Genomic DNA, 72089 nt, shown 5'->3' on the forward strand with positions numbered 1-72089 from the left:
ATTAGGAGAATAATAATAATAATAATAATAATAATAATAAACGCTGCAATTACAATAGGCCTTCGCACCGCCAAGGTGCTCGGGCCTAATTAAAACCGCAGGCGGTGATATAGGCCCTCGCACCATGGCGCCACTCGGCATAATGCCACCGCCTCCCCTGGCAACATCCTTCCCATGCCCCTCTCAACCTAAAGTGCAGCCAGACTGCACTTCAGGCCATTTAGGCCTTATGAACGGTCACTTCCTGTCAACAAGGGGCGGGGCTAATTTATGATCTAATTATTGACATGCACAAATGTGAAGGATATGACTGGCATCATCTGTAGCAAATTTGATGCAGGTTGGTTGTTTTTTGGGGGAGTTATGTCAGTTTTCCTTTTCATTGCATCACATCTGCTTTGCTGCCCCGCCTCTCCTAAATGATATCCCCTATTAAAAGAAATAGCACAACTTTTAATCACACATGCCTCTTGAGCATCCTGACTCATTTGGGTTAAAGTTAGATAAAATTCTTAGAAGGAACTTCTCAAAATGCATGACAAAGAAAATGACAGAAATGACCCCAAAAATGGCACCTTTTTCAAAATGGCCCACTTCCTGTTAAATTTAGCCCATATGTCCAAGAGACTTTTTTGGAGGCAATGGGAGAGTCTACAAGTGTCCCGAATCATATCCATGTCAGTCGATGTAGTGGGCGGGGCTGATTGATTGAAATATTGTAGGGGGCGCTATGGAGCCATTTACTATCTTTTCCACTATATTGTAATTTTACTCTATTAAGTACATAACTGTCATGACTCATGGCAAGTATGGTGAAGATCAACAATTTCATGGCTTTGTTACAGGTACTTCCTGGTTCATGATATCAGACACTTGTTGTTGCCAAGGGGTGGGGCTAGTTCATAGTCATATCATTGCATTTTAGATTTTGTTCATCATGGGACTGGCATCAAATGTGTCGATTCCTGTGCTGATATGTTGTTTTCTGTGGGAGTTTTAGCAATAAGTCTTTGTTAATGAGACATAAAACTTTGAGGGCCCGCCCCTCCTAAACTAAATCTTCTATTAGAAGAAATAACACAACTTTAAATCACACATGCCTCCTGAGCATCCTGTGCAAGTTGGGTGTCAGTTGGACAATATCCCTAGGAGGAGTTGTTTAAAATGTATGGCAAAGAAATGACCCCAAAAATGGCACCTTTTTCAAAATGGCCGACTTCCTGTTGAATTTAGCCCATATGTCCAACAGACTTTTTTGAAGGTACTGGAAGGTTCTCCAACTGTGCTGAATTTTATCCATGTCGGTCCACGTAGTGGGCGGGGCTGATTGATTGAAATTTTGTAGGGGGCGCTATGGAGACATGCTCCATTTATTCCATAATGTTTCAATGGGGCTTAGTTCAGGGCCTTACTGTCATCAGTCATGGCAAGTTTGGTGGCGGTCCAAGGTTCCATGGCTTGGTCACAGGTACTTCCTGTTTCATGGCGTTGGACCGCCATTCGCCATGTACCGTTTAGCGTAGCAACTTGAGGTTTTTATTGTGGCATCATGAAAGGGTTTGACATGTTTTGGAGGAGTCTCAAGTGTTTGGGACCATTTGCTTAGAAGCATGACCCTCAAACGTGGAAAAAACCACTTCCTGTTGTAAGTGGGCGGGGCTTAGGTCTAGACCAGCAATGGTCACATTAATCTGTTCAGGACTGATCCCTTATTAATCCCTATAAGTTTTAGGGTGATCAGATCAAAATTGAGAATTTTATAGTGATTTATGATGTCACGCCGCCGCATGGAACTTCGCCATGGCGTCACGGGCACGCCGTGCGGTGTAGAGCAACGTCCTTTATCAGATCTCTTCACCAACATGTTTTGTGATGCCTGAGTGAATTTGGGCCATGTGGTGTCCACCAAGCCAGAGTTATGGGTGTGTGAGCAAAAAACAACACTTTTGACCTCCAGGGGGCGTGGCTATTTCATAATCAAAATATTGACATATAGAACTCTGTAGGAGGGGACTGCCATCATATCTAGCAAATGTGGTGCAGAAATGTTGCTTTATAGGGGAGTTATATCCGTTTAAGTTTTCATGGCGAGACATCAAACTTTGAGGCCCCACCCCTCGTAAACTAAGTCTCCTATTAGAAGAAATAACACAACATTTAATCACACATGCCTCCTGAACATCCTGAGCAATTTGTGGCTCAGTGGGATAAAAGCTCTAGGACGAGTTCGTTAAAATGCGAGGTGCTAAAACGCCAAAATATTGACTTTGACCTAAAATGGCCGCCTTCCTGTCGACATTTCACCATGACATTAAGAGGATTTTTTTTTCGCCCTTGCATGTAGATCATGTGTATGAATTTTCATAAAGATTAACGACATGCAGTGGCGGGGCACCTAAAATAGGTGGCGCTCTCGTTCAGTTTCGCCCAAACATTCTGGAGCACCTCAAAATATCAAATTTTTCGTATTCCCTTGGGGGGGTACGCAAAATTTGGTGAGTTTTCGAGCACGTTCAGGCCTCCAAAAAAGCACGCGAAGTGTCCGAATAAAAATAATAATAATAATTAAAACCGCAAGCGGTGATATAGGCCCTCGCACCATGGCGCCGCTCGGCATAATGCCACCGCCTCCCCTGGCAACATCCTTCCCATGCCTCTCTCAATCTAAAGTGCAGCCAGACTGCACTTCAGGCCATTTAGGCCTTATGAACGGTCACTTCCTGTCAACAAGGGGCGGGGCTAATTTATGATCTAATTATTGACATGCACAAATGTGAAGGATATGACTGGCATCATCTGTAGCAAATTTGATGCAGGTTGGTTGTTTTTTGGGGGAGTTATGTCAGTTTTCCTTTTCATTGCATCACATCTGCTTTGCTGCCCCGCCTCTCCTAAATGATATCCCCTATTAAAAGAAATAGCACAACTTTTAATCACACATGCCTCTTGAGCATCCTGACTCATTTGGGTTAAAGTTAGATAAAATTCTTAGAAGGAACTTCTCAAAATGCATGACAAAGAAAATGACAGAAATGACCCCAAAAATGGCACCTTTTTCAAAATGGCCCACTTCCTGTTAAATTTAGCCCATATGTCCAAGAGACTTTTTTGGAGGCAATGGGAGAGTCTACAAGTGTCCCGAATCATATCCATGTCAGTCGATGTAGTGGGCGGGGCTGATTGATTGAAATATTGTAGGGGGCGCTATGGAGCCATTTACTATCTTTTCCACTATATTGTAATTTTACTCTATTAAGTACATAACTGTCATGACTCATGGCAAGTATGGTGAAGATCAACAATTTCATGGCTTTGTTACAGGTACTTCCTGGTTCATGATATCAGACACTTGTTGTTGCCAAGGGGTGGGGCTAGTTCATAGTCATATCATTGCATTTTAGATTTTGTTCATCATGGGACTGGCATCAAATGTGTCGATTCCTGTGCTGATATGTTGTTTTCTGTGGGAGTTTTAGCAATAAGTCTTTGTTAATGAGACATAAAACTTTGAGGGCCCGCCCCTCCTAAACTAAATCTTCTATTAGAAGAAATAACACAACTTTAAATCACACATGCCTCCTGAGCATCCTGTGCAAGTTGGGTGTCAGTTGGACAATATCCCTAGGAGGAGTTGTTTAAAATGTATGGCAAAGAAATGACCCCAAAAATGGCACCTTTTTCAAAATGGCCGACTTCCTGTTGAATTTAGCCCATATGTCCAACAGACTTTTTTGAAGGTACTGGAAGGTTCTCCAACTGTGCTGAATTTTATCCATGTCGGTCCACGTAGTGGGCGGGGCTGATTGATTGAAATTTTGTAGGGGGCGCTATGGAGACATGCTCCATTTATTCCATAATGTTTCAATGGGGCTTAGTTCAGGGCCTTACTGTCATCAGTCATGGCAAGTTTGGTGGCGGTCCAAGGTTCCATGGCTTGGTCACAGGTACTTCCTGTTTCATGGCGTTGGACCGCCATTCGCCATGTACCGTTTAGCGTAGCAACTTGAGGTTTTTATTGTGGCATCATGAAAGGGTTTGACATGTTTTGGAGGAGTCTCAAGTGTTTGGGACCATTTGCTTAGAAGCATGACCCTCAAACGTGGAAAAAACCACTTCCTGTTGTAAGTGGGCGGGGCTTAGGTCTAGACCAGCAATGGTCACATTAATCTGTTCAGGACTGATCCCTTATTAATCCCTATAAGTTTTAGGGTGATCAGATCAAAATTGAGAATTTTATAGTGATTTATGATGTCACGCCGCCGCATGGAACTTCGCCATGGCGTCACGGGCACGCCGTGCGGTGTAGAGCAACGTCCTTTATCAGATCTCTTCACCAACATGTTTTGTGATGCCTGAGTGAATTTGGGCCATGTGGTGTCCACCAAGCCAGAGTTATGGGTGTGTGAGCAAAAAACAACACTTTTGACCTCCAGGGGGCGTGGCTATTTCATAATCAAAATATTGACATATAGAACTCTGTAGGAGGGGACTGCCATCATATCTAGCAAATGTGGTGCAGAAATGTTGCTTTATAGGGGAGTTATATCCGTTTAAGTTTTCATGGCGAGACATCAAACTTTGAGGCCCCACCCCTCGTAAACTAAGTCTCCTATTAGAAGAAATAACACAACATTTAATCACACATGCCTCCTGAACATCCTGAGCAATTTGTGGCTCAGTGGGATAAAAGCTCTAGGACGAGTTCGTTAAAATGCGAGGTGCTAAAACGCCAAAATATTGACTTTGACCTAAAATGGCCGCCTTCCTGTCGACATTTCACCATGACATTAAGAGGATTTTTTTTTCGCCCTTGCATGTAGATCATGTGTATGAATTTTCATAAAGATTAACGACATGCAGTGGCGGGGCACCTAAAATAGGTGGCGCTCTCGTTCAGTTTCGCCCAAACATTCTGGAGCACCTCAAAATATCAAATTTTTCGTATTCCCTTGGGGGGGTACGCAAAATTTGGTGAGTTTTCGAGCACGTTCAGGCCTCCAAAAAAGCACGCGAAGTGTCCGAATAAAAATAATAATAATAATTAAAACCGCAGGCGGTGATATAGGCCCTCGCACCATGGCGCCGCTCGGCATCATGCCACCGCCTCCCCTGGCAACATCCTTCCCATGCCTCTCTCAACCTAAAGTGCAGCCAGACTGCACTTCAGACCATTTAGGTTTTATGAAGGGTCACTTCCTGTCACCAAGGGGCGGGGCTAACTTATCATCAAATTATTGACATGCACAAATGTGAAGGATATGACTGGCATCATCTGTAGCAAATTTGGTGCAGGTTGGTTGTTTTTTGGGGGATTTATGTCAGTTTTTCTTTTTGTTGCATCACATCTGCTTTGCTGCCCCGCCTCTCCTAAACGATATCCCCTATTAAAAGAAATAGCACAACTTCTAATCACACATGCCTCTTGAGCATCCTGACTCATTTGGGTTAAAGTTGGACAAAATTCTTAGGAGAAGTTCCTCAAAATGCATGGCAAAGAAAATGACAGAAATGACCCCAAAAATGGCACCTTTTTCAAAATGGCCGACTCCCTGTTTGATTTAGCCCATATGTCCAAGAGACTTTTTTGAAGGTACTGGGAGCTTATACATGTTTCCCGAATCATAACCATGTCAGTCAATGTAGTGGGCGGGGCTAATTAATTAAAATATTGTAGGGGGCGCTATGGAGCCATTTACTATCTTCTCCACTATATTGTAATTTTACTCTATTAAGGACTTTACTGTCATAAGTCATGGCAAGTATGGTGAAGATCAAAGGTTTCATGGCTTTGTTACAGGTACTTCCTGGTTCACGATATCAGACACTTGTTGTTGCCAAGGGGTGGGGCTAATTCATAGTCCCATTATTGCATTGTAGATTTTGTTCATCATGGGACTGGCATCAAATGTGGCGATTCCTGTGCTGATTTGTTGTTTTATGTGGGAGGTTTAGCAATAAGTCTTTGTTAATAAGACATCAAACTTTGAGGGCCCGCCCCTCCTAAACTAAATCTTCTATTAGAAGAAATAACACAACTTTAAATCACACATGCCTCCTGAGCATCCTGTGCAAGTTGGGTGTCAGTTTGACAATATCCCTAGGAGGAGTTGTTTAAAATGCATGGCAAAGAAATGACCCCAAAAATGGCACCTTTTTCAAAATGGCCGACTTCCTGTTGGATTTAGCCCATATGTCCAAGAAACTTTTTTGAAGGTACTGGCAGGTTCTCCAACTGTGCTGAATTTTATCCATGTCGGTCCATGTAGTGGGCGGGGCTGATTGATTGAAATTTTGTAGGGGGCGCTATGGAGACATGCTCCATTTATTCCATAATGTTTCAATGGGGCTTAGTTCAGGGCCTTACTGTCATCAGTCATGGCAAGTTTGGTGGCGGTCCAAGGTTCCATGGCTTGGTCACAGGTACTTCCTGTTTCATGGCGTTGGACCACCATTCGCCATGTCCCGTTTAGCGTAGCGACTTGAGGTTTTTATTCAATATCCCTAGGAGGAGTTGTTTAAAATGCATGGCAAAGAAATGACCCCAAAAATGGCGCCTTTTTCAAAATGGCCGACTTCCTGTTGAATTTAGCCCATATGTCCAAGAGACTTTTTTGAAGGTACTGGAAGGTTCTCCAACTGTGCTGAATTTTATCCATGTCGGTCCATGTAGTGGGCGGGGCTGATTGATTGAAATTTTGTAGGGGGCGCTATAGAGACATGCTCCATGTATTCCATCATTTTTTCAATGGGGCTTAGTTCAGGGCCTTACTGTCATCAGTCATGGCAAGTATGGTTGCGGTCCAAGGTTCCATGGCTTGGTCACAGGTACTTCCTGTTTCATGGCGTTGGACCGCCATTCGCCATGTCCCGTTTAGCGTAGCGACTTGAGGTTTTTATTGTGGCATCATGAAAGGGTTTGACATGTTTTGGAGGAGTCTCAAGTGTTTGGGACAATTTGCTTAGAAGCATGACCCTCAAACGTGCAAAAAAACACTTCCTGTTGTAAGTGGGCGGAGTTTAGGTCTACACCAGCAATGGTCACAGTAATCTGTTCAGGACTGATCCCTTATTAATCCCTATAAGTTTTAGGGTGATCAGATCAAAATTGAGAATTTCATAGTGATTTATGATGTCACGCCGCCGCATGGAACTTCGCCATGGCGTCACGGGCACGCCGTGCAGCGTAGAGCAACGTCCTTTATAAGATCTCTTCACCAACATGTTTTGTGATGCCTGAGTGAATTTGGGCCATGTGGTGTCCACCAAGCCAGAGTTATGGGTGTGTGAGCAAAAAACAACACTTTTGACCTCCAGGGGGCGTGGCTATTTCATAATCAAAATATTGGCATATAGAACTCTGTAGGAGGGGACTGCCATCATATCTAGCAAATTTGGTGCAGAAATGTTGCTTTATGTGGGAGTTATATCCGTTTAATTTTTCCTGGCGAGACATCAAACTTTGAGGCCCCGCCCCTCGTAAACTAAGTCTCCTATTAGAAGAAATAACACAACATTTAATCACACATGCCTCCTGAAAATCCTGAGCAATTTGTGGCTCAGTGGGATAAAAGCTCTAGGACGAGTTCGTTAAAATGCGAGGTGCTAAAACGCCAAAATATTGACTTTGACCTAAAATGGCCGCCTTCCTGTCGACATTTCACCATGACATTAAGAGGATTTTTTGTTCGCCCTAGCATGTAGATCATGTGTATGAATTTTCATAAAGATTAATGACATGCAGTGGCGGGGCACCTAAAATAGGTGGCGCTCTCATTCAGTTTTGCCCAAACATTCTGGAGCACCTCAAAATATCAAATTTTTCGCATTCCCTTGGGGGGGTACGCAAAATTTGGTGAGTTTTTGAGCATGTTCAGGCCTCCAAAAAAGCAATTCATTTATTAGGAGAATAATAATAATAATAATAATAATAATAATAATAATAATAAACGCTGCAATTACAATAGGCCTTCGCACCGCCAAGGTGCTCGGGCCTAATTAAAACCGCAAGCGGTGATATAGGCCCTCGCACCATGGCGCCGCTCGGCATAATGCCACCGCCTCCCCTGGCAACATCCTTCCCATGCCTCTCTCAATCTAAAGTGCAGCCAGACTGCACTTCAGGCCATTTAGGCCTTATGAAGGGTCACTTCCTGTCACCAAGGGGCGGGGCTAATTTATAATCTAATTATTGACATGCAGAAATGTGAAGGATATGACTGGCATCATCTGTAGCAAATTTGGTGCAGGTTGGTTGTTTTTTGTGGGAGTTATGTCAGTTTTCCTTTTCATTGCATCACATCTGCTTTGCTGCCCTGCCTCTCCTAAATGATATCCCCTATTAAAAGAAATAGCACAACTTTTAATCACACATGCCTCTTGAGCATCCTGACTCATTTGGGTTAAAGTTAGATAAAATTCTTAGCAGGACTTCCTCAAAATGCATGGCAAAGAAAATGACAGAAATGACCCCAAAAATGGCAGCTTTTTTCAACATGGCCGACTTCCTGTTTGATTTAGCCCATATGTCCAAGAGACTTTTTTGAAGGTACTGGAATGGACTATAAGTGTGCTGAATTTTATCCATGTCAGTCAATGTAGTGGGCGGGGCTGATTGATTGAAATATTGTAGGGGGCGCTATGTAGCCATTTACTATCTTTTCCATTATATGGTAATTTTATTTTATTAAGGACATAACTGTCATGACTCATGGCAAGTATGGTGAAGATCAACAATTTCATGGCTTTGTTACAGGTACTTCCTGGTTCATGATATCAGACACTTGTTGTTGCCAAGGGGTGGGGCTAATTCATAGTCATATTATTGCATTGTAGATTTTGTTCATCATGGAACCGGCATCAAATGTGTCGATTCCTGTGCTGATATGTTGTTTTATGTGGGAGTTTTAGCAATAAGTCTTTGTTAATGAGACATCAAACTTTGAGGGCCCGCCCCTCCTAAACTAAATCTTCTATTAGAAGAAATAACACAACTTTACATCACACATGCCTCCTGAGCATCCTGTGCAAGTTGGGTGTCAGTTGGACAATATCCCTAGGAGGAGTTGTTTAAAATGCATGGCAAAGAAATGACCCCAAAAATGGCACCTTTTTCTAAATGCCCGACTTCCTGTTGGTTTTGGCCCATATGTCCAAGAGACTTTTTTGAAGGTACTGGCAGGTTCTCCAACTGTGCTGAATTTTATTCATGTCGGTCCATGTAGTGGGCGGGGCTGATTGATTGAAATTTTGTAGGGGGCGCTATGGAGACATGCTCCATTTATTCCATAATGTTTCAATGGGGCTTAGTTCAGGGCCTTACTGTCATCAGTCATGGCAAGTTTGGTGGCGGTCTAAGGTTCCATGGCTTGGTCACAGGTACTTCCTGTTTCATGGCGTTGGACCGCCATTCGCCATGTCCCGTTTAGCGTAGCGACTTGAGGTTTTTATTGTGGCATCATGAAAGGGTTTGACATGTTTTGGAGGAGGCTCAAGTGTTTTGGACCATTTGCTTAGAAGCATGACCCTCAAACGTGGAAAAAACCACTTCCTATTGTAAGTGGGCGGGGCTTAGGTCTACACCAGCAATGGTCACATTAATCTGTTCAGGACTGATCCCTTATTAATCCCTATAAGTTTTAGGGTGATCAGATCAAAATTGACAATTTTATAGTGATTTATGATGTCACGCCGCCGCATGGAACTTCGCCATGGCGTCACGGGCACGCCGTGCAGCGTAGAGCAATGTCCTTTACCAGATCTCTTCACCAACATGTTTTGTGATGCCTGAGTGAATTTGGGCCATGTGGTGTCTACCAAGCCAGAGTTATGGGTGTGTGAGCAAAAAACAACACTTTTGACCTCCAGGGGGCGTGGCTATTTCATAATCAAAATATTGACATATAGAACTCTGTAGGAGGGGACTGCCATCATATCTAGAAAATTTGGTGCAGAAATGTTGCTTTATGTGGGAGTTATATCCGTTAAATTTTTCCTGGCGAGACATCAAACTTTGAGGCCCCGCCCCTCGTAAACTAAGTCTCCTATTAGAAGAAATAACACAACATTTAATCACACATGCCTCCTGAACATCCTGAGCAATTTGTGGCTCAGTGGGATAAAAGCTCTAGGACGAGTTCGTTAAAATGCGAGGTGCTAAAACGCCAAAATATTGACTTTGACCTAAAATGGCCGCCTTCCTGTCGACATTTCACCATGACATTAAGAGGATTTTTTGTTCGCCCTTGCATGTAGATCATGTGTATGAATTTTCATAAAGATTAACGACATGCAGTGGCGGGGCACCTAAAATAGGTGGCGCTCTCATTCAGTTTCGCTCAAACATTCTGGAGCACCTCAAAATATCAAATTTTTCGCATTCCCTTGGGGGGGTACGCAAAATTTGGTGAGTTTTTGAGCATGTTCAGGCCTCCAAAAAAGCAATTCATTTATTAGGAGAATAATAATAATAATTAAAACCGCAAGCGGTGATATAGGCCCTCGCACCATGGCGCCGCTCGGCATCATGCCACCGCCTCCCCTGGCAACATCCTTCCCATGCCTCTCTCAACCTAAAGTGCAGCCAGACTGCACTTCAGACCATTTAGGTTTTATGAAGGGTCACTTCCTGTCACCAAGGGGCGGGGCTAACTTATCATCTAATTATTGACATGCACAAATGTGAAGGATATGATTGGCATCATCTGTAGCAAATTTGGTGCAGGTTGGTTGTTTTTTGGGGGATTTATGTCAGTTTTTCTTTTTGTTGCATCACATCTGCTTTGCTGCCCCGCCTCTCCTAAACGATATCCCCTATTATAAGAAATAGTACAACTTCTAATCACACATGCCTCTTGAGCATCCTGACTCATTTGGGTTAAAGTTGGACAAAATTCTTAGGAGAAGTTCCTCAACATGCATGGCAAAGAAAATGACAGAAATGACCCCAAAAATGGCACCTTTTTCAAAATGGCCAACTCCCTGTTTGATTTAGCCCATATGTCCAAGAGACTTTTTTGAAGGTACTGGGAGCGTCTACAAGTTTCCCGAATCATAACCATGTCAGTCAATGTAGTGGGCGGGGCTAATTAATTAAAATATTGTAGGGGGCGCTATGGAGCCATTTACTATCTTCTCCACTATATTGTAATTTTACTCTATTAAGGACTTTACTGTCATGACTCATGGCAAGTATGGTGAAGATCAAAGGTTTCATGGCTTTGTTACAGGTACTTCCTGGTTCACGATATCAGACACTTGTTGTTGCCAAGGGGTGGGGCTAATTCATAGTCCCATTATTGCATTGTAGATTTTGTTCATCATGGGACTGGCATCAAATGTGGCGATTCCTGTGCTGATATGTTGTTTTATGTGGGAGGTTTAGCAATAAGTCTTTGTTAATAAGACATCAAACTTTGAGGGCCTGCCCCTCCTAAACTAAATCTTCTATTAGAAGAAATAACACAACTTTACATCACACATGCCTCCTGAGCATCCTGTGCAAGTTGGGTGTCAGTTGGACAATATCCCTAGGAGGAGTTGTTTAAAATGCATGGCAAAGAAATGACCCCAAAAATGGCGCCTTTTTCAAAATGGCCGACTTCCTGTTGAATTTAGCCCATATGTCCAAGAGACTTTTTTGAAGGTACTGGAAGGTTCTCCAACTGTGCTGAATTTTATCCATGTCGGTCCATGTAGTGGGCGGGGCTGATTGATTGAAATTTTGTAGGGGGCGCTATAGAGACATGCTCCATGTATTCCATTATGTTTCAATGGGGCTTAGTTCAGGGCCTTACTGTCATCAGTCATGGCAAGTATGGTTGCGGTCCAAGGTTCCATGGCTTGGTCACAGGTACTTCCTGTTTCATGGCGTTGGACCGCCATTCGCCATGTCCCGTTTAGCGTAGGAACTTGAGGTTTTTATTGTGGCATCATGAAAGGGTTTGACATGTTTTGGAGGAGGCTCAAGTGTTTTGGACCATTTGCTTAGAAGCATGACCCTCAAACGTGCAAAAAAACACTTCCTGTTGTAAGTGGGCGGAGTTTAGGTCTACACCAGCAATGGTCACAGTAATCTGTTCAGGACTGATCCCTTATTAATCCCTATAAGTTTTAGGGTGATCAGATCAAAATTGACAATTTTATAGTGATTTATGATGTCACGCCGCCGCATGGAACTTCGCCATGGCGTCACGGGCACGCCGTGCAGCGTAGAGCAACGTCCTTTATAAGATCTCTTCACCAACATGTTTTGTGATGCCTGAGTGAATTTGGGCCATGTGGTGTCCACCAAGCCAGAGTTATGGGTGTGTGAGCAAAAAACAACACTTTTGACCTCCAGGGGGCGTGGCTATTTCATAATCAAAATATTGACATATAGAACTCTGTAGGAGGGGACTGCCATCATATCTAGCAAATTTGGTGCAGAAATGTTGCTTTATGTGGGAGTTATATCCGTTTAATTTTTCCTGGCGAGACATCAAACTTTGAGGCCCCGCCCCTCGTAAACTAAGTCTCCTATTAGAAGAAATAACACAACATTTAATCACACATGCCTCCTGAACATCCTGAGCAATTTGTGGCTCAGTGGGATAAAAGCTCTAGGACGAGTTCGTTAAAATGCGAGGTGCTAAAACGCCAAAATATTGACTTTGACCTAAAATGTCTGCCTTCCTGTCGACATTTCACCATGACATTAAGAGGATTTTTTGTTCGCCCTAGCATGTAGATCATGTGTATGAATTTTCATAAAGATTAACGACATGCAGTGGCGGGGCACCTAAAATAGGTGGCGCTCTCATTCAGTTTCGCCCAAACATTCTGGAGCACCTCAAAATATCAAATTTTTCGCATTCCCTTGGGGGGGTACGCAAAATTTGGTGAGTTTTTGAGCATGTTCAGGCCTCCAAAAAAGCAATTCATTTATTAGGAGAATAATAATAATAATAATAATAATTAAAACCGCAAGCGGTGATATAGGCCCTCGCACCATGGCGCCGCTCGGCATAATGCCACCGCCTCCCCTGGCAACATCCTTCCCATGCCTCTCTCAACCTGAAGTGCAGCCAGACTGCACCTCAGGCCATTTAGGCCTTATGAAGAGTCAATTCCTGTCACCAAGGGGCGGGGCTAACTTATAATCTATTTATTGCCATGCACAAATGTGAAGGATATGACTGGCATCATCTGTAGCAAATTTGGTGCAGGTTGGTTGTTTTTTGTGGGAGTTATGTCAGTTTTCCTTTTCGTTGCATCACATCTGCTTTGCTGCCCCGCCTCTCCTAAATGATATCCCCTATTAAAAGAAATAGCACAACTTTTAATCACACATGTCTCTTGAGCATCCTGACTCATTTGGGTTAAAGTTGGATAAAATTCTTGGGAGGAGTTGCTCAAAATGCATGGCAAAGAAAATGACAGAAATGACCCCAAATATGTCACCTTTTTCAAAATGGCTGACTTCCTGTTTGATTTAGCCCATATGTCCAAGAGACTTTTTTGAAGGTACTGGAAGGTTCTAAAACTATGCCGAATCATATCCATGTCAGTCAATGTAGTGGGCGGGGCTGATTGATTGAAATATTGTAGGGGGCGCTATGGAGCCATTTACGATCTTCTCCACTATATTGTAATTTTACTCTATTAAGGACATAACTGTCATGACTCATGGCAAGTATGGTGAAGATCAACATTTTCACGGCTTTGTCACAGGTACTTCCTGGTTCACGATATCAGACACTTGTTGTTGCCAAGGGGTGGGGCTAGTTCAGAGTCATATTATTGCATTGTATATTTTGTTCATCATGGGACTGGCATCAAATGGGTCGATTCCTGTGCTGATATGTTGTTTTATGTGGGAGTTTTAGCAATAAGTCTTTGTTAATAAGACATAAAACTTTGAGGGCCCGCCCCTCCTAAACTAAATCTTCTATTAGAAGAAATAACACAACTTTAAATCACACATGCCTCCTGAGCATCCTGTGCAAGTTGGGTGTCAGTTGGACAATATCCCTAGGAGGAGTTGTTTAAAATGCATGGCAAAGAAATGACCCCAAAAATGGCACCTTTTTCAAAATGGCCGACTTCCTGTTGAATTTAGCCCATATGTCCAAGAGACTTTTTTGAAGGTACTGGAAGCTTCTACAACTGTGCTGAATTTTATTCATGTCGGTCCATGTAGTGGGCGGGGCTGATTGATTGAAATTTTGTAGGGGGCGCTATGGAGACATGCTCCATTTATTCCATAATGTTTCAATGGGGCTTAGTTCAGGGCCTTACTGTCATCAGTCATGGCAAGTATGGTGGCGGTCCAAGGTTCCATGGCTTGGTCACAGGTACTTCCTGTTTCATGGCGTTGGACCGCCATTCGCCATGTCCCGTTTAGCGTAGCGACTTGAGGTTTTTATTGTGGCATCATGAAAGGGTTTGACATGTTTTGGAGGAGTCTCAAGTGTTTGGGACCATTTGCTTAGAAGCATGACCCTCAAACGTGGAAAAAACCACTTCCTGTTGTAAGTGGGCGGAGCTTAGGTCTACACCAGCAATGGTCACATTAATCTGTTCAGGACTGATCCCTTATTAATCCCTATAAGTTTTAGGGTGATCAGATCAAAATTGACAATTTTATAGTGATTTATGATGTCACGCCGCCGCATGGAACTTCGCCATGGCATCACGGGCACGCCGTGCAGCGCAGAGCAACGTCCTTTATCAGATCTCTTCACCAACATGTTTTGTGATGCCTGAGTGAATTTGGGCCATGTGGTGTCCACCAAGCCAGAGTTATGGGTGTGTGAGCAAAAAACAACACTTTTGACCTCCAGGGGGCGTGGCTATTTCATAATCAAAATATTGGCATATAGAACTCTGTAGGAGGGGACTGCCATCATATCTAGCAAATTTGGTGCAGAAATGTTGCTTTATGTGGGAGTTATAGCTGTTTAATTTTTCCTGGCGAGACATCAAACTTTGAGGCCCCGCCCCTCGTAAACTAAGTCTCCTATTAGAAGAAATCACACAACATTTAATCACACATGTCTCCTGAACATCCTGAGCAATTTGTGGCTCAGTGGGATAAAAGCCCTAGGACGAGTTCGTTAAAATGCGAGGTGCTAAAACGCCAAAATATTGACTTTGACCTAAAATGGCCGCCTTCCTGTCGACATTTCACCATGACATTAAGAGGATTTTTTGTTCGCCCTGTCATGTAGATCATGTGTATGAATTTTCATAAAGATTAACGACATGCAGTGGCGGGGCACCTAAAATAGGTGGCGCTCTCATTCAGTTTCACCCAAACATTCTGGAGCACCTCAAAATATCAAATTTTTTGTATTCCCTTGGGGGGGTACGCAAAATTTGGTGAGTTTTCGAGCACGTTCAGGCCTCCAAAAAAGCACGCGAAGTGTCCGAATAAAAATAATAATAATAAGAAACGCTGCAATTACAATAGGCCTTCGCACCGCCAAGGTGCTCGGGCCTAATAATAATAATAATAATAAACGCTGCAATTACAATAGGCCTTCGCACCGCCAAGGTGCTCGGGCCTAATAATAATAATAATAATAAACGCTGCAATTACAATAGGCCTTCGCACCGCCAAGGTGCTCGGGCCTAATAATAATAATAAACGCTGCAATTACAATAGGCCTTCGCACCGCCAAGGTGCTCGGGCCTAATAATTAAAACCGCAAGCGGTGATATAGGCCCTCGCACCATGGCGCCACTCGGCATAATGCCACCGCCTCCCCTGCCAACATCCTTCCCATGCCTCTCTCAACCTAAAGTGCAGCCAGACTGCACTTCAGGCCATTTAGGCCTTATGAACAGTCACTTCCTGTCACCAAGGGGCGGGGCTAACTTATCATCTAATTATTGACATGCACAAATGTGAAGGATATGACTGGCATCATCTGTAGCAAATTTGGTGCAGGTTGGTTGTTTTTTGTGGGAGTTATGTCTGTTTTCCTTTTCATTGCATCACATCTGCTTTGCTGCCCCGCCTCTCCTAAACGATATCACCTATTAAAAGAAATAGCACAACTTTTAATCACACATGCTTCTTGAGCATCCTGACTCATTTGGGTTAAAGTTGGACAAAATTCTTAGGACAAGTTCCTCAAAATGCATGGCAAAGAAAATGACAGAAATGACCCCAAAAATGGCACCCTTTTCAAAATGGCCGACTTCCTGTTGGATTTAGCCCATATATCCAAGAGACTTTTTTGAAGGTACTGGGAGGGTCTATAAGTGTGCTGAATTTTATCCATGTCAGTCAATGTAGTGGGCGGGGCTGATTGATTGAAATATTGTAGGGGGCGCTATGGAGCCATTTACTATCTTTTCCACTATGTTGTAATTTTTTTCTATTAAGTACATAACTGTCATGACTCATGGCAAGTATGGTGAAGATCAACAATTTCATGGCTTTGTTACAGGTACTTCCTGGTTCATGATATCAGACACTTGTTGTTGCCAAGGGGCGGGGCTAGTTCATAGTCATGTTATTGCATTGTAGATTTTGTTCATCATGGAACTGGCATCAAATGGGTCGATTCCTGTGCTGATATGTTGTTTTATGTGGGAGTTTTAGCAATAAGTCTTTGTTAATGAGACATCAAACTTTGAGGGCCCGCCCCTCCTAAACTAAATCTTCTATTAGAAGAAATAACACAACTTTAAATCACACATGCCTCCTGAGCATCCTGTGCAAGTTGGGTGTCAGTTGGACAATATCCCTAGGAGGAGTTGTTTAAAATGCATGGCAAAGAAATGACCCCAAAAATGGCACCTTTTTCAAAATGGCCGACTTCCTGTTGAATTTAGCCCATATGTCCAAGAGACTTTTTTGAAGGTACTGGCAGGTTCTCCAACTGTGCTGAATTTTATCCATGTCGGTCCATGTAGTGGGCGGGGCTGATTGATTGAAATTTTGTAGGGGGCGCTATGGAGACATGCTCCATTTATTCCATAATGTTTCAATGGGGCTTAGTTCAGGGCCTTACTGTCATCAGTCATGACAAGTATGGTGGCGGTCCAAGGTTCCATGGCTTGGTCACAGGTACTTCCTGTTTCATGGCGTTGGACCGCCATTCGCCATGTCCCGTTTAGCGTAGCGACTTGAGGTTTTTATTGTGGCATCATGAAAGGGTTTGACATGTTTTGGAGGAGGCTCAAGTGTTTTGGACCATTTGCTTAGAAGCATGACCCTCAAACGTGGAAAAAACCACTTCCTATTGTAAGTGGGCGGGGCTTAGGTCGACACCAGCAATGGTCACATTAATCTGTTCAGGATTGATCCCTTATTAATCCCTATAAGTTTTAGGGTGATCAGATCAAAATTGACAATTTTATAGTGATTTATGATGTCACGCCGCCGCATGGAACTTCGCCATGGCGTCACGGGGACGCCGTGCAGCGTAGAGCAATGTCCTTTACCAGATCTCTTCACCAACATGTTTTGTGATGCCTGAGTGAATTTGGGCCATGTGGTGTCTACCAAGCCAGAGTTATGGGTGTGTGAGCAAAAAACAACACTTTTGACCTCCAGGGGGCGTGGCTATTTCATAATCAAAATATTGACATATAGAACTCTGTAGGAGGGGACTGCCATCATATCTAGCAAATGTGGTGCAGAAATGTTGCTTTATGTGGGAGTTATATCCGTTTAATTTTTCATGGCGAGACATCAAACTTTGAGGCCCCGCCCCTCGTAAACTAAGTCTCCTATTAGAAGAAATAACACAACATTGAATCACACATGCCTCCTGAACATCCTGAGCAATTTGTGGCTCAGTGGGATAAAAGCCCTAGGACGAGTTCGTTAAAATGCGAGGTGCTAAAACGCCAAAATATTGACTTTGACCTAAAATGGCCGCCTTCCTGTCGACATTTCACCATGACATTAAGAGGATTTTTTGTTCGCCCTTGCATGTAGATCATGTGTATGAATTTTCATAAAGATTAACGACATGCAGTGGCGGGGCACCTAAAATAGGTGGCGCTCTCGTTCAGTTTCGCCCAAACATTCTGGAGCACCTCAAAATATCAAATTTTTCGTATTCCCTTGGGGGGGTACGCAAAATTTGGTGAGTTTTCGAGCACGTTCAGGCCTCCAAAAAAGCACGCGAAGTGTCCGAATAAAAATAATAATAAACACTGCAAATACAATAGGCCTTCGCACCGCCAAGGTGCTCGGGCCTAATAATAATAATTAAAACCGCAAGCGGTGATATAGGCCCTCGCACCATGGCGCCGCTCGGCATAATGCCACCGCCTCCCCTGCCAACATCCTTCCCATGCCTCTCTCAACCTAAAGTGCAGCCAGACTGCACTTCAGGCCATTTAGGCCTTATGAACGGTCACTTCCTGTCACCAAGGGGCGGGGCTAACTTATCATCTAATTATTGACATGCACAAATGTGAAGAATATGACTGGCATCATCTGTAGTGAATTTGGTGCAGGTTGGTTGATCTTTTGTATATAGTTGTGTCTTCTGTTTGTGGATCATAGACTTTTCTCTGTGGTATTTGTGGTGTGTTTATACACTGTTAGATCTGTATTTATTACAGTCATAAATTGTAATAAACTTTTATCTTGTTCCTGTATGATCACATCCTACTGCAGTTATTTAGATGACTTGAATGTATTGAATAAATGGGGAAAAGCATTTAAATTTCTTTATTTTAAAAACGCTTCAAAGTGTACAAAGTAGCTCAAATTACTTAATTAGTAACACAAAGTTATAAGTAAGAAACAATACAATCAACGAACATGTAAACAATAGATTCCACAGAAATGCTATTAAATTGTGGTTTACTAGAAAGAAAAAAAAAAAGAATCAAACACCAAAGATAAAACCAATGTTGTGTCTGTGCAGATCAGGAAACTGCTCTTCAGTAGCCACACAGCAACTGGGAATCAAGCCTTGTTTCCTTCTGAGGAGCTGGGATGTGAGTCTTCTTAGGTCCTTCACATTTATGTCATCAAGACGTCTCTGCAAAATTATACAAAAGATTGGTTAGATAAATAGAGCCACATTTTACTAACTGATGGAAAACAAAGTGAAAAGTGAAAGATCAGATTTTTTAGTGAAGGTCTGTGTCTACCAACTTTGTTCAGAGACTAAGTTAATATATTACTGTAATATCTAAAACTAATGTCTGGATGCCAAAGCAACAAGTAACATATGGAAGACAGAGCAGTAGGTAACAAGCTCAAATATAAAATTACATTTATGTTACAACAACAAATAATACATAAAACAGTTACCATTGACGAGGCTGAAGTTAGCTTCCGATCCGCTGCTTATGGCTGCAATATGTGTAAAGGGCAATTACACTGAATTTTTTGGAAACACCACCACATTAGACCAGGTACTGACAAAAAACTGGTATAGTATGTGGAATATTTTAGCCCACATTTGAAGAGTCTAAGTGTTTTAGTTTTTTGTCAGGACCTGATGTAATGTGGTCCAGATGCCAAAAAAGTCATGAAATGACCCTTATTTGCATTTTCACAAATAGAATAAAGATTTCACAAATCAGACACTATGTTTTATTGAATCTGCATAGTATGTGGAATATTTTAACCCAGGTTTTAAGAGTCCAAGTGTTGTAGTTTTTTGTCAGGACCTGGTCTAATGTGGTGTTTCCGAAAAATTCAGTGGAATTGCCCTTTACACATATTGCGAATCGGAAGCTAACTTCAGTCTCGTTTACCATTGTTGGTTATTGGAATACTGTGGAATTCCTGTAATAAATGTTTTTTATCGGTAATATCTTGAGACAAAACAGTGAACATGAAACTGCATTTTACCTGTACTACAGCTAGCCAGTCACATCTCTGGAAGCTGCAGCTCGTCTTCCTCAGACTGACCCGCTTGTCCTCGGACCGTCCACCAGCCCTGCCTCGGCCTTCCTGGCAACCTTAACATGTCATATTCATCACTGAAAACAAGTGTGTACACGGATCATCGCTGTAACAACATTCAAACATGTAAATTCTGCATTATGTCAGTGTCTGACTGCCTGTGTTAGGCTGATTCAGTCTAACATCAGCTGAATATATGCAGAAATATTAATAAAGTTAGAATTAGCCTAACAACTATAGCTAGCTTAGCACGTAGCTTAGCCTCTTCTTAGTACCACCGTTTATTCCATACGCGATATTGTCATTTTTACGTACTACTTTGCAAAAAAAACACCATAAGAGAGTATCATTTTCAGCATGACGAAGAGCCTGTTGTGTTAACAGTTACTTACCGGTTCATGTCGAGCTGAAATACTGGATGTCATCACACAGTTTGTAAATAAACTTTGAGTCTTGTGGACGGTGACGGTTCCGCTGTATTTAGAGGATGGGAGGGGTGAGGAGCAAGTTTAGCTCACTACTTCCGCCCTGTGGTGGTTTGTAGAGGTAGCAGTTGTGTGGTTTTGCTCACTACATGGCGTTTGCCACCTAGTGTTGGAAAGACTCGCTTTGAAATCTTACATACTCTGGCTTCAATAAATTGAAAAAAATAATCTAAAAGTGGATCAAATATGCCACAGTGTTTAATGAAATTGAAAAAAAAATCCCACCAGTTTTCCATAAATGGATGTTACATTATTTTTACTTTATTCAAAACAAGAATTAGCTGCTCATTCTCAGAACCAAAGCCTCAGATTTTTTCTTTTTCATGTAATCCCCCACAGTACAGACAAAGAGCAACAGGGAAGAATAATACATAAATGCTTCAAGTTTAGTTTTAATTCATTATGCTTATTAACATGCCTGTGACATTTGTTAAAAACTGTTAACATCATTTACATAAATATAGTTTTCAGTAACTTATTGTTGTAAGTATTAGCCGCACTGGATGTTTTAATCAATCCATCAACAGAGCTGATCCAATACCACTCTATCCAAGAATCCGAACAAATGTCTATAAATCAAAGAGCAATCAGTCTGCTTCTAAACAAGAAAACACATATGAAACTGATTCACATAATTAATAATTCCTTCAGATGGACCTGCATGTTCATCTGTACATACATGTCTATAAATATGGTTGGTTGTTTTTTGTGGGAGTTATGTCAGTTTTCCTTTTCATTGCATCACATCTGCTTTGCTGCCCCGCCTCTCCTAAATGATATCCCCTATTAAAAGAAATAACACAACTTTTAATCAGATATGCAGCTTGAGCATCCTGACTCATTTGGGTTAAAGTTGGACAAAATTCTTAGGAGAAGTTCCTCAAAATGCATGGCAAAGAAAATGACAGAAATGACCCCAAAAATGGCACTCTTTTCAAAATGGCCGACTTCCTGTTGGATTTAGCCCATATGTCCAAGAGACTTTTTTGAAGGTACTGGGAGGGTCTACAAGTTTTCCGAATCATATCCATGTCAGTCAATGTAGTGGGCGGGGCTAATTAATTAAAATATTGTAGGGGGCGCTATGGAGCCATTTACTATCTTCTCCACTATATTTTAATTTTACTCTATTAAGGACATAACTGTCATAAGTCATGGCAAGTATGGTGAAGATCAACAATTTCATGGCTTTGTTACAGGTACTTCCTGGTTCATGATATCAGACACTTGTTGTTGCCAAGGGGTGGGGCTAATTCATAGTCCCATTATTGCATTGCAGATTTTGTTCATCATGGGACTGGCATCAAATGTGTCGATTCCTGTGCTGATATGTTGTTTTATGTGGGAGTTTTAGCAATAAGTCTTTGATAATAAGACATCAAACTTTGAGGGCCTGCCCCTCCTAAACTAAATCTTCTATTAGAAGAAATAACACAACTTTAAATCACACATGCCTCCTGAGCATCCTGTGCAAGTTGGGTGTCAGTTGGACAATATCCCTAGGAGGAGTTGTTTAAAATGCATGGCAAAGAAATGACCCCAAAAATGGCACCTTTTTCAAAACGGCCGACTTCCTGTTGAATTTAGCCCATATGTCCAAGAGACTTTTTTGAAGGTACTGGCAGGTTCTCCAACTGTGCTGAATTTTATTCATGTCGGTCCATGTAGTGGGCGGGGCTGATTGATTGAAATTTTGTAGGGGGCGCTATGGAGACATGCTCCATTTAGTCCATAATGTTTCAATGGGGCTTAGTTCAGGGCCTTACTGTCATCAGTCATGACAAGTATGGTGGCGGTCCAAGGTTCCATGGCTTGGTCACAGGTACTTCCTGTTTCATGGCGTTGGACCGCCATTCGCCATGTCCCGTTTAGCGTAGCGACTTGAGGTTTTTATTGTGGCATCATGAAAGGGTTTGACATGTTTTGGAGGAGGCTCAAGTGTTTTGGACCATTTGCTTAGAAGCATGACCCTCAAACGTGGAAAAAACCACTTCCTGTTGTAAGTGGGCGGGGCTTAGGTCGACACCAGCAATGGTCACATTAATCTGTTCAGGACTGATCCCTTATTAATCCCTATAAGTTTTAGGGTGATCAGATCAAAATTGACAATTTTATAGTGATTTATGATGTCACGCTGCCGCATGGAACTTTGCCATGGCGTCACGGGCACGCCGTGCAGCGTAGAGCAACGTCCTTTATCAGATCTCTTCACCAACATGTTTTGTGATGCCTGAGTGAATTTGGGCCATGTGGTGTCCACCAAGCCAGAGTTATGGGTGTGTGAGCAAAAAACAACACTTTTGACCTCCAGGGGGCGTGGCTATTTCATAATCAAAATATTGACATATAGAACTCTGTAGGAGGGGACTGCCATCATATCTAGCAAATTTGGTGCAGAAATGTTGCTTTATGTGGGAGTTATATCCGTTTAATTTTTCATGGCGAGACATCAAACTTTGAGGCCCGGCCCCTCGTAAACTAAGTCTCCTATTAGAAGAAATAACACAACATTTAATCACACATGCCTCCTGAACATCCTGAGCAATTTGTGGCTCAGTGGGATAAAAGCCCTAGGACGAGTTCGTTAAAATGCGAGGTGCTAAAACGCCAAAATATTGACTTTGACCTAAAATGGCCGCCTTCCTGTCGACATTTCACCATGACATTAAGAGGATTTTTTGTTCGCCCTAGCATGTAGATCATGTGTATGAATTTTCATAAAGATTAACGACATGCAGTGGCGGGGCACCTAAAATAGGTGGCGCTCTCATTCAGTTTTGCCCAAACATTCTGGAGCACCTCAAAATATCACATTTTTCGCATTCCCTTGGGGGGGTACGCAAAATTTGGTGAGTTTTTGAGCATGTTCAGGCCTCCAAAAAAGCAATTCATTTATTAGGAGAATAATAATAATAATAATAATAATAATAATAAACGCTGCAATTACAATAGGCCTTCGCACCGCCAAGGTGCTCGGGCCTAATAATAATAATAATAAACGCTGCAATTACAATAGGCCTTCGCACCGCCAAGGTGCTCGGGCCTAATTAAAACCGCAAGCGGTGATATAGGCCCTCGCACCATGGCGCCGCTCGGCAGAATGCCACCGCCTCCCCTGGCAACATCCTTCCCATGCCTCTCTCAACCTAAAGTGCAGCCAGACTGCACTTCAGGCCATTTAGGCCTTATGAAGGGTCACTTCCTGTCACCAAGGGGCGGGGCTAACTTATCATCTAATTATTGACATGCACAAATGTGAAGGATATGACTGGCATCATCTGTAGCAAATTTGGTGCAGGTTGGTTGTTTTTTGGGGGATTTATGTCAGTTTTTCTTTTTGTTGCATCACATCTGCTTTGCTGCCCCGCCTCTCCTAAATGATATCCCCTATTAAAAGAAATAGCACAACTTCTAATCACACATGCCTCTTGAGCATCCTGACTCATTTGGGTTAAAGTTGGACAAAATTCTTAGGAGAAGTTCCTCAAAATGCATGGCAAAGAAAATGACAGAAATGACCCCAAAAATGGCACCTTTTTCAAAATGGCCGACTCCCTGTTTGATTTAGCCCATATGTCCAAGAGACTTTTTTGAAGGTACTGGGAGCGTCTACAAGTTTCCCGAATCATAACCATGTCAGTCAATGTAGTGGGCGGGGCTAATTAATTAAAATATTGTAGGGGGCGCTATGGAGCCATTTACTATCTTCTCCACTATATTGTAATTTTACTCTATTGAGGGCATAACTTTCATGACTCATGACAAGTATGGTGAAGATCAACAATTTCATGGCTTTGTTACAGGTACTTCCTGGTTCACGATATCAGACACTTGTTGTTGCCAAGGGGTGGGGCTAATTCATAGTCCCATTATTGCATTGTAGATTTTGTTCATCATGGGACTGGCATCAAATGTGGCGATTCCTGTGCTGATATGTTGTTTTATGTGGGAGGTTTAGTAATAAGTCTTTGTTAATAAGACATCAAACTTTGAGGGCCCGCCCCTCCTAAACTAAATCTTCTATTAGAAGAAATAACACAACTTTAAATCACACATGCCTCCTGAGCATCCTGTGCAAGTTGGGTGTCAGTTGGACAATATCCCTAGGAGGAGTTGTTTAAAATGCATGGCAAAGAAATGACCCCAAATATGGCACCTTTTTCAAAATGGCCGACTTCCTGTTGAATTTAGCCCATATGTCCAAGATACTTTTTTGAAGGTACTGGAAGGTTCTCCAACTGTGCTGAATTTTATCCATGTCGGTCCATGTAGTGGGCGGGGCTGATTGATTGAAATTTTGTAGGGGGCGCTATAGAGACATGCTCCATGTATTCCATTATGTTTCAATGGGGCTTAGTTCAGGGCCTTACTGTCATCAGTCATGGCAAGTATGGTGGCGGTCCAAGGTTCCATGGCTTGGTCACAGGTACTTCCTGTTTCATGGCGTTGGACCGCCATTCGCCATGTCCCGTTTAGCGTAGCGACTTGAGGTTTGTATTGTGGCATCATGAAAGGGTTTGACATGTTTTGGAGGAGTCTCAAGTGTTTTGGACCATTTGCTTAGAAGCATGACCCTCAAACGTGCAAAAAAACACTTCCTGTTGTAAGTGGGCGGAGTTTAGGTCTACACCAGCAATGGTCACAGTAATCTGTTCAGGACTGATCCCTTATTAATCCCTATAAGTTTTAGGGTGATCAGATCAAAATTGACAATTTTATAGTGATTTATGATGTCACGCCGCCGCATGGAACTTCGCCATGGCGTCACGGGCACGCCGTGCAGCGTAGAGCAACGTCCTTTACCAGATCTCTTCACCAACATGTTTTGTGATGCCTGAGTGAATTTGGGCCATGTGGTGTCTACCAAGCCAGAGTTCTGGGTGTGTGAGCAAAAAACAACACTTTTGACCTCCAGGGGGCGTGGCTATTTCATAATCAAAATATTGACATATAGAACTCTGTAGGAGGGGACTGCCATCATATCTAGCAAATTTGGTGCAGAAATGTTGCTTTATGTGGGAGTTATATCCGTTTAATTTTTCATGGCGAGACATCAAACTTTGAGGCCCCGCCCCTCGTAAACTAAGTCTCCTATTAGAAGAAATAACACAACATTTAATCACACATGCCTCCTGAACATCCTGAGCAATTTGTGGCTCAGTGGGATAAAAGCTCTAGGACGAGTTCGTTAAAATGCGAGGTGCTAAAACGCCAAAATATTGACTTTGACCTAAAATGGCCGCCTTCCTGTCGACATTTCACCATGACATTAAGAGGATTTTTTGTTCGCCCTTGCATGTAGATCATGTGTATGAATTTTCATAAAGATTAACGACATGCAGTGGCGGGGCACCTAAAATAGGTGGCGCTCTCGTTCAGTTTCGCCCAAACATTCTGGAACACCTCAAAATATCAAATTTTTCGTATTCCCTTGGGGGGGTTCGCAAAATTTGGTGAGTTTTCGAGCACGTTCAGGCCTCCAAAAAAGCACGCGAAGTGTCCGAATAAAAATAATAATAATAATAATTAAAACCGCAAGCGGTGATATAGGCCCTCGCACCATGGCGCCGCTCGGCATAATGCCACCGCCTCCCCTGGCAACATCCTTCCCATGCCTCTCTCAACCTAAAGTGCAGCCAGACTGCACTTCAGGCCATTTAGGCCTTATGAAGGGTCACTTCCTGTCACCAAGGGGCGGGGCTAACTTATCATCTAATTATTTACATGCAGAAATGTAAAGGATATGACTGGCATCATCTGTAACAAATTTGGTGCAGGTTGGTTGTTTTTTGTGGGAGTTATGTCAGTTTTCCTTTTAATTGCATCATAGCTGCTTTGCTGCCCCGCCTCTCCTAAACGATATCCCCTATTAAAAGAAATAGCACAACTTTTAATCACACATGCCTCTTGAGCATCCTGACTCATTTGGGTTAAAGTTGGACAAAATTCTTAGAAGGAACTTCTCAAAATGCATGACAAAGAAAATGACAGAAATTGCCCCAAAAATGACACCTTTTTTCAAAATGGCCGACTTCCTGTTTGATTTAGCCCATATGTCCAAGAGACTTTTTTCAAGGTACTGGAAGGTTCTACAACTGTGCCGAATCATATCAATGTCAGTCAATGCAGTGGGCGGGGCTGATTGATTGAAATATTGTAGGGGGCGCTATGGAGCCGTTTACGATTTTCTCCACTATATTGTAATTTTACTCTATTAAGGACATAACTATCATGAGTCATGGCAAGTATGGTGAAGATCAACAATTTCATGGCTTTGTTACAGGTACTTCCTGGTTCATGATATCAGACACTTGTTGTTGCCAAGGGGTGGGGCTAATTCAAAGTCATATTATTGCATTGTATATTTTGTTCATCATGGTACTGGCATCAAATGTGTCGATTCCTGTGCTGATATGTTGTTTTATGTGGGAGTTTTAGCAATAAGTCTTTGTTAATGAGATATCAAACTTTGAAGGCCCGCCCCTCCTAAACTAAATCTTCTATTAGAAGAAATAACACAACTTTAAATCACACATGCCTCCTGAGCATCCTGTGCAAGTTGGGTGTCAGTTGGACAATATCCCTAGGAGGAGTTGTTTAAAATGCATGGCAAAGAAATGACCCCAAAAATGGCACCTTTTTCAAAATGGCCGACTTCCTGTTGGTTTTGGCCCATATGTCCAAGAGACTTTTTTGAAGGTACTGGAAGGTTCTCCAACTGTGCTGAATTTTATCCATGTCGGTCCATGTAGTGGGCGGGGCTGATTGATTGAAATTTTGTAGGGGGCGCTATGGAGACATGCTCCATTTATTCCATAATGTTTCAATGGGGCTTAGTTCAGGGCCTTACTGTCATCAGTCATGGCAAGTTTGGTGGCGGTCCAAGGTTCCATAGCTTGGTCACAGGTACTTCCTGTTTCATGGCATTGGACCGCCATTCGCCATGTCCCGTTTAGCGTAGCAACTTGAGGTTTTTATTGTGGCATCATGAAAGGGTTTGACATGTTTTGGAGGAGTCTCAAGTGTTTGGGACCATTTGCTTAGAAGCATGACCCTCAAACGTGGAAAAAACCACTTCCTGTTGTAAGTGGGCGGGGCTTAGGTCTACACAGGCAATGGTCACATTAATCTGTTCAGGACTGATCCCTTATTAATCCCTATAAGTTTTAGGGTGATCAGATCAAAATTGAGAATTTTATAGTGATTTATGATGTCACGCCGCCGCATGGAACTTCGCCATGGCGTCACGGGCACGCCGTGCAGCGTAGAGCAACGTCCTTTATCAGATCTCTTCACCAACATGTTTTGTGATGCCTGAGTGAATTTGGGTCATGTGGTGTCCACCAAGCCAGAGTTATGGGTGTGTGAGCAAAAAACAACACTTTTGACCTCCAGGGGGCGTGGCTATTTCATAATCAAAATATTGACATATAGAACTCTGTAGGAGGGGACTGCCATCATATCTAGCAAATTTGGTGCAGAAATGTTGCTTTATGTGGGAGTTATATCCGTTTAATTTTTCATGGCGAGACATCAAACTTTGAGGCCCCGCCCCTCGTAAACTAAGTCTCCTATTAGAAGAAATAACACAACATTTAATCACACATGCCTCCTGAACATCCTGAGCAATTTGTGGCTCAGTGGGATAAAAGCTCTAGGACGAGTTCGTTAAAATGCGAGGTGCTAAAACGCCAAAATATTGACTTTGACCTAAAATGGCCGCCTTCCTGTCGACATTTCACCATGACATTAAGAGGATTTTTTCTTCGCCCTAGCATGTAGATCATGTGTATGAATTTTCATAAAGCCTAACGACATGCAGTGGCGGGGCACCTAAAATAGGTGGCGCTCTCATTCAGTTTCGCCCAAACATTCTGGAGCACCTCAAAATATCAAATTTTTCGTATTCCCTTGGGGGGGTACGCAAAATTTGGTGAGTTTTCGAGCACGTTCAGGCCTCCAAAAAAGCACGCGAAGTGTCCGAATAAAAATAATAATAATAATAATAATTAAAGCCGCAAGCGGCATCCATCGGGTCCTCGCCTCATGCCGAACCCTCCACCCGAACTCACCACAAAGCTTCCGGGTAGATGTGAAGTAAAAGGCATGAATCCAAAAGTAGTTTGTTAAAAAATAATGCACATTCAGTAATAAATAGGCATAAACGCCAAGATGGCGGACACCATGTTGCCATGGTAACAGGTGGTCAATGCACTTTTTTACTCGCCTTGGGTTGTTACACATGTGTGCCGAATTTCGTAGCCTAAGATGAAAGTAGACAATCGGGCCCCTGAGGGCCCCCCCCAAAAAGTGCCCCCCCCACAATACATTCTATAATGTGTTAAGGACCTACCAAATATGAATAGTTAAAGTTTTGGTGCACATCGCATGAATTTGTGCAAAGATATAAGCAAACCGTGTTTCATGGCGAGAAGGTTTTTTCCAAGATGGCGGACACTCCAGTGCCATGGTAACAGGTGCTTAATTGAGTTTTATGCTTGTCTTGGGATGATACACATGTGTGCCGAATTTCGTAGCCCGAGATGAAAGTAGACGATCGGGCCCCTGGGGGCCCCCCCAAAAAGTGTCCCCCCCACAATACATTCTATAATGTGTTAAGGACCTACCAAATATTAATATTTACAGTTTTGGTGCACATCGCATGAATTTGTGCAAAGATATAAGCAAACCGTGTTTCATGGCGAGAAGGTTTTTTTCCAAGATGGTGGACACTCCAGTGCCATGGTAACAGGTGTTTAATATAGTTTTTTGCTTGTCTAGGGTTGATACACATGTGTGCCGAATTTCGTAGCCCTAGCTCAAAGTAGACGATCGGGCCCCTAGGGCCCCCCCCCAAAATGTGCCCCCCCCACAATACATATATCAATGCGTTAAGGACCTACCAAATATGAATTATTGGAATTTTGGTTCCGATCGGATGCATTTCTGCAGAGATTTAAGCAAACCGTGTTTCATGGCGAGAACGCATTTTTCCATGGGTTGCCACGGTAACACGCTTTCACCTATCAAAAAGATTTGAATAACTTTTGGTCCCCATCTTGTCACGAAGCTCCATGGCGAACGTGGAGCCAATAGCATGAATCCCCTCAGACTAGTTCGTTCAAATGCGATGCGCCCAAATTGATAAAAAGAGCATAAACGCCAAGATGGCGGCCACCCCGTTGCCATGGTAACAGGTTCTCAATAGAGTTTTTTGCTCGTCTTGGTTACTTATACATGTGTACCGAATTTCGTAGCCCTAGGTCAAAGTAGACGATCGGGCCCCTAGGGGCCCCCCCAAAATGCGCCCCCCCCACAATACATATTACAATGCGTGAAGGACCTACCAAATATGAATTATTGGAATTTTGGTTCCGATCGGATGCATTTCTGCGAAGATATAAGCAAACCGTGTTTCATGGCGAGAACGCTTTTTTCCATGGGTTGCCACGGTAACACGCTTTCTCCTATCAGAAAGATTTGAATAACTTTTGGTCCCCATCTTGTCACGAAGCTCCATGGCGAATGTGGAGCCAATAGCATGAATCCCCTCAGACTAGTTCGTTCAAATGCGATGCGCCCTAATTGACAAAAACGGGCAAAAAAATGGCCGCAAACGCCAAGATGGCGGAAAGCCCGTTGCCATGACAACAGGCATTTCAATGACTTTTTTACTTGTCTGGATGTGATAGACATGTGTACCGAATTTCGTCGTCCTACGTCAAACTAAAATTTTTTTCCCCCATTCTAGAGGCCATTTTTGGCGTTTCTAGGGGGCGCCGTCGAGGCATTTTCACATTGGCGTGCACGCGGACCCCAGAATATTGCTATTTTCGCCGGGACTGAGGTGTGTGCCAAGTTTCGCAACTTTTCACGGGGTCTAAGGGGGTCAAAATTGAGTGAGTTGTGCTTAGGAGAATAATAATAATAATAATTAAAGCCGCAAGCGGCATCCATCGGGTCCTCGCCTCATGCCGAACCCTCCACCCGAGTCCTGGTTCTCCTAATGCTACATGTGAAGGACCCGCACAGCCAGTTCATTTTAATAGAGAAATACAATTCACATATTGAGAAAAGAATGTGTGTAAACGCCAAGATGGCGGACAGCCCGTTACCATGGCAACATGTGTTTCATTGACTTTTTAGCTTGTCTTGGGATGATACACATGTGTGCCGAATTTCGTAGCCCGAGATGTAAGTAGACGATCGGGCCCCTAGGGGCCCCCCCAAAAAGTGTCCCCCCCACAATACATTCTATAATGTGTTAAGGACCTACCAAATATGAATAGTTACAGTTTTGGTGCACATCGTATGAATTTGTGCAAAGATATAAGCAAACCGTGTTTCATGGCGAGAAGGTTTTTTTTCCAAGATGGCGGATACCCCGTTGCCATGGTAACGGCTGCACAATGAAGTTTTTTGCTTGTCTTGGGTTGATACACATGTGTGCCGAATTTCGTAGCCCTAGCTCAAAGTAGACGATCGGGCCCCTAGGGGCCGCCCCCAAAATGTGCCCCCCCCACAATACATATTACAACGCGCTAAGGACCTGCCAAATATGAATTATTGGAATTTTGGTTCCAATCGGATGCATTTTGGCAGAGATATAAGCAAACCGTGTTTCATGGCGAGAACGCGTTTTTCCATGGGTTGCCACGGTAACACGCTTTCTCCTATCAGAAAGATTTGAATAACTTTTTGTCCCCATCTTGTCACGAAGCTCCATGGGGAATGTGGAGCCAATAGCATGAATCCCCTCAGACTAGTTCGTTCAAATACGATGCGCTTAAAGTGATAAAAAGGGCATAAACGCCAAGATGGCGGCCACCCCGTTGCCATGGTAACAGGTTCTCAATAGAGTTTTTTGCTCGTCTTGGTTACTTATACATGTGTACCGAATTTCGTAGCCCTAGCTCAAAGTAGACGATCGGGCCCCTAGGGGCCCCCCCAAAATGCGCCCCCCCCACAATATATATTACAAAGCGTGAAGGACCTACCAAATATGAATTATTTTAATTTTGGTTCCGATCGGATGTATTTCTGCGAAGATATGAGTGAACCGTGTTTCATGGCGAGATCGCTTTTTTCCATGGGTTGCCACGGTAACACGCTTTCGCCTATCAAAAAGATTTGAATAACTTTTGGTCCCCATCTCGTCACGAAGCTCCATGGCGAATGTGGAGCCAATAGCATGAATCGCCTCAGACTAGTTCGTTCAAATGCGATGCGCCCAAATTGACAAAAACGGGCAAAAAAATGGCCGCAAACGCCAAGATGGCGGAAAGCCCGTTGCCATGACAACAGGCGTTTCAATGACTTTTTTACTTGTCTTGATGTGATAGACATGTGTACCGAATTTCGTCGTCCTACGTCAAACTAAAATTTTTTTTCCCCATTCTAGAGGCCATTTTTGGCGTTTCTAGGGGGCGCTGTCGAGGCATTTTTGCATTGGCGTGCATACAAACGCCAAATTATCGAAATTTTCACCGGACGTGAGGTGTGTGCCAAGTTTCGCAACTTTTCACGGGGTCTAAGGGGGTCAAAATTGAGTGAGTTGTGCTTAGGAGAATAATAATAATAATAATTAAAGCCGCAAGCGGCATCCATCGGGTCCTCGCCTCATGCCGAACCCTCCACCCGAGTCCTGGTTCTCCTAATGCTACATGTGAAGGACCCGCACAGCCAGTTCATTTTAATAGAGAAATACAATTCACATATTGAGAAAAGAATGTGTGTAAACGCCAAGATGGCGGACAGCCCGTTACCATGGCAACATGTGTTTCATTGACTTTTTAGCTTGTCTTGGGATGATACACATGTGTGCCGAATTTCGTAGCCCGAGATGTAAGTAGACGATCGGGCCCCTAGGGGCCCCCCCAAAAAGTGTCCCCCCCACAATACATTCTATAATGTGTTAAGGACCTACCAAATATGAATAGTTACAGTTTTGGTGCACATCGTATGAATTTGTGCAAAGATATAAGCAAACCGTGTTTCATGGCGAGAAGGTTTTTTGTCCAAGATGGCGGATACCCCGTTGCCATGGTAACGGCTGCACAATGAAGTTTTTTGCTTGTCTTGGGTTGATACACATGTGTGCCGAATTTCGTAGCCCTAGCTCAAAGTAGACGATCGGGCCCCTAGGGGCCGCCCCCAAAATGTGCCCCCCCCACAATACATATTACAACGCGTTAAGGACCTGCCAAATATGAATTATTGGAATTTTGGTTCCAATCGGATGCATTTTGGCAGAGATATAAGCAAACCGTGTTTCATGGCGAGACGCTTTTTTCCATGGGTTGCCACGGTAACATGCTTTCTCCTATCGGAAAGATTTGAATAACTTTTGGTCCCCATCTTGTCACGAAGCTCCATGGCGAACGTGGAGCCAATAGCATGAATCCCCTCAGACTAGTTCGTTCAAATGCGATGCGCCCAAATTGATAAAAAGAGCATAAACGCCAAGATGGCGGCCACCCCGTTGCCATGGTAACAGGTTCTCAATAGAGTTTTTTGCTCGTCTTGGTTACTTATACATGTGTGCCGAATTTCGTAGCCCTAGGTCAAAGTAGACTAACGGGCCCCTAGGGGCCCCCCCCAAAATGTGCCCCCCCCACAATACATATTACAATGCGTGAAGGACCTACCAAACATGAATTATTTTAATTTTGGTTGCGATCGGATGTATTTCTGCGAAGATATGAGTGAACCGTGCTCCATGGCGAGATCGCTTTTTTGCATGGGTTGCCACGGTAACACGCTTTCGCCTATCAAAAAGATTTGAATAACTTTTGGTCCCCATCTCATCACGAAGCTCCATGGCGAATGTGGAGCCAATAGCATGAATCGCCTCAGACTAGTTCGTTCAAATGCGATGCGCCCAAATTGACAAAAACGGGCAAAAAAATGGCCGCAAACGCCAAGATGGCGGAAAGCCCGTTGCCATGACAACAGGCGTTTCAATGACTTTTTTACTTGTCTTGATGTGATAGACATGTGTACCGAATTTCGTCGTCCTACGTCAAACTAAAATTTTTTTTCCCCATTCTAGAGGCCATTTTTGGCGTTTCTAGGGGGCGCTGTCGAGGCATTTTTGCATTGGCGTGCATACAAACGCCAAATTATCGAAATTTTCACCGGACGTGAGGTGTGTGCCAAGTTTCGCAACTTTTCACGGGGTCTAAGGGGGTCAAAATTGAGTGAGTTGTGCTTAGGAGAATAATAATAATAATAATTAAAGCCGCAAGCGGCATCCATCGGGTCCTCGCCTCATGCCGAACCCTCCACCCGAACTCGCCACAAAGCTTCCGGGTGGATGTGAAGTAAAAGGCACGAATCCAAAACTAGTTTGTTCAAAAACAATGCACATACAGTGCTAAATGGGCGTAAACGCCAAGATGGCGGACACCCCGTTGCCATGGTAACAGGTGGTCAATGCACTTTTTTACTCGCCTTGCGTTGTTACACATGTGTGTGGAATTTCGTAGCCATAGGTGAAAGTAGACGATCGGGCCCCTGAGGGCCCCCCCAAAAAGTGCCCCCCCACAATACATTCTATAATGTGTTAAGGACCTACCAAATATGAATAGTTAAAGTTTTGGTGCACATCGCATGAATTTGTGCAAAGATATAAGCAAACCGTGTTTCATGGCGAGAAGGTTTTTTTCCAAGATGGCGGACACTCCGTTGCCATGGTAACAGGTTGTTAATTGAGATTTTTGCTTGTCTAGGGTTGATACACATGTGTGCCGAATTTCGTAGCCCTAGCTCAAAGTAGACGATCGGGCCCCTAGGGGCCCCCCCAAAATGCACCCCCCCCACAATACATATTACAATGCGTGAAGGACCTACCAAATATGAATTATTGGAAATTTGGTTCCGATCAGATACATTTCTGCAGAGATATAAGCAAACCGTGTTTCATGGCGAGAACGCTTTTTTCCATGGGTTGCCACGGTAACACGCTTTCTCCTATCAAAAAGATTTGAATAACTTTTTGTCCCCATCTTGTCACGAAGCTCCATGGGGAATGTGGAGCCAATAGCATGAATCCCCTCAGACTAGTTCGTTCAAATACGATGCGCTTAAAGTGATAAAAAGGGCATAAACGCCAAGATGGCGGACACCCCGTTGCCATGGTAACAGGTTCTCAATAGAGTTTTTTGCTCGTCTTGGTTACTTATACATGTGTACCGAATTTCGTAGCCCTAGGTCAAAGTAGACTATCGGGCCCCTAGGGGCCCCCCCCAAAATGCGCCCCCCCCCCACAATACATATTACAATGCGTGAAAGACCTACCAAACATGAATTATTTTAATTTTGGTTCCGATCGGATGTATTTCTGCGAAGATATGAGTGAACCGTGTTTCATGGCGAGATCGCTTTTTTCCATGGGTTGCCACGGTAACACGCTTTCTCCTATCAAAAAGATTTGAATAACTTTTGGTCCCCATCTTGTCACGAAGCTCCATGGCGAATGTGGAGCCAATAGCATGAATCGCCTCAGACTAGTTCGTTCAAATGCGATGCGCCCAAATTGACAAAAACGGGCCAAAAAATGGCCGCAAACGCCAAGATGGCGGAAAGCCCGTTGCCATGACAACAGGCGTTTCAATGACTTTTTTACTTGTCTTGATGTGATAGACATGTGTACCGAATTTCGTCGTCCTACGTCCAACTAAAATTTTTTTTCCCCATTCTAGAGGCCATTTTTGGCGTTTCTAGGGGGCGCCGTCGAGGCATTTTTGCATTGGCGTGCTCGCGGACCCCAGAATATCGCTATTTTCGCCGGGACTGAGGTGTGTGCCAAGTTTCGCAACTTTTCACGGGGCCTAAGGGGGTCAAAAATGGCCGAGTTGTGCTCAGAACGAGGAGAATAATAATAATAATAATAAACATTACAATAACAATAGGGCCCTGCCATACTTCGTATGGCTCGGACCCTAATTAAAGCCGCAAGCGGCATCCATCGGGTCCTCGCCTCATGCCGAACCCTCCACCCGAACTCGCCACAAAGCTTCCGGGTGGATGTGAAGTAAAAGGCACGAATCCAAAGCTAGTTTGTTCAAAAACAATGTACATACAGTGCTAAATGGGCGTAAACACCAAGATGGCGGACACCCCGTTGCCATGGTAACAGGTGGTCAATGCACTTTTTTACTCGCCTTGGGTTGTTACACGTGTGCCGGATTTCGTAGCCATAGGTGAAAGTAGACAATCGGGCTCCTGAGGGCCCCCCCGAGAAAGTGCCCCCCCCCCACAATACATTCTATAATGTGTTAAGGACCTACCAAATATGAATAGTTAAAGTTTTGGTGCACATCGCATGAATTTGTGCAAAGATATAAGCAAACCGTGTTTCATGGCGAGAAGGTTTTTTTCCAAGATGGCGGACACTCCATTGCCATGGTAACAGGTGCTTAATTGAGTTTTTTGCTTGTCTAGGGTTGATACACATGTGTGCCGGATTTCGTAGCCCTAGCTCAAAGTAGACGATCGGGCCCCTAGGGGCCCCCCCAAAATGTGCCCCCCCCCCCCTACAATACATATTACAATGCGTTAAGGACCTACCAAATATGAAGTATTGGAATTTTGGTTCCGATCGGATGTATTTCTGCGAAGATATGAGTGAACCGTGTTTCATGGCGAGGAGTATTTTTTTCAAGATGGCGGACACCCCGTTGCCATGGTAACAGGTTCTCAATAGAGTTTTTTGCTCGTCTTGGTTACTTATACATGTGTACCGAATTTCGTAGCCCTAGGTCAAAGTAGACGATCGGGCCCCTAGGGGCCGCCCCCAAAATGTGCCCCCTCCACAATACATATTACAATGCGTTAAGGACCTACCAAATATGAATGATTGGAATTTTGGTTCCGATCGGATGCATTTCTGCAGAGATATAAGCAAACCGTGTTTCATGGCGAGAACGCTTTTTTCCATGGGTTGCCACGGTAACAAGCTTTCTCCTATCAGAAAGATTTGAATAACTTTTGGTCCCCATCTTGTCACGAAGCTCCATGGCGAATGTGGAGCCAATAGCATGAATCGCCTCAGACTAGTTCGTTCAAATACGATGCGCTTAAAGTGATAAAAAGGGCATAAACGCCAAGATGGCGGACACCCCGTTGCCATGGTAACAGGTTCTCAATAGAGTTTTTTTGCTCGTCTTGGTTACTTATACATGTGTACCGAATTTCGTAGCCATAGGTCAAAGTAGACAATCGGGCCCCTAGGGGCCCCCCCGAAAATGTGCCCCCCCCCACAATACATATTACAATGCGTTAAGGACCTACCAAATATGAATTATCTGAATTTTGGTTCCGATCGGATGTATTTCTGCGAAGATATGAGTGAACCGTGTTTCATGGCGAGAACGCTTTTTTCCATGGGTTGCCACGGTAACACGCTTTCTCCTATCAGAAAGATTTGAATAGCTTTTGGTCCCCATCTTGTCACGAAGCTCCATCGCGAATGTGGAGCCAATAGCCTGAATCCCCTCAGACTAGTTCGTTCAAATGCGATGCGCTTAAAGTGATAAAAAGGGCATAAACGCCAAGATGGCGGACACCCCGTTGCCATGGTAACAGGTTCTCAATAGAGTTTTTTGCTCGTCTTGGTTACTTATACATGTGTACCGAATTTCATAGCCATAGGTCAAAGTAGACTATCGGGCCCCTAGGGCCCCCCCCCCAAAATGCGCCCCACCCACAATACATATTACAATGCGTGAAGGACCTACCAAACATGAATTATTTTAATTTTGGTTCCGATCGGATGTATTTCTGCGAAGATATGAGTGAACCGTGTTTCATGGCGAGAACGCTTTTTTCCATGGGTTGCCACGGTAACACGCTTTCTCCTATCAAAAAGATTTGAATAACTTTTGGTACCCATCTTGTCACGAAGCTCCATGGCGAATGTGGAGCCAATAGCATGAATCGCCTCAGACTAGTTCGTTCAAATGCGATGCGCCCAAATTGACAAAAACGGGCCAAAAAATGGCCGCAAACGCCAAGATGGCGGAAAGCCCGTTGCCATGACAACAGGCGTTTCAATGACTTTTTTACTTGTCTTGATGTGATAGACATGTGTACCGAATTTTGTCGTCCTACGTCAAACTAAATTTTTTTGACCCCATTCTAGAGGCCATTTTTGGCGTTTCTAGGGGGCGCCGTCGAGGCATTTTTGCATTGGCGTGCACGCGGACCCCAGAATATCGCTATTTTCGCCGGGACTGAGGTGTGTGCCAAGTTTCGCAACTTTTCACGGGGCCTAAGGGGGTGAAAAATAGCCGAGTTGTGCTCAGAACGAGGAGAATAATAATAAACATTACAATAACAATAGGGCCCTGCCATACTTCGTATGGCTCGGACCCTAATTAAAGCCGCAAGCGGCATCCATCGGGTCCTCGCCTCATGCCGAACCCTCCACCCGAGTCCTGGTTCTCCTAATGCTAAATGTGACGGACCCGCACAGCCAGTTCCTTTTAATAGAGAAATACAATTCACATATTGAGAAAAGAATGTGTGTAAACGCCAAGATGGCGGACAGCCCGTTACCATGGCAACATGTGTTTCATTGACTTTTTAGCTTGTCTTGGGATGATACACATGTGTGCCGAATTTCATAGCCCGAGATGAAAGTAGACGATCGGGCCCCTTGGGGCCCCCCCAAAAAGTGTCTCCCCCACAATACATTCTATAATGTGTTAAGGACCTACCAAATATGAATAGTTACCGTTTTGGTGCACATCGTATGAATTTGTGCAAAGATATAGGCAAACCGTGTTTGATGGCGAGAAGGTTTTTTTGCAAGATGGCGGACACCCTGTTGCCATGGTAACGGCTGCACAATGAAGTTTTTTGCTTGTCTTGGGTTGATACACATGTGTGCCGAATTTCGTAGCCCTAGGTCAAAGTAGACGATCGGGCCCCTAGGGGCCCCCCCTAAAATGTGCCCCCCCCACAATACATATTACAATGCGTTAAGGACCTGCCAAATATGAATTATTGGAATTTAGGTTCCGATCGGATGCATTTTGGCAGAGATATAAGCAAACCGTGTTTCATGGCGAGAACTCTGTTTTCCATGGGTTGCCACGGTAACACGCTTTCTCCTATCATAAAGATTTGAATAACTTTTTGTCCCCATCTTGTCACGAAGCTCCATGGGGAATGTGGAGCCAATAGTATGAATCCCCTCAGACTAGTTCGTTCAAATACGATGCGCTTAAAGTGATAAAAAGGGCATAAACGCCAAGATGGCGGACACCCCGTTGCCATGGTAACAGGTTCTCAATAGAGTTTTTTGCTCGTCTTGGTTACTTATACATGTGTACCTAATTTCGTAGCCCTAGGTCAAAGTAGACTATCGGGCCCCTAGGGGCCCCCCCAAAATGCGCCCCCCCCACAATACATATTGCAATGCATGAAGGACCTACCAAATATAAATTATTTTAATTTTGGTTCCGATCGGATGTATTTCTGCGAAGATATGAGTGAACCGTGTTTCATGGCGAGATCGCTTTTTTCCATGGGTTGCCACGGTAACACGCTTTCGCCTATCAAAAAGATTTGAATAACTTTTGGTCCCCATCTTGTCACGAAGCTCCATGGCGAACGTGGAGCCAATAGCATGAATCGCCTCAGACTAGTTCGTTCAAATGCGATGCGCCCAAATTGACAAAAACGGGCCAAAAAATGGCCGCAAACGCCAAGATGGCGGAAAGCCCGTTGCCATGACAACAGGCGTTTCAATGACTTTTTTACTTGTCTTCATGTGATAGACATGTGTACCGAATTTCGTCGTCCTACGTCAAACTAAAATTTTTTTTCCCCATTCTAGAGGCCATTTTTGGCGTTTCTAGGGGGCGCAGTCGAGGCATTTTTACATTGGCGTGCACGCAGACCCCAGAATATCGCTATTTTCGCCGGGACTGAGGTGTGTGCCAAGTTTCGCAACTTTTCACGGGGTCTAAGGGGGTCAAAATTGAGTGAGTTGTGCTCAGAACGAGGAGAATAATAATAATAAAGCCGCAAGCGGCATCCATCGGGTCCTCGCCTCATGCCGAACCCTCCACCCGAGTCCTGGTTCTCCTAATGCTACATGTGAAGGACCCGCACAGCCAGTTCATTTTAATAGAGAAATACAATTCACATATTGAGAAAAGAATGTGTAAACGCCAAGATGGCGGACAGCCCGTTACCATGGCAACATGTGTTTCATTGACTTTTTAGCTTGTCTTGGGATGATACACATGTGTGCCGAATTTCGTAGCCCGAGATGAAAGTAGACGATCGGGCCCCTAGGGGCCCCCCCAAAAAGTGTCCCCCCCACAATACATTCTATAATGTGTTAAGGACCTACCAAATATGAATAGTTACAGTTTTGGTGCACATCGTATGAATTTGTGCAAAGATATAAGCAAACCGTGTTTCATGGCGAGAAGGTTTTTTTTCCAAGATGGCGGATACCCCGTTGCCATGGTAACGGCTGCACAATGAAGTTTTTTGCTTGTCTTGGGTTGATACACATGTGTGCCGAATTTCGTAGCCCTAGCTCAAAGTAGACGATCGGGCCCCTAGGGGCCGCCCCCAAAATGTGCCCCCCCCACAATACATATTACAACGCGTTAAGGACCTACCAAATATGAATTATTGGAATTTTGGTTCCAATCGGATGCATTTTGGCAGAGATATAAGCAAACCGTGTTTCATGGCGAGAACGCGTTTTTCCATGGGTTGCCACGGTAACACGCTTTCTCCTATCAGAAAGATTTGAATAACTTTTTGTCCCCATCTTGTCACGAAGCTCCATGGGGAATGTGGAGCCAATAGCATGAATCCCCTCAGACTAGTTCGTTCAAATACGATGCGCTTAAAGTGATAAAAAGGGCATAAACGCCAAGATGGCGGCCACCCCGTTGCCATGGTAACAGGTTCTCAATAGAGTTTTTTGCTCGTCTTGGTTACTTATACATGTGTACCGAATTTCGTAGCCCTAGCTCAAAGTAGACGATCGGGCCCCTAGGGGCCCCCCCAAAATGCGCCCCCCCCACAATATATATTACAATGCGTGAAGGACCTACCAAATATGAATTATTTTAATTTTGGTTCCGATCGGATGTATTTCTGCGAAGATATGAGTGAACCGTGTTTCATGGCGAGATCGCTTTTTTCCATGGGTTGCCACGGTAACACGCTTTCGCCTATCAAAAAGATTTGAATAACTTTTGGTCCCCATCTCGTCACGAAGCTCCATGGCGAATGTGGAGCCAATAGCATGAATCGCCTCAGACTAGTTCGTTCAAATGCGATGCGCCCAAATTGACAAAAACGGGCAAAAAAATGGCCGCAAACGCCAAGATGGCGGAAAGCCCGTTGCCATGACAACAGGCGTTTCAATGACTTTTTTACTTGTCTTGATGTGATAGACATGTGTACCGAATTTCGTCGTCCTACGTCAAACTAAATTTTTTTTTCCCCATTCTAGAGGCCATTTTTGGCGTTTCTAGGGGGCGCTGTCGAGGCATTTTTGCATTGGCGTGCATACAAACGCCAAATTATCAAAATTTTCACCGGACGTGAGGTGTGTGCCAAGTTTCGCAACTTTTCACGGGGTCTAAGGGGGTCAAAATTGAGCGAGTTGTGCTTAAAATAATAAACATTACAATAACAATAGGGCCTTGCCATACTTCGTATGGCTCGGACCCTAATAATTAAAACCGCAAGCGGTGATATAGGCCCTCGCACCATGGCGCCGCTCGGCATAATGCCACCGCCTCCCCTGGCAACATCCTTCCCATGCCTCTCTCAACCTAAAGTGCAGCCAGACTGCTCTTCAGGCCATTTAGGCCTTATGAACGGTCACTTCCTGTCACCAAGGGGCGGGGCTAATTTATAATCTAATTATTGACATACAGAAATGTGAAGGATATGACTGGCGTCATCTGTAGCAAATTTGGTGCAGGTTGGTTGTTTTTTGTGGGAGTTATGTCAGTTTTCTTTTTCATTGCATCACATCTGCTTTGCTGCCCCGCCTCTCCTAAACGATATCCCCTATTAAAAGAAATAGCACAACTTTTAATCACACATGTCTCTTGAGCATCCTGACTCATTTGGGTTAAAGTTGGACAAAATTCTTAGAAGGAACTTCTAGAAATGCATGACAAAGAAAATGACAGAAATTGCCCCAAAAATGACACCTTTTTCAAAATGGCCGACTTCCTGTTTGATTTAGCCCATATGTCCAAGAGACTTTTTTGAAGGTACTGGGAGGGTCTACAAGTTTCCCGAATCATATCCATGTCAGTCAATGTAGTGGGCGGGGCTGATTGATTGAAATTTTGTAGGGGGCGCTATGGAGACATGCTCCATTTATTCCATAATGTTTCAATGGGGCTTAGTTCAGGGCCTTACTGTCATCAGTCATGACAAGTTTGGTGGTGGTCCAAGGTTCCATGGCTTGGTCACAGGTACTTCCTGTTTCATGGCGTTGGACCGCTATTCGCCATGTCCCGTTTAGCGTAGCGACTTGAGGTTTTTATTGTGGCATCATGAAAGGGTTTGACATGTTTTGGAGGAGGCTCAAGTGTTTTGGACCATTTGCTTAGAAGCATGACCCTCAAACGTGGAAAAAACCACTTCCTGTTGTAAGTGGGCGGGGCTTAGGTCTAGACCAGCAATGGTCACATTAATCTGTTCAGGACTGATCCCTTATTAATCCCTATAAGTTTTAGGGTGATCAGATCAAAATTGACAATTTTATAGTGATTTATGATGTCACGCCGCCTCATGGAACTTCGCCATGGCGTCACGGGCACGCCGTGCAGCGTAGAGCAACGTCCTTTACCAGATCTCTTCACCAACATGTTTTGTGATGCCTGAGTGAATTTGGGCCACTGCATCTTATAATTATTTCCATAAGTGTAATGAACAAAAAAGTTTACAAATGTGTATGAAGTCAGCAGCGAGGGTGCAACACATAAAACATGAACAGGAATTATTGACCTTCTATTGTGGAATCTAAACTTCACATCTTTTGTATATAGTTGTGTCTTCTGTTTATGGATCATAGACTTTTCTCTGTGGGATTTGTGGTGTGTTTATACACTGTTAGATCTGTATTTATTACAGTCATAAATTGTAATAAACTTTTATCTTGTTCCTGTATGATCACATCCTACTGCAGTTATTTAGATGACTTGAATGTATTGAATAAATGGGGAAAAGCATTTAAATTTCTTTATTTTAAAAACGCTTCAAAGTGTACAAAGTAGCTCAAATTACTTAATTAGTAACACAAAGTTATAAGTAAGAAACAATACAATCAACGAACATGTAAACAATAGATTCCACAGAAATGCTATTAAATTGTGGTTTACTAGAAAAAAAAAAAAGAATCAAACACCAAAAATAAAACCAATGTTGTGTCTGTGCAGATCAGGAAACTGCTCTTCAGTAGCCACACAGCAACTGGGAATCAAGCCTTGTTTCCTTCTGAGGAGCTGGGATGTGAGTCTTCTTAGGTCCTTCACATTTATGTCATCAAGACGTCTCTGCAAAATTATACAAAAGATTGGTTAGATAAATAGAGCCACATTTTACTAACTGATGGAAAACAAAGTGAAAAGTGAAAGATCAGATTTTTTAGTGAAGGTCTGTGTCTACCAACTTTGTTCAGAGACTAAGTTAATATATTACTGTAATATCTAAAACTAATGTCTGGATGCCAAAGCAACAAGTAACATATGGAAGACAGAGCAGTAGGTAACAAGCTCAAATATAAAATTACATTTATGTTACAACAACAAATAATACATAAAACAGTTACCATTGACGAGGCTGAAGTTAGCTTCCGATCCGCAGCTTATGGCTGCAATATGTGTAAAGGGCAATTACACTGAATTTTTTGGAAACACCACCACATTAGACCAGGTACTGACAAAAAACTGGTATAGTATGTGGAATATTTTAGCCCACATTTGAAGAGTCTAAGTGTTTTAGTTTTTTGTCAGGACCTGATGTAATGTGGTCCAGATGCCAAAAAAGTCATGAAATGACCCTTATTTGCATTTTCACAAATAGAATAAAGATTTCACAAATCAGACACTATGTTTTATTGAATCTGCATAGTATGTGGAATATTTTAACCCAGGTTTTAAGAGTCCAAGTGTTGTAGTTTTTTGTCAGGACCTGGTCTAATGTGGTGTTTCCGAAAAATTCAGTGGAATTGCCCTTTACACATATTGCGAATCGGAAGCTAACTTCAGCCTCGTTTACCATTGTTGGTTATTGGAATACTGTGGAATTCCTGTAATAAATGTTTTTTATCAGTAATATCTTGAGACAAAACAGTGAACATGAAACTGCATTTTACCTGTACTACAGCTAGCCAGTCACATCTCTGGAAGCTGCAGCTCGTCTTCCTCAGACTGACCCGCTTGTCCTCGGACCGTCCACCAGCCCTGCCTCGGCCTTCCTGGCAACCTTAACATGTCATATTCATCACTGAAAACAAGTGTGTACACGGATCATCGCTGTAACAACATTCAAACATGTAAATTCTGCATTATGTCAGTGTCTGACTGCCTGTGTTAGGCTGATTCAGTCTAACATCAGCTGAATATATGCAGAAATATTAATAAAGTTAGAATTAGCCTAACAACTATAGCTAGCTTAGCACGTAGCTTAGCCTCTTCTTAGTACCACCGTTTATTCCATACGCGATATTGTCATTTTTACGTACTACTTTGCAAAAAAAACACCATAAGAGAGTATCATTTTCAGCATGACGAAGAGCCTGTTGTGTTAACAGTTACTTACCGGTTCATGTGTAGCTGAAATACTGGATGGAAATAAACTTTGAGTCTTGTGGACGGTGACGGTTCCGCTGTATTTAGAGGATGGGAGGGGTGAGGAGCATGTTTAGCTCACTACTTCCGCCCTGTGGTGGTTTGTAGAGGTAGCAGTTGTGTGGTTTTGCTCACTACATGGCGTTTGCCACCTAGTGTTGGAAAGAATCACTTTGAAATCTTACATACTCTGGCTTCAATACATTGAAAAAAATAATCTAAAAGTGGATCAAATATGCCACAGTGTTTAATGAAATTGAAAAAAAAAATCCCACCAGTTTTCCATAAATGGATGTTACATTATTTTTACTTTATTCAAAACAAGAATTAGCTGCTCATTCTCAGAACCAAAGCCTCAGATTTTTTCTTTTTCATGTAATCCCCCACAGTACAGACAAAGAGCAACAGGGAGGAATAATACATAAATGCTTCAAGTTTAGTTTTAATTCATTATGCTTATTAACATGCCTGTCACATTTGTTAAAAACTGTTAACATCATTTACATAAATATAGTTTTCAGTAACTTATTGTTGTAAGTATTAGCCGCACTGGATGTTTTAATCAATCCATCAACAGAGCTGATCCAATACCACTCTATCCAAGAATCTGAACAAATGTCTATAAATCAAAGAGCAATCAGTCTGCTTCTAAACAATAAAACACATATGAAACTGATTCACATAATTAATAATTCCTTCAGATGGACCTGCATGTTCATCTGTACATACATGTCTATAAATATGGTTGGTTGTTTTTTGTGGGAGTTATGTCAGTTTTCCTTTTCATTGCATCACATCTGCTTCGCTGCCCCGCCTCTCCTAAACGATATCCCCTATTAAAAGAAATAACACAACTTTTAATCAGATATGCAGCTTGAGCATCCTGACTCATTTGGGTTACAGTTGGAGAAAATTCTTTGGAGGACCTTCTCAAAATGCATGGCAAAGAAAATGACAGAAATGACCCCAAAAATGGCACCTTTTTCAAAATGGCCGACTTCCTGTTTGATTTAGCCCATATGTCCAAGAGACTTTTTTGAAGGTACGGGAAGGGGCTACAAGTGTGCTGAATTTGATCCATGTCGATCAATGTAGTGGGCGGGGCTGATTGATTGAAATATTGGAGGGGGCGCTATGGAGCCATTTACTATCTTTTCCACTATATTGTAATTTTACTCTATTAAGGACATAACTGTCATGACTCATGGCAAGTATGGTGAAGATCAAAGGTTTCATGGCTTTGTTACAGGTACTTCCTGGTTCACGGTATCAGACACTTGTTGTTGCCAAGGGGTGGAGCTAGTTCAGAGTCATATCATTGCATTGTTGATTTTGTTTATCATGGGACTGGCATCAAATGTGTCGATTCCTGTGCTGATATGTTGTTTTATATGGGAGTTTTGGCAATAAGTCTTTGTTAATGAGACATCAAACTTTGAGGGCCCGCCCCTCCTAAACTAAATCTTCTATTAGAAGAAATAACACAACTTTAAATCACACATGCCTCCTGAGCATCCTGTGCAAGTTGGGTGTCAGTTGGACAATATCCCTAGGAGGAGTTGTTTAAAATGCATGGCAAAGAAATGACCCCAAAAATGGCACCTTTTTCAAAATGGCCGACTTCCTGTTGGATTTAGCCCATATGTCCAAGAGACTTTTTTGAAGGTACTGGCAGGTTCTCCAACTGTGCTGAATTTTATCCATGTCGGTCCATGTAGTGGGCGGGGCTGATTGATTGAAATTTTGTAGGGGGCGCTATGGAGACATGCTCCATTTATTCCATAATGTTTCAATGGGGCTTAGTTCAGGGCCTTACTGTCATCAGTCATGGCAAGTTTGGTGGCGGTCCAAGGTTCCATGGCTTGGTCACAGGTACTTCCTGTTTCATGGCGTTGGACCGCCATTCGCCATGTCCCGTTTAGCGTAGCGACTTGAGGTTTTTATTGTGGCATCATGAAAGGGTTTGACATGTTTTGGAGGAGGCTCAAGTGTTTGGGACCATTTGCTTAGAAGCATGACCCTCAAACGTGGAAAAAACCACTTCCTGTTGTAAGTGGGCGGGGCTTAGGTCTACACCAGCAATGGTCACATTAATCTGTTCAGGACTGATCCCTTATTAATCCCTATAAGTTTTAGGGTGATCAGATCAAAATTGACAATTTTATAGTGATTTATGATGTCACGCCGCCGCATGGAACTTCGCCATGGCGTCACGGGCACGCCGTGCAGCGTAGAGCAACGTCCTTTACCAGATCTCTTCACCAACATGTTTTGTGATGCCTGAGTGAATTTGGGCCATGTGGTGTCCACCAAGCCAGAGTTATGGGTGTGTGAGCAAAAAACAACACTTTTGACCTCCAGGGGGCGTGGCTATTTCATAATCAAAATATTGGCATATAGAACTCTGTAGGAGGGGACTGCCATCATATCTAGCAAATTTGGTGCAGAAATGTTGCTTTATGTGGGAGTTATATCCGTTTAATTTTTCATGGCGAGACATCAAACTTTGAGGCCCCGCCCCTCGTAAACTAAGTCTCCTATTAGAAGAAATAACACAACATTTAATCACACATGCCTCCTGAACATCCTGAGCAATTTGTGGCTCAGTGGGATAAAAGCTCTAGGACGAGTTCGTTAAAATGCGAGGCGCTAAAACGCCAAAATATTGACTTTGACCTAAAATGGCCGCCTTCCTTTCGACATTTCACCATGACATTAAGAGGATTTTTTGTTCACCCTAGCATGTAGATAATGCGTATGAATTTTCATAAAGATTAACGACATGCAGTGGCAGGGCACCTAAAATAGGTGGCGCTCTCGTTCAGTTTCGCCCAAACATTCTGGAGCACCTCAAAATATCAAATTTTTCGTATTCCCTTGGGGGGGTACGCAAAATTTGGTGAGTTTTCGAGCACGTTCAGGCCTCCAAAAAAGCACGCGAAGTGTCCGAATAAAAATAATAATAATAATAATAATAATAATAATTAAAACCGCAAGCGGTGATATAGGCCCTCGCACCATGGCGCCGCTCGGCATAATGCCACCGCCTCCCCTGCCAACATCCTTCCCATGCCTCTCTCAACCTAAAGTACAGCCAGACTGCACTTCAGGCCATTTAGGCCTTATGAAGGGTCACTTCCTGTCACCAAGGGGCGGGGCTAACTTATCATCTAATTATTGACATGCACAAATGTGAAAGATATGACTGGGATCATCTGTAGCAAATTTGGTGCAGGTTGGTCGTTTTTTGTGGGAGTTATGTCAGTTTTCCTTTTCATTGCATCACATCTGCTTTGCTGCCCCGCCTCTCCTAAATGATATCCCCTATTAAAACAACTAACACAACTTTTAATCACACATGACTCTTGAGTATACTGACTCATTTGGGTTAAAGTTAGATAAGATTCTTAGCAGGACTTCCTCAAAATGCATGACAAAGAAAATGACAGAAATGACCCCAAAAATGGCACCTTTTTCAAAATGGCCGACTTCCTGTTTGATTTAGCCCACATGTCCAAGAGACTTTTTTTAAGGTGCTGGAAGGGTCTACAAGTGTCCCGAATCATATCCATGTCAGTCAATGTAGTGGGCGGGGCTGATTGATTGAAATATTGGAGGGGGCGCTATGTAGCCATTTACTATCTTCTCCACTATATTGTAATTTTACTCTATTAAGGACATAACTTTCATGACTCATGGCAAGTATGGTGAAGATCAAAGGTTTCATGGCTTTGTTACAGGTACTTCCTGGTTCATGATATCAGACACTTGTTGTTGCCAAGGGGTGGGGCTAATTCATAGTCATATTATTGCATTGTATATTTTGTTTATCATGGGACTGGCATCAAATGTGGCGATTCCTGTGCTGATATGTTGTTTTATGTGGGAGTTTTAGCAATAAGTCTTTGTTAATGAGACATAAAACTTTGAAGGCCCACCCCTCCTAAACTAAATCTTCTATTAGAAGAAATAACACAACTTTAAATCACACATGCCTCCTGAGCATCCTGTGCAAGTTGGGTGTCAGTTGGACAATATCCCTAGGAGGAGTTGTTTAAAATGCATGGCAAAGAAATGACCCCAAAAATGGCACTTTTTTCAAAATGGCCCACTTCCTGTTGAATTTAGCCCATATGTCCAAGAGACTTTTTTGAAGGTACTGGCAGGGTCTCCAACTGTGCTGAATTTTATCCATGTTGGTCCATGTAGCGGGCGGGGCTGATTGATTGAAATTTTGTAGGGGGCGCTATGGAGACATGCTCCATTTATTCCATAATGTCTCAATGGGGCTTAGTTCAGGGCCTGACTGTAATCAGTCATGGCAAGTTTGGTGGCGGTCCAAGGTTCCATGGCTTGGTCACAGGTACTTCCTGTTTCATGGCGTTGGACCGCCATTCGCCATGTCCCGTTTAGCGTAGCGACTTGAGGTTTTTATTGTGGCATCATGAAAGGGTTTGACATGTTTTGGAGGAGGCTCAAGTGTTTTGGACCATTTGCTTAGAAGCATGACCCTCAAACGTGCAAAAAAACACTTCCTGTTGTAAGTGGGCGGAGTTTAGGTCTACACCAGCAATGGTCACAGTAATCTGTTCAGGACTGATCCCTTATTAATCCCTATAAGTTTTAGGGTGATCAGATCAAAATTGACAATTTTATAGTGATTTATGATGTCACGCCGCCGCATGGAACTTCGCCATGGCGTCACGGGCACGCCGTGCGGCGTAGAGCAACGTCCTTTATAAGATCTCTTCACCAACATGTTTTGTGATGCCTGAGTGAATTTGGGCCATGTGGTGTCCACCAAGCCAGAGTTATGGGTGTGTGAGCAAAAAACAACACTTTTGACCTCCAGGGGGCGTGGCTATTTCATAATCAAAATATTGACATATAGAACTCTGTAGGAGGGGACTGCCATCATATCTAGCAAATTTGGTGCAGAAATGTTGCTTTATGTGGGAGTTATATCCGTTTAATTTTTCCTGGCGAGACATCAAACTTTGAGGCCCCGCCCCTCGTAAACTAAGTCTCCTATTAGAAGAAATAACACAACATTTAATCACACATGCCTCCTGAACATCCTGAGCAATTTGTGGCTCAGTGGGATAAAAGCTCTAGGACGAGTTCGTTAAAATGCGAGGTGCTAAAACGCCAAAATATTGACTTTGACCTAAAATGGCCGCCTTCCTGTCGACATTTCACCATGACATTAAAAGGATTTTTTGTTCGCCCTAGCATGTAGATCATGTGTATGAATTTTCATAAAGATTAATGACATGCAGTGGCGGGGCACCTAAAATAGGTGGCGCTCTCATTCAGTTTCGCCCAAACATTCTGGAGCACCTCAAAATATCAAATTTTTCGCATTCCCTTGGGGGGGTACGCAAAATTTGGTGAGTTTTTGAGCATGTTCAGGCCTCCAAAAAAGCAATTCATTTATTAGGAGAATAATAATAATAATAATAATTAAAACCGCAAGCGGTGATATAGGCCCTCGCACCATGGCGCCGCTCGGCATAATGCCACCGCCTCCCCTGGCAACATCCTTCCCATGCCTCTCTCAACCTAAAGTGCAGCCAGACTGCACTTCAGGCCATTAAGGCCTTATGAAGGGTCACTTCCTGTCACCAAGGGGCGGGGCTAACTTATCATCTAATTATTGACATGCACAAATGTGAAGGATATGACTGGCATCATCTGTAGCAAATTTGGTGCAGGTTGGTTGTTTTTTGTGGGAGTTATGTCAGTTTTCCTTTTCACTGCATCACATCTGCTTTGCTGCCCCGCCTCTCCTAAATGATATCCCCTATTAAAAGAAATAGCACAACTTTTAATCACACATGTCTCTTGAGCATCCTGACTCATTTGGATTAAAGTTAGATAAAATTCTTAGCAGGACTTCATCAAAATGCATGGCAAAGCAAATGACAGAAATGACCCCGAAAATGGCACCTTATTCAAAATGGCCGACTTCCTGTTTTATTTAGCCCATATGTCCAAGAGACTTTTTTGAAGGTACTGGGAGGGTCTACAACTGTGCTGAATCATATCCATGTCAGTCAATGCAGTGGGCGGGGCTGATTGATTGAAATATTGTAGGGGGCGCTATGGAGCCATTTACTATCTTTTCCACTATATTGTAATTTTACTCTATTAAGTACATAACTGTCATGACTCATGGCAAGTATGGTGAAGATCAACAATTTCATGGCTTTGTTACAGGTACTTCCTGGTTCATGATATCAGACACTTGTTGTTGCCAAGGGGTGGGGCTAGTTCATAGTCATATCATTGCATTTTAGATTTTGTTCATCATGGGACTGGCATCAAATGTGTCGATACCTGTGCTGATATGTTGTTTTATGTGGGAGTTTTAGCAATAAGTCTTTGTTAATGAGACATAAAACTTTGAGGGCCCGCCCCTCCTAAACTAAATCTTCTATTAGAAGAAATAGCACAACTTTAAATCACACATGCCCCCTGAGCATCCTGTGCAAGTTGGGTGTCAGTTGGACAATATCCCTAGGAGGAGTTGTTTAAAATGCATGGCAAAGAAATGACCCCAAAAATGGCACCTTTTTCAAAATGGCCGACTTCCTGTTGGATTTAGCCCATATGTCCAAGAGACTTTTTTGAAGGTACTGGAAGGTTCTCCAACTGTGCTGAATTTTATCCATGTCGGTCCATGTAGTGGGCGGGGCTGATTGATTGAAATTTTGTAGGGGGCGCTATGGAGACATGCTCCATTTATTCCATAATGTTTCAATGGGGCTTAGTTCAGGGCCTTACTGTCATCAGTCATGGCAAGTATGGTGGCGGTCCAAGGTTCCATGGCTTGGTCACAGGTACTTCCTGTTTCATGGCGTTGGGCCGCCATTCGCCATGTCCCGTTTAGCGTAGCGACTTGAGGTTTTTATTGTGGCATCATGAAAGGGTTTGACATGTTTTGGAGGAGGCTCAAGTGTTTGGGACCATTTGCTTAGAAGCATGACCCTCAAACGTGCAAAAAAACACTTCCTGTTGTAAGTGGGCGGAGTTTAGGTCTACACCAGCAATGGTCACAGTAATCTGTTCAGGACTGATCCCTTATTAATCCCTATAAGTTTTAGGGTGATCAGATCAAAATTGACAATTTTATAGTGATTTATGATGTCACGCCGCCGCATGGAACTTCGCCATGGCGTCACGGGCACGCCGTGCGGCGTAGAGCAACGTCCTTTATAAGATCTCTTCACCAACATGTTTTGTGATGCCTGAGTGAATTTGGGCCATGTGGTGTCCACCAAGCCAGAGTTATGGGTGTGTGAGCAAAAAACAACACTTTTGACCTCCAGGGGGCGTGGCTATTTCATAATCAAAATATTGACATATAGAACTCTGTAGGAGGGGACTGCCATCATATCTAGCAAATTTGGTGCAGAAATGTTGCTTTATGTGGGAGTTATATCCGTTTAATTTTTCCTGGCGAGACATCAAACTTTGAGGCCCCGCCCCTCGTAAACTAAGTCTCCTATTAGAAGAAATAACACAACATTTAATCACACATGCCTCCTGAACATCCTGAGCAATTTGTGGCTCAGTGGGATAAAAGCTCTAGGACGAGTTCGTTAAAATGCGAGGTGCTAAAACGCCAAAATATTGACTTTGACCTAAAATGGCCGCCTTCCTGTCGACATTTCACCATGACATTAAAAGGATTTTTTGTTCGCCCTAGCATGTAGATCATGTGTATGAATTTTCATAAAGATTAATGACATGCAGTGGCGGGGCACCTAAAATAGGTGGCGCTCTCATTCAGTTTCGCCCAAACATTCTGGAGCACCTCAAAATATCAAATTTTTCGCATTCCCTTGGGGGGGTACGCAAAATTTGGTGAGTTTTTGAGCATGTTCAGGCCTCCAAAAAAGCAATTCATTTATTAGGAGAATAATAATAATAATAATAATTAAAACCGCAGGCGGTGATATAGGCCCTCGCACCATGGCGCCACTCGGCATAATGCCACCGCCTCCCCTGCAAACATCCTTCCCATGCCTCTCTCAACCTAAAGTGCAGCCAGACTGCACTTCAGGCCATTTAGACCTTATGAACGGTCACTTCCTGTCACCAAGGGGCGGGGCTAACTAATAATGTAATTATTGACATGCAGAAATGTGAAGGATATGACTGACATCATCTGTAGCCAATTTGGTGCATGTTGGTTGTTTTTTGTGGGAGTTATGTCAGTTTTCCTTTTCATTGCATCACAGCTGCTTTGCTGCCCCGCCTCTCCTAAACGATATCCCCTATTAAAAGAAACAACACAACTTTTAATCACACATGCCTCTTGAGCATCCTGACTCATTTGGGTTAAAGTTGGATAAAATTCTTGGGAGGAGTTGCTCAAAATGCATGGCAAAGAAAATGACAGAAATTACCCCAAATATGTCACCTTTTTCAAAATGGCTGACTTCCTGTTTGATTTAGCCCATATGTCCAAGAGACTTTTTTGAAGGTACTGGAAGGTTCTAAAACTGTGCCGAATCATATCCATGTCAGTCGATGTAGTGGGCGGGGCTGATTGATTGAAATATTGTAGGGGGCGCTATGGAGCCATTTACGATCTTCTCCACTATATTGTAATTTTACTCTATTAAGGACATAACTGTCATGACTCATGGCAAGTATGGTGAAGATGAACAATTTCACGGCTTTGTCACAGGTACTTCCTGGTTCATGATATCAGACACTTGTTGTTGCCAAGGGGTGGGGCTAGTTCAGAGTCATATTATTGCATTGTAGATTTTGTTCATCATGGGACTGGCATCAAATGTGGCGATTCCTGTGCTGATATGTTGTTTTATGTGGGAGTTTTAGCAATAAGTCTTTGTTAATAAGACATAAAACTTTGAGGGCCCGCCCCTCCTAAACTAAATCTTCTATTAGAAGAAATAACACAACTTTAAATCACACATGCCTCCTGAGCATCCTGTGCAAGTTGGGTGTCAGTTGGACAATATCCCTAGGAGGAGTTGTTTAAAATGCATGGCAAAGAAATGACCCCAAAAATGGCACCTTTTTCAAAATGGCCGACTTCCTGTTGAATTTAGCCCATATGTCCAAGAGACTTTTTTGAAGGTACTGGAAGCTTCTCCAACTGTGCTGAATTTTATTCATGTCGGTCCATGTAGTGGGCGGGGCTGATTGATTGAAATTTTGTAGGGGGCGCTATGGAGACATGCTCCATTTATTCCATAATGTTTCAATGGGGCTTAGTCCAGGGCCCTACTGTCATCAGTCATGGCAAGTATGGTGGCGGTCCAAGGTTCCATGGCTTGGTCACAGGTACTTCCTGTTTCATGGCGTTGGACCGCCATTCGCCATGTCCCGTTTAGCGTAGCGACTTGAGGTTTTTATTGTCGCATCATGAAAGGGTTTGACATGTTTTGGAGGAGTCTCAAGTGTTTGGGACCATTTGCTTAGAAGCATGACCCTCAAACGTGGAAAAAAACACTTCCTGTAGTAAGTGGGCGGAGCTTAGGTCTACACCAGCAATGGTCACATTAATCTGTTCAGGACTGATCCCTTATTAATCCCTATAAGTTTTCGGGTGATCAGATCAAAATTGACAATTTTATAGTGATTTATGATGTCACGCCGCCGCATGGAACTTCGCCATGGCGTCACGGGCACGCCGTGCAGCGTAGAGCAACGTCCTTTACCAGATCTCTTCACCAACATGTTTTGTGATGCCTGAGTGAATTTGGGCCATGTGGTGTCCACCAAGCCAGAGTTATGGGTGTGTGAGCAAAAAACAACACTTTTGACCTCCAGGGGGCGTGGCTATTTCATAATCAAAATATTGACATATAGAACTCTGTAGGAGGGGACTGCCATCATATCTAGCAAATGTGGTGCAGAAATGTTGCTTTATGTGGGAGTTATATCCGTTTAATTTTTCATGGCGAGACATCAAACTTTGAGGCCCCGCCCCTCGTAAACTAAGTCTCCTATTAGAAGAAATAACACAACATTTAATCACACATGCCTCCTGAACATCCTCAGCAATTTGTGGCTCAGTGGGTTAAAAGCTCTAGGACGAGTTCGTTAAAATGCGAGGTGCTAAAACGCCAAAATATTGACTTTGACCTAAAATGGCCGCCTTCCTGTCGACATTTCACCATGACATTAAGAGGATTTTTTGTTCGCCCTTGCATGTAGATCATGTGTATGAATTTTCATAAAGATTAACGACATGCAGTGGCGGGGCACCTAAAATAGGTGGCGCTCTCCTTCAGTTTCGCCCAAACATTCTGGAGCACCTCAAAATATCAAATTTTTCGTATTCCCTTGGGGGGGTACGCAAAATTTGGTGAGTTTTCGAGCACGTTCAGGCCTCCAAAAAAGCACGCGAAGTGTCCGAATAAAAATAATAATAATAATAATAATAATAATAAACATTGCAATTACAATAGGCCTTCGCACTGCCAAGGTGCTCGGGCCTAATTAAAACCGCAAGCGGTGATATAGGCCCTCGCACCATGGCGCCGCTCGGCATAATGCCACCGCCTCCCCTGGCAACATCCTTCCCATGCCTCTCTCAACCTAAAGTGCAGCCAGACTGCACTTCAGGCCATTAAGGCCTTATGAAGGGTCACTTCCTGTCACCAAGGGGCGGGGCTAACTTATCATCTAATTATTGACATGCACAAATGTGAAGGATATGACTGGCATCATCTGTAGCAAATTTGGTGCAGGTTGGTTGTTTTTTGTGGGAGTTATGTCAGTTTTCCTTTTCACTGCATCACATCTGCTTTGCTGCCCCGCCTCTCCTAAATGATATCCCCTATTAAAAGAAATAGCACAACTTTTAATCACACATGTCTCTTGAGCATCCTGACTCATTTGGATTAAAGTTAGATAAAATTCTTAGCAGGACTTCATCAAAATGCATGGCAAAGCAAATGACAGAAATGACCCCGAAAATGGCACCTTATTCAAAATGGCCGACTTCCTGTTTTATTTAGCCCATATGTCCAAGAGACTTTTTTGAAGGTACTGGGAGGGTCTACAACTGTGCTGAATCATATCCATGTCAGTCAATGCAGTGGGCGGGGCTGATTGATTGAAATATTGTAGGGGGCGCTATGGAGCCATTTACTATCTTTTCCACTATATTGTAATTTTACTCTATTAAGTACATAACTGTCATGACTCATGGCAAGTATGGTGAAGATCAACAATTTCATGGCTTTGTTACAGGTACTTCCTGGTTCATGATATCAGACACTTGTTGTTGCCAAGGGGTGGGGCTAGTTCATAGTCATATCATTGCATTTTAGATTTTGTTCATCATGGGACTGGCATCAAATGTGTCGATACCTGTGCTGATATGTTGTTTTATGTGGGAGTTTTAGCAATAAGTCTTTGTTAATGAGACATAAAACTTTGAGGGCCCGCCCCTCCTAAACTAAATCTTCTATTAGAAGAAATAGCACAACTTTAAATCACACATGCCCCCTGAGCATCCTGTGCAAGTTGGGTGTCAGTTGGACAATATCCCTAGGAGGAGTTGTTTAAAATGCATGGCAAAGAAATGACCCCAAAAATGGCACCTTTTTCAAAATGGCCGACTTCCTGTTGGATTTAGCCCATATGTCCAAGAGACTTTTTTGAAGGTACTGGAAGGTTCTCCAACTGTGCTGAATTTTATCCATGTCGGTCCATGTAGTGGGCGGGGCTGATTGATTGAAATTTTGTAGGGGGCGCTATGGAGACATGCTCCATTTATTCCATAATGTTTCAATGGGGCTTAGTTCAGGGCCTTACTGTCATCAGTCATGGCAAGTATGGTGGCGGTCCAAGGTTCCATGGCTTGGTCACAGGTACTTCCTGTTTCATGGCGTTGGGCCGCCATTCGCCATGTCCCGTTTAGCGTAGCGACTTGAGGTTTTTATTGTGGCATCATGAAAGGGTTTGACATGTTTTGGAGGAGGCTCAAGTGTTTGGGACCATTTGCTTAGAAGCATGACCCTCAAACGTGGAAAAAACCACTTCCTGTTGTAAGTGGGCGGGGCTTAGGTCTAGACCAGCAATGGTCACATTAATCTGTTCAGGACTGATCCCTTATTAATCCCTATAAGTTTTAGGGTGCTCAGATCAAAATTGACAATTTTATAGTGATTTATGATGTCACGCCGCCGCATGGAACTTCGCCATGGCGTCACGGGCACGCCGTGCAGCGTAGAGCAACGTCCTTTATCAGATCTCTTCACCAACATGTTTTCTGATGCCTGAGTGAATTTGGGCCATGTGGTGTCCACCAAGCCAGAGTTATGGGTGTGTGAGCAAAAAACAACACTTTTGACCTCCAGGGGGCGTGGCTATTTCATAATCAAAATATTGACATATAGAACTCTGTAGGAGGGCACTGCCATCATATCTAGCAAATTTGGTGCAGAAATGTTGCTTTATGTGGGAGTTATATCCGTTTAATTTTTCATGGCGAGACATCAAACTTTGAGGCCCCGCCCCTCGTAAACTAAGTCTCCTATTAGAAGAAATAACACAACATTTAATCACAGATGCCTCCTGAACATCCTGAGCAATTTGTGGCTCAGTGGGATAAAAGCTCTAGGACGAGTTCGTTAAAATGCGAGGTGCTAAAACGCCAAAATATTGACTTTGACCTTAAATGGCCGCCTTCCTGTCGACATTTCACCATGACATTAAGAGGATTTTTTGTTCGCCCTGTCATGTAGGTCATGTGTATGAATGTTCATAAAGATTAATGACATGCAGTGGCGGGGCACCTAAAATAGGTGGCGCTCTCATTCAGTTTCGCCCAAACATTCTGGAGCACCTCAAAATATCAAATTTTTCGTATTCCCTTGGGGGGGTACGCAAAATTTGGTGAGTTTTCGAGCACGTTCAGGCCTCCAAAAAAGCACGCGAAGTGTCCGAATAAAAATAATAATAATAATTAAAACCGCAAGCGGTGATATAGGCCCTCGCACCATGGCGCCGCTCGGCATAATGCCACCGCCTCCCCTGGCAACATCCTTCCCATGCCTCTCTCAACCTAAAGTGCAGCCAGACTGCACTTCAGGCCATTAAGGCCTTATGAAGAGTCAATTCCTGTCACCAAGGGGCGGGGCTAACTTATAATGTATTTATTGACATGCACAAATGTGAAGGATATGACTGGCATCATCTGTAGCAAATTTGGTGCAGGTTGGTTGTTTTTTGTGGGAGTTATGTCGGTTTTCCTTTTCGTTGCATCACATCTGCTTTGCTGCCCCGCCTCTCCTAAATGATATCCCCTATTAAAAGAAATAGCACAACTTTTAATCACACATGTCTCTTGAGCATCCTGACTCATTTGGGTTAAAGTTGGATAAAATTCTTGGGAGGAGTTGCTCAAAATGCATGGCAAAGAAAATGACAGAAATGACCCCAAATATGTCACCTTTTTCAAAATGGCTGACTTCCTGTTTGATTTAGCCCATATGTCCAAGAGACTTTTTTGAAGGTACTGGACGGGTCTACAAGTTTCCCGAATCATATCCATGTCAGTCAATGTAGTGGGCGGGGCTGATTGATTGAAATTTTTTAGGGGGCGCTATGGAGCCATTTACTATCTTCTCCACTATATTTTAATTTTACTCTATTAAGGGCATAACTGTCATGACCCATGACAAGTATGGTGAAGATCAAAGCTTTCATGGCTTTGTTACAGGTACTTCCTGGTTCACTATATCAGACACTTGTTGTTGCCAAGGGGTGGGGCTAGTTCATAGTCGTATTATTGAATTGTAGATTTTGTTCATCATGGGACTGGCATCAAATGTGTCGATTCCTGTGCTGATATGTTGTTTTATGTGGGAGTTTTAGCAATAAGTCTTTGTTAATGAGACATCAAACTTTGAGGGCCCGCCCCTCCTAAACTAAATCTTCTATTAGAAGAAATAACACAACTTTAAATCACACATGCCTCCTGAGCATCCTGTGCAAGTTGGGTGTCAGTTGGACAATATCCCTAGGAGGAGTTGTTTAAAATGCATGGCAAGAAAATGACCCCAAAAATGGCACCTTTTTCAAAATGGCCGACTTCCTGTTGAATTTAGCCTATATGTCCAAGAGACTTTTTTGAAGGTACTGGCAGGTTCTCCAACTGTGCTGAATTTTATCCATGTCGGTCCATGTAGTGGGCGGGGCTGATTGATTGAAATTTTGTAGGGGGCGCTATGGAGGCATGCTCCATTTATTCCATAATGTTTCAATGGGGCTTAGTTCAGGGCCTTACTGTCATCAGTCATGGCAAGTTTGGTGGCGGTCCAAGGTTCCATGGCTTGGTCACAGGTACTTCCTTTTTCATGGCGTTGGACCGCCATTCGCCATGTCCCGTTTAGCGTAGCGACTTGAGGTTTTTATTGTGGCATCATGAAAGGGTTTGACATGTTTTGGAGGAGTCTCAAGTGTTTGGGACCATTTGCTTAGAAGCATGACCCTCAAACGTGGAAAAAACCACTTCCTGTTGTAAGTGGGCGGGGCTTAGGTCTACACCAGCAATGGTCACATTAATCTGTTCAGGACTGATCCCTTATTAATCCCTATAAGTTTTAGGGTGATCAGATCAAAATTGACAATTTTATAGTGATTTATGATGTCACGCCGCCGCATGGAACTTTGCCATGGCGGGCACGCCGTGCAGCGTAGAGCAACATCCTTTACCAGATCTCTTCACCAACATGTTTTGTGATGCCTGAGTGAATTTGGGCCATGTGGTGTCCACCAAGCCAGAGTTATGGGTGTGTGAGCAAAAAACAACACTTTTGACCTCCAGGCAGCCAGACTGCACTTCAGGCCATTTAGGCCTTATGAACGGTCACTTCCTGTCACCAAGGGGCGGGGCTAACTTATCATCTAATTATTGACATGCACAAATGTGAAGAATATGACTGGCATCATCTGTAGTGAATTTGGTGCAGGTTGGTTGATCTTTTGTATATAGTTGTGTCTTTGGTTTGTGGATCATAGACTTTTCTCTGTGGGATTTGTGGTGTGTTTATACACTGTTAGATCTGTATTTATTACAGTCATAAATTGTAATAAACTTTTATCTTGTTCCTGTATGATCACATCCTACTGCAGTTATTTAGATGACTTGAATGTATTGAATAAATGGGGAAAAGCATTTAAATTTCTTTATTTTAAAAACGCTTCAAAGTGTACAAAGTAGCTCAAATTACTTAATTAGTAACACAAAGTTATAAGTAAGAAACAATACAATCAACGAACATGTAAACAATAGATTCCACAGAAATGCTATTTAATTGTGGTTTACTAGAAAAAAAAAGAAAGAATCAAACACCAAAAACAAAACCAATGTTGTGTCTGTGCAGATCAGGAAACTGCTCTTCAGTAGCCACACAGCAACTGGGAATCAAGCCTTGTTTCCTTCTGAGGAGCTGGGATGTGAGTCTTCTTAGGTCCTTCACATTTATGTCATCAAGACGTCTCTGCAAAATTATACAAAAGATTGGTTAGATAAATAGAGCCACATTTTACTAACTGATGGAAAACAAAGTGAAAAGTGAAAGATCAGATTTTTTAGTGAAGGTCTGTGTCTACCAACTTTGTTCAGAGACTAAGTTAATATATTACTGTAATATCTAAAACTAATGTCTGGATGCCAAAGCAACAAGTAACATATGGAAGACAGAGCAGTAGGTAACAAGCTCAAATATAAAATTACATTTATGTTACAACAACAAATAATACATAAAACAGTTACCATTGACGAGGCTGAAGTTAGCTTCCGATCCGCAGCTTATGGCTGCAATATGTGTAAAGGGCAATTACACTGAATTTTTTGGAAACACCACCACATTAGACCAGGTACTGACAAAAAACTAGTATAGTATGTGGAATATTTTAGCCCACATTTGAAGAGTCTAAGTGTTTTAGTTTTTTGTCAGGACCTGATGTAATGTGGTCCAGATGCCAAAAAAGTCATGAAATGACCCTTATTTGCATTTTCACAAATAGAATAAAGATTTCACAAATCAGACACTATGTTTTATTGAATCTGCATAGTATGTGGAATATTTTAACCCAGGTTTTAAGAGTCCAAGTGTTGTAGTTTTTTGTCAGGACCTGGTCTAATGTGGTGTTTCCGAAAAATTCAGTGGAATTGCCCTTTACACATATTGCGAATCGGAAGCTAACTTCAGCCTCGTTTACCATTGTTGGTTATTGGAATACTGTGGAATTCCTGTAATAAATGTTTTTTATCAGTAATATCTTGAGACAAAACAGTGAACATGAAACTGCATTTTACCTGTACTACAGCTAGCCAGTCACATCTCTGGAAGCTGCAGCTCGTCTTCCTCAGACTGACCCGCTTGTCCTCGGACCGTCCACCAGCCCTGCCTCGGCCTTCCTGGCAACCTTAACATGTCATATTCATCACTGAAAACAAGTGTGTACACGGATCATCGCTGTAACAACATTCAAACATGTAAATTCTGCATTATGTCAGTGTCTGACTGCCTGTGTTAGGCTGATTCAGTCTAACATCAGCTGAATATATGCAGAAATATTAATAAAGTTAGAATTAGCCTAACAACTATAGCTAGCTTAGCACGTAGCTTAGCCTCTTCTTAGTACCACCGTTTATTCCATACGCGATATTGTCATTTTTACGTACTACTTTGCAAAAAAAAACACCATAAGAGTATCATTTTCAGCATGACGAAGAGCCTGTTGTGTTAACAGTTACTTACCGGTTCATGTGTAGCTGAAATACTGGATGGAAATAAACTTTGAGTCTTGTGGACGGTGACGGTTCCGCTGTATTTAGAGGATGGGAGGGGTGAGGAGCATGTTTAGCTCACTACTTCCGCCCTGTGGTGGTTTGTAGAGGTAGCAGTTGTGTGGTTTTGCTCACTACATGGCGTTTGCCACCTAGTGTTGGAAAGAATCGCTTTGAAATCTTACATACTCTGGCTTCAATAAATTGAAAAAAATAATCTAAAAGTGGATCAAATATGCCACAGTGTTTAATGAAATTGAAAAAAAAAAATCCCACCAGTTTTCCATAAATGGATGTTACATTATTTTTACTTTATTCAAAACAAGAATTAGCTGCTCATTCTCAGAACCAAAGCCTCAGATTTTTTCTTTTTCATGTAATCCCCCACAGTACAGACAAAGAGCAACAGGGAGGAATAATACATAAATGCTTCAAGTTTAGTTTTAATTCATTATGCTTATTAACATGCCTGTGACATTTGTTAAAAACTGTTAACATCATTTACATAAATATAGTTTTCAGTAACTTATTGTTGTAAGTATTAGCCGCACTGGATGTTTTAATCAATCCATCAACAGAGCTGATCCAATACCACTCTATCCAAGAATCTGAACAAATGTCTATAAATCAAAGAGCAATCAGTCTGCTTCTAAACAATAAAACACATATGAAACTGATTCACATAATTAATAATTCCTTCAGATGGACCTGCATGTTCATCTGTACATACATGTCTATAAATATGGTTGGTTGTTTTTTGTGGGAGTTATGTCAGTTTTCCTTTTCATTGCATCACATCTGCTTCGCTGCCCCGCCTCTCCTAAACGATATCCCCTATTAAAAGAAATAACACAACTTTTAATCAGATATGCAGCTTGAGCATCCTGACTCATTTGGGTTACAGTTGGAGAAAATTCTTTGGAGGACCTTCTCAAAATGCATGGCAAAGAAAATGACAGAAATGACCCCAAAAATGGCACCTTTTTCAACATGGCCGACTTCCTGTTTAATTTAGCCCATATGTCCAAGAGACTTTTTTGAAGGTGCTGGAAGGGTCTACAAGTGTGCTGAATTTGATCCATGTCGATCAATGTAGTGGGCGGGGCTGATTGATTGAAATATTGGAGGGGGCGCTATGGAGCCATTTACTATCTTTTCCACTATATTGTAATTTTACTCTATTAAGGACATAACTGTCATGACTCATGGCAAGTATGGTGAAGATCAAAGGTTTCATGGCTTTGTTACAGGTACTTCCTGGTTCACGGTATCAGACACTTGTTGTTGCCAAGGGGTGGAGCTAGTTCAGAGTCATATCATTGCATTGTAGATTTTGTTTATCATGGGACTGGCATCAAATGTGTCGATTCCTGTGCTGATATGTTGTTTTATATGGGAGTTTTGGCAATAAGTCTTTGTTAATGAGACATAAAACTTTGAGGGCCCGCCCCTCCTAAACTAAATCTTCTATTAGAAGAAATAACACAACTTTAAATCACACATGCCTCCTGAGGATCCTGTGCAAGTTGGGTGTCAGTTGGACAATATCCCTAGGAGGAGTTGTTTAAAATGCATGGCAAAGAAATGACCCCAAAAATGGCACCTTTTTCAAAATGGCCGACTTCCTGTTGGATTTAGCCCATATGTCCAAGAGACTTTTTTGAAGGTACTGGCAGGTTCTCCAACTGTGCTGAATTTTATCCATGTCGGTCCATGTAGTGGGCGGGGCTGATTGATTGAAATTTTGTAGGGGGCGCTATGGAGACATGCTCCATTTATTCCATAATGTTTCAATGGGGCTTAGTTCAGGGCCTTACTGTCATCAGTCATGGCAAGTTTGGTGGCGGTCCAAGGTTCCATGGCTTGGTCACAGGTACTTCCTGTTTCATGGCGTTGGACCGCCATTCGCCATGTCCCGTTTAGCGTAGCGACTTGAGGTTTTTATTGTGGCATCATGAAAGGGTTTGACATGTTTTGGAGGAGTCTCAAGTGTTTTGGACCATTTGCTTAGAAGCATGACCCTCAAACGTGGAAAAAACCACTTCCTGTTGTAAGTGGGCGGGGCTTAGGTCTAGACCAGCAATGGTCACATTAATCTGTTCAGGACTGATCCCTTATTAATCCCTATAAGTTTTAGGGTGATCAGATCAAAATTGACAATTTTATAGTGATTTATGATGTCACGCCGCCGCATGGAACTTCGCCATGGCGTCACGGGCACGCCGTGCAGCGTAGAGCAACGTCCTTTACCAGATCTCTTCACCAACATGTTTTGTAATGCCTGAGTGAATTTGGGCCATGTGGTGTCCACCAAGCCAGAGTTATGGGTGTGTGAGCAAAAAACAACACTTTTGACCTCCAGGGGGCGTGGCTATTTCATAATCAAAATATTGACATATAGAACTCTGTAGGAGGGGACTGCCATCATATCTAGCAAATTTGGTGCAGAAATGTTGCTTTATGTGGGAGTTATATCCGTTTAATTTTTCCTGGCAAGACATCAAACTTTGAGGCCCCGCCCCTCGTAAACTAAGTCTCCTATTAGAAGAAATAACACAACATTTAATCACACATGCCTCCTGAACATCCTGAGCAATTTGTGGCTCAGTGGGATAAAAGCTCTAGGACGAGTTCGTTAAAATGCGAGGTGCTAAAACGCCAAAATATTGACTTTGACCTAAAATGGCCGCCTTCCTGTCGACATTTCACCATGACATTAAGAGGATTTTTTGTTTGTACTGTCATGTAGATCATGTGTATGAATTTTCATAAAGATTAACGACATGCAGTGGCGGGGCACCTAAAATAGGTGGCGCTCTCGTTCAGTTTCGCCCAAACATTCTGGAGCACCTCAAAATATCAAATTTTTCGCATTCCCTTGGGGGGGTACGCAAAATTTGGTGAGTTTTCGAGCACGTTCAGGCCTCCAAAAAAGCACGCGAAGTGTCCGAATAAAAATAATAATAATAATAATAATAATAATAAACATTGCAATTACAATAGGCCTTCGCACTGCCAAGGTGCTCGGGCCTAATAATTAAAACCGCAGGCGGTGATATAGGCCCTCGCACCATGGCGCCACTCGGCATAATGCCACCGCCTCCCCTGGCAACATCCTTCCCATGCCCCTCTCAACCTAAAGTGCAGCCAGACTGCACTTCAGGCCATTTAGGCCTTATGAACGGTCACTTCCTGTCAACAAGGGGCGGGGCTAATTTATGATCTAATTATTGACATGCACAAATGTGAAGGATATGACTGGCATCATCTGTAGCAAATTTGATGCAGGTTGGTTGTTTTTTGGGGGAGTTATGTCAGTTTTCCTTTTCATTGCATCACATCTGCTTTGCTGCCCCGCCTCTCCTAAATGATATCCCCTATTAAAAGAAATAGCACAACTTTTAATCACACATGCCTCTTGAGCATCCTGACTCATTTGGGTTAAAGTTAGATAAAATTCTTAGAAGGAACTTCTCAAAATGCATGACAAAGAAAATGACAGAAATGACCCCAAAAATGGCACCTTTTTCAAAATGGCCCACTTCCTGTTAAATTTAGCCCATATGTCCAAGAGACTTTTTTGAAGGCAATGGGAGAGTCTACAAGTGTCCCGAATCATATCCATGTCAGTCGATGTAGTGGGCGGGGCTGATTGATTGAAATATTGTAGGGGGCGCTATGGAGCCATTTACTATCTTTTCCACTATATTGTAATTTTACTCTATTAAGTACATAACTGTCATGACTCATGGCAAGTATGGTGAAGATCAACAATTTCATGGCTTTGTTACAGGTACTTCCTGGTTCATGATATCAGACACTTGTTGTTGCCAAGGGGTGGGGCTAGTTCATAGTCATATCATTGCATTTTAGATTTTGTTCATCATGGGACTGGCATCAAATGTGTCGATTCCTGTGCTGATATGTTGTTTTCTGTGGGAGTTTTAGCAATAAGTCTTTGTTAATGAGACATAAAACTTTGAGGGCCCGCCCCTCCTAAACTAAATCTTCTATTAGAAGAAATAACACAACTTTAAATCACACATGCCTCCTGAGCATCCTGTGCAAGTTGGGTGTCAGTTGGACAATATCCCTAGGAGGAGTTGTTTAAAATGTATGGCAAAGAAATGACCCCAAAAATGGCACCTTTTTCAAAATGGCCGACTTCCTGTTGAATTTAGCCCATATGTCCAACAGACTTTTTTGAAGGTACTGGAAGGTTCTCCAACTGTGCTGAATTTTATCCATGTCGGTCCACGTAGTGGGCGGGGCTGATTGATTGAAATTTTGTAGGGGGCGCTATGGAGACATGCTCCATTTATTCCATAATGTTTCAATGGGGCTTAGTTCAGGGCCTTACTGTCATCAGTCATGGCAAGTTTGGTGGCGGTCCAAGGTTCCATGGCTTGGTCACAGGTACTTCCTGTTTCATGGCGTTGGACCGCCATTCGCCATGTACCGTTTAGCGTAGCAACTTGAGGTTTTTATTGTGGCATCATGAAAGGGTTTGACATGTTTTGGAGGAGTCTCAAGTGTTTGGGACCATTTGCTTAGAAGCATGACCCTCAAACGTGGAAAAAACCACTTCCTGTTGTAAGTGGGCGGGGCTTAGGTCTAGACCAGCAATGGTCACATTAATCTGTTCAGGACTGATCCCTTATTAATCCCTATAAGTTTTAGGGTGATCAGATCAAAATTGAGAATTTTATAGTGATTTATGATGTCACGCCGCCGCATGGAACTTCGCCATGGCGTCACGGGCACGCCGTGCGGTGTAGAGCAACGTCCTTTATCAGATCTCTTCACCAACATGTTTTGTGATGCCTGAGTGAATTTGGGCCATGTGGTGTCCACCAAGCCAGAGTTATGGGTGTGTGAGCAAAAAACAACACTTTTGACCTCCAGGGGGCGTGGCTATTTCATAATCAAAATATTGACATATAGAACTCTGTAGGAGGGGACTGCCATCATATCTAGCAAATGTGGTGCAGAAATGTTGCTTTATGGGGGAGTTATATCCGTTTAAGTTTTCATGGCGAGACATCAAACTTTGAGGCCCCACCCCTCGTAAACTAAGTCTCCTATTAGAAGAAATAACACAACATTTAATCACACATGCCTCCTGAACATCCTGAGCAATTTGTGGCTCAGTGGGATAAAAGCTCTAGGACGAGTTCGTTAAAATGCGAGGTGCTAAAACGCCAAAATATTGACTTTGACCTAAAATGGCCGCCTTCCTGTCGACATTTCACCATGACATTAAGAGGATTTTTTTTTCGCCCTTGCATGTAGATCATGTGTATGAATTTTCATAAAGATTAACGACATGCAGTGGCGGGGCACCTAAAATAGGTGGCGCTCTCGTTCAGTTTCGCCCAAACATTCTGGAGCACCTCAAAATATCAAATTTTTCGTATTCCCTTGGGGGGGTACGCAAAATTTGGTGAGTTTTCGAGCACGTTCAGGCCTCCAAAAAAGCACGCGAAGTGTCCGAATAAAAATAATAATAATAATAATAATAATAATAAACACTGCAATTACAATAGGCCTTCGCACCGCCAAGGTGCTCGGGCCTAATAATAAACACTGCAATTACAATAGGCCTTCGCACCGCCAAGGTGCTCGGGCCTAATAATAATAATTAAAACCGCAAGCGGTGATATAGGCCCTCGCACCATGGCGCCGCTCGGCATCATGCCACCGCCTCCCCTGGCAACATCCTTCCCATGCCTCTCTCAACCTAAAGTGCAGCCAGACTGCACTTCAGGCCATTAAGGCCTTATGAAGGGTCACTTCCTTTCACCAAGGGGCGGGGCTAACTTATCATCTAATTATTGACATGCACAAATGTGAAGGATATGACTGGCATCATCTGTAGCAAATTTGGTGCAGGTTGGTTGTTTTTTGTGGGAGTTATGTCAGTTTTCCTTTTCACTGCATCACATCTGCTTTGCTGCCCCGCCTCTCCTAAATGATATCCCCTATTAAAAGAAATAGCACAACTTTTAATCACACATGTCTCTTGAGCATCCTGACTCATTTGGATTAAAGTTAGATAAAATTCTTAGCAGGACTTCATCAAAATGCATGGCAAAGCAAATGACAGAAATGACCCCGAAAATGGCACCTTATTCAAAATGGCCGACTTCCTGTTTTATTTAGCCCATATGTCCAAGAGACTTTTTTGAAGGTACTGGGAGGGTCTACAACTGTGCTGAATCATATCCATGTCAGTCAATGCAGTGGGCGGGGCTGATTGATTGAAATATTGTAGGGGGCGCTATGGAGCCATTTACTATCTTTTCCACTATATTGTAATTTTACTCTATTAAGTACATAACTGTCATGACTCATGGCAAGTATGGTGAAGATCAACAATTTCATGGCTTTGTTACAGGTACTTCCTGGTTCATGATATCAGACACTTGTTGTTGCCAAGGGGTGGGGCTAGTTCATAGTCATATCATTGCATTTTAGATTTTGTTCATCATGGGACTGGCATCAAATGTGTCGATACCTGTGCTGATATGTTGTTTTATGTGGGAGTTTTAGCAATAAGTCTTTGTTAATGAGACATAAAACTTTGAGGGCCCGCCCCTCCTAAACTAAATCTTCTATTAGAAGAAATAGCACAACTTTAAATCACACATGCCCCCTGAGCATCCTGTGCAAGTTGGGTGTCAGTTGGACAATATCCCTAGGAGGAGTTGTTTAAAATGCATGGCAAAGAAATGACCCCAAAAATGGCACCTTTTTCAAAATGGCCGACTTCCTGTTGGATTTAGCCCATATGTCCAAGAGACTTTTTTGAAGGTACTGGAAGGTTCTCCAACTGTGCTGAATTTTATCCATGTCGGTCCATGTAGTGGGCGGGGCTGATTGATTGAAATTTTGTAGGGGGCGCTATGGAGACATGCTCCATTTATTCCATAATGTTTCAATGGGGCTTAGTTCAGGGCCTTACTGTCATCAGTCATGGCAAGTATGGTGGCGGTCCAAGGTTCCATGGCTTGGTCACAGGTACTTCCTGTTTCATGGCGTTGGGCCGCCATTCGCCATGTCCCGTTTAGCGTAGCGACTTGAGGTTTTTATTGTGGCATCATGAAAGGGTTTGACATGTTTTGGAGGAGGCTCAAGTGTTTGGGACCATTTGCTTAGAAGCATGACCCTCAAACGTGGAAAAAACCACTTCCTGTTGTAAGTGGGCGGGGCTTAGGTCTAGACCAGCAATGGTCACATTAATCTGTTCAGGACTGATCCCTTATTAATCCCTATAAGTTTTAGGGTGCTCAGATCAAAATTGACAATTTTATAGTGATTTATGATGTCACGCCGCCGCATGGAACTTCGCCATGGCGTCACGGGCACGCCGTGCAGCGTAGAGCAACGTCCTTTATCAGATCTCTTCACCAACATGTTTTCTGATGCCTGAGTGAATTTGGGCCATGTGGTGTCCACCAAGCCAGAGTTATGGGTGTGTGAGCAAAAAACAACACTTTTGACCTCCAGGGGGCGTGGCTATTTCATAATCAAAATATTGACATATAGAACTCTGTAGGAGGGGACTGCCATCATATCTAGCAAATTTGGTGCAGAAATGTTGCTTTATGTGGGAGTTATATCCGTTTAATTTTTCATGGCGAGACATCAAACTTTGAGGCCCCGCCCCTCGTAAACTAAGTCTCCTATTAGAAGAAATAACACAACATTTAATCACAGATGCCTCCTGAACATCCTGAGCAATTTGTGGCTCAGTGGGATAAAAGCTCTAGGACGAGTTCGTTAAAATGCGAGGTGCTAAAACGCCAAAATATTGACTTTGACCTTAAATGGCCGCCTTCCTGTCGACATTTCACCATGACATTAAGAGGATTTTTTGTTCGCCCTGTCATGTAGGTCATGTGTATGAATGTTCATAAAGATTAATGACATGCAGTGGCGGGGCACCTAAAATAGGTGGCGCTCTCATTCAGTTTCGCCCAAACATTCTGGAGCACCTCAAAATATCAAATTTTTCGTATTCCCTTGGGGGGGTACGCAAAATTTGGTGAGTTTTCGAGCACGTTCAGGCCTCCAAAAAAGCACGCGAAGTGTCCGAATAAAAATAATAATAATAATAATAATAATAAACACTGCAATTACAATAGGCCTTCGCACCGCCAAGGTGCTCGGGCCTAATTAAAACCGCAGGCGGTGATATAGGCCCTCGCACCATGGCGCCGCTCGGCATAATGCCACCGCCTCCCCTTGCAACATCCTTCCCATGCCTCTCTCAACCTAAAGTGCAGCCAGACTGCACTTCAGGCCATTTAGACCTTATGAACGTTCACTTCCTGTCACCAAGGGGCGGGGCTAATTTATAATCTAATTATTGACATACAGAAATGTGAAGGATATGACTGGCATCATCTGTAGCAAATTTGGTGCAGGTTGGTTGTTTTTTGTGGGAGTTATGTCAGTTTTCCTTTTCATTACATCACATCTGCTTTGCTGCCCCGCCTCTCCTAAACGATATCCCCTATTAAAAGAAATAGCACAACTTTTAATCACACATGCCTCTTGAGCATCCTGACTCATTTGGGTTAAAGTTGGACAAAATTCTTAGGACAAGTTCCTCCAAATGCATGGCAAAGAAAATGACAGAAATGACCCCAAAAATGGCACCCTTTTCAAAATGGCCGACTTCCTGTTGGATTTAGCCCATATGTCCAAGAGACTTTTTTGAAGGTACTGGGAGGGTCTACAAGTTTCCCGAATCATATCCATGTCAGTCAATGTAGTGGGCGGGGCTGATTAATTAAAATATTGTAGGGGGCGCTATGGAGCCATTTACTATCTTCTCCACTATATTTCAATTTTACTCTATTAAGGGCATAACTTTCATGACTCATGGCAAGTATGGTGAAGATCAAAGGTTTCATGGCTTTGTTACAGGTACTTCCTGGTTCATGATATCAGACACTTATTGTTGCCAAGGGGTGGGGCTAATTCATAGTCCCATTATTGCATTGGAGATTTTGTTCATCATGGGACTGGCATCAAATGTGTCGATTCCTGTGCTGATATGTTGTTTTATATGGGAGTTTTAGCAATAAGTCATTGTTAATAAGACATCAAACTTTGAGGGCCCGCCCCTCCTAAACTAAATCTTCTATTAGAAGAAATAACACAACTTTACATCACACATGCCTCCTGAGCATCCTGTGCAAGTTGGGTGTCAGTTGGACAATATCCCTAGGAGGAGTTGTTTAAAATGCATGGCAAAGAAATGACCCCAAAAATGGCACCTTTTTCAAAATGGCCGACTTCCTGTTGAATTTAGCCCATATGTCCAAGAGACTTTTTTGAAGGTACTGGAAGGTTCTCCAACTGTGCTGAATTTTATCCATGTCGATCCATGTAGTGGGCGGGGCTGATTGATTGAAATATTGTAGGGGGCGCTATGTAGACATGCTCCATTTATTCCATAATGTTTCAATGGGGCTTAGTTCAGGGCCTTACTGTCATCAGTCATGGCAAGTTTGATGGCGGTCCAAGGTTCCATGGCTTGGTCACAGGTACTTCCTGTTTCATGGCGTTGGACCGCCATTCGCCATGTCCCGTTTAGCGTAGCGACTTGAGGTTTTTATTGTGGCATCATGAAAGGGTTTGACATGTTTTGGAGGAGGCTCAAGTGTTTTGGACCATTTGCTTAGAAGCATGACCCTCAAACGTGCAAAAAAACACTTCCTGTTGTAAGTGGGCGGAGTTTAGGTCTACACCAGCAATGGTCACATTAATCTGTTCAGGACTGATCCCTTATTAATCCCTATAAGTTTTAGGGTGATCAGATCAAAATTGACAATTTTATAGTGATTTATGATGTCACGCCGCCGCATGGAACTTCGCCGTGGCGTCACGGGCACGCCGTGCAGCGTAGAGCAACGTCCTTTATCAGATCTCTTCACCAACATGTTTTGTGATGCCTGAGTGAATTTGGGCCATGTGGTGTCCACCAAGCCAGAGTTATGGGTGTGTGAGCAAAAAACAACACTTTTGACCTCCAGGGGGCGTGGCTATTTCATAATCAAAATATTGACATATAGAACTCTGTAGGAGGGGACTGCCATCATATCTAGAAAATTTGGTGCAGAAATGTTGCTTTATGTGGGAGTTATATCCGTTTAATTTTTCCTGGCGAGACATCAAACTTTGAGGCCCCGCCCCTCGTAAACTAAGTCTCCTATTAGAAGAAATAACACAACATTTAATCACACATGCCTCCTGAACATCCTGAGCAATTTGTGGCTCAGTGGGATAAAAGCTCTAGGACGAGTTCGTTAAAATGCGAGGTGCTAAAACGCCAAAATATTGACTTTGACCTAAAATGGCCGCCTTCCTGTCGACATTTCACCATGACATTAAGAGGATTTTTTGTTCGCCCTAGCATGTAGATCATGTGTATGAATTTTCATAAAGATTAACGACATGCAGTGGCGGGGCACCTAAAATAGGTGGCGCTCTCGTTCAGTTTCGCCCAAACATTCTGGAGCACCTCAAAATATCAAATTTTTCGCATTCCCTTGGGGGGGTACGCAAAATTTGGTGAGTTTTTGAGCATGTTCAGGCCTCCAAAAAAGCAATTCATTTATTAGGAGAATAATAATAATAATAATAATAATAATAATAATAATAATAAACGCTGCAATTACAATAGGCCTTCGCACCGCCAAGGTGCTCGGGCCTAATAATAATAATAAACGCTGCAATTACAATAGGCCTTCGCACCGCCAAGGTGCTCGGGCCTAATAATAATAATAATAATAATAATAATAAACACTGCAATTACAATAGGCCTTCGCACCGCCAAGGTGCTCGGGCCTAATTAAAACCGCAAGCGGTGATATAGGCCCTCGCACCATGGCGCCGCTCGGCATAATGCCACCGCCTCCCCTGCCAACATCCTTCCCATGCCTCTCTCAACCTAAAGTGCAGCCAGACTGCACTTCAGGCCATTTAGGCCTTATGAACGGTCACTTCCTGTCACCAAGGGGCGGGGCTAACTTATCATCTAATTATTGACATGCACAAATGTGAAGAATATGACTGGCATC

This window comes from Telmatherina bonti (assembly GCF_933228915.1).
Source record: "Telmatherina bonti genome assembly, chromosome: 5".
Classification (NCBI taxonomy): Eukaryota; Metazoa; Chordata; class Actinopteri; order Atheriniformes; family Telmatherinidae; genus Telmatherina; species Telmatherina bonti.